The following is a 72,089-nucleotide window of genomic DNA, read 5'->3' as shown; positions in this document are numbered from 1 at the left end:
GGATCAAGTGAGTCCACCAAAAAGCATTGAGTCCCTAAGTCCTATTAAGAGCCATTGAAAAGATAGGATGAAGGGTTGAGATTGAAGGGGAAAAGGGAGGGATTAATGCTAAATGGAGGGGATCAATCCTAATTAATCAGTTTCTCTCACTACCACACTAATCAACCCCCTAATTTCACTATATAACCCTTCTTTTTCCACCCACTTCACTCTCCTATCACACAATTATCCTCCCACTCATCTCTCTAAAAACCCCCCAAAACCAAAACAATTCCAAAACCCCAAAAATTCAAAAAATCAAAAAAAAAAAAAATTCACTCATCATCCTCACTCACCCACCACCACCCAACCCCAGCCCCGACCTCCATTTGTGCCTCCTCCCCTCTGCCTGTCGTGACCCACAACCACCGCACATCACCACCACCTTCCTTCTTTCTCCTTTCCCGTCACCACACTTCTACTGCAGCCACCACCAATTCGCAGCCCCACCACCACCACTCACCAACTACCAGCACCGCACCACCATCACTGTAACACCCCGACCCAAACCAGGTCGGGAGCGGTTACTTATGATAGCTCACCAGGCTGTGTACATGGCCCACAGATCAACACGGGTCCTTTACAGCGCATTTTGTCCTCACTCATGCGCATCCCGGAAACCTTCCCAGGAGGTCACCCATCCTAAGACTACTCCCAGTCAAGCTTAACCAACAAAATTAAATATAAAGTAGCAATTAAAAGAATTTTATCCAACTTATTAAAATACGGGGTGTTACAATCACCATCAATCCAAAAAAAAAAACGCAGCGCCTTTTCAGATCCACCACAACCACCTCACTACAACCACCACTGCCTCACGACCACCCCACCACAAATACCTCACGACAACCACCACAACCCCACGACAACCACCACTAACTCACCACCACCTCCACCTCCCTGCAGTCGACACCACCAACCACGCACCACAACCCGACACCACCAACCCTCCAACCACCCACCACCCACCACCAACCACGCACCACAACCCGACACCACCCTTTCTTTTTTTTTTCAGATCTATCGCACGTCACCACCACAAACCCTATGACAGACCCGACACTATCACAATCTCCCACCGTACGCAGCTCCGACAACAAGCCATAACCTCCCACCGTACGCAGCCCCGACGACAGACCCGACACCACCCTTTTTTTTTTCTATTTCAGATCTACAACTAATGGTTGCCGTGGTTGGGTGACGTACGGTTGGCGTTCTGTTTGGCGTTGTTGTTTGGCGTTAATGTGTTTGTTGTTTGGCGTTAATGGCGTTAATGCGTTAATGAGAGGAGGGAGGTGGCTGTGAATTAATGTGTTTGTCACTGTGTTTGGCATTCTGTTTGGTATTGTTGTGTTTGTCTGTTTCATTTTTGCCTTTGTGTTTGTCTGTTTCATGTTTGGCGTTAATGTCTTTTTGCCTTTGTCTGTTTCATTTTTTTTTTCTTAATTAATATGAGTAAGTTATGGTTGTTGTTGGGTTTGTTGTATCAATTGGTCTCCCTTGTGACGGGTTACCATTTGTGGTGGATATTTTGTGAGTTAAAATGGTAACAAAATGGGTTAGTGGAGAAAGGGCACCACATGAATAGTGTTGCAGAGAGAGAAAAAGTGGGTACTTTGTAAGGTAAAATGGTATCCGTCACTCAAGAGTGACGGATATGTGCCGTCACAAACAAGAATTTGTGTTGTTGTATTTATATTGGGGTTTGTTGTTTTTATTTTTTCACAAATCCCGTCTTTTTTTCAAATATCGTCTTGTTTTATATTTTTTCAAATATCGTCTTATAAAAAATCGTTTTGTTATATATTTTTTTTAGATTTATGGGTTCAGATCTGGTTTTGTTGGCTTCATTTTTCATTTTTGTTTTTGTTTTTTTCGAGATCTCACAAATATCATTTCGAGATCTCACAAAAAAAACACTTGTAAATCAATTGGAAGCTTGTTCCTTTAATCTTTTATTCAAGTTATATTCATTTTTCAAATTTACATTCGTAGATCTCATAAATTAGATTTTTGAAAAAAAATCGTATTATCATAATTTTTATTCTTAGATCTAATAAATATATTTATTATACTCATATTTCTTTACATTTACACTCGTATTTCTTTACATTTACACTCATATTTCTTTACATTTACACTCATTTTTCAGATTTACACTCTTATTTCTTTACATTTACACTCTTATTTCTTTACATTTACACTCATTTTTCAGATTTACACTCGTATTTCTTTACATTTACACTTGTATTTCTTTACATTTACACTTATATTACTTTACATTTACACGCATTTCTCAGATTTACACTCGTATTTCTTTACATTTACACTCGTATTTCTTTACATTTACACTCATATTTCTTTACATTTACACGCATTTTTCAGATTTACACCCTTATTTCTTTACATTTACACTCGTATTTTTTACATTTACACTCATATTTTTTACATTTACACTCGTATATCTTTACATTTACACTCGTTAAAATTATATGGATTTGCACTCATATTTTTTGTGGATATGAGTTGGTGGTGGAGGACGACGGTGGTGGTGTTTTTTGGTAGTCGGACTAAAGTTTTACTCGTAAAGGACAAAAGTGACACTTATAAAGGACCAAAGTTACACTCAAAGGACCAATTTACTCTTAAAATACTACATTTACACTCTTAAAACATTACATTTACACTCGTAAAACATCACATTTACACTTGTAAAATGTTAAAATTATGTAAATTCAAAATTTCCGTCACAAAAAATCAAATTTACACTCTTAAAATGTTACATTTACACTCGTAAAACTTCACATTTACACTTGCAAAATGTTAAAATTATATAAATTCAAAATTTCCGTCACAAAAAATCAAATTTACACTCTTAAAAACGTTACATTTACACTCGTAAAACATCACATTTACACTTGTAAAATGTTAAAATTATATAAATTCAAAATTTCCGTCACAAAAAATCAAATTTACACTTTTAAAATGTTATATTTACACTCGTAAAACTTCACATTTACACTTGTAAAATGTTAAAATTATATAAATTCAAAATTTCCGTCACAAAAAAATCAAATTTACACTCTTAAAAATGTTACATTTACACTCGTAAAACTTCACATTTACACTTGTAAAAAGTTAAAATTATATAAATTCAAAATTTCCGTCACAAAAAATCAAATTTACACTCTTAAAAATGTTACATTTACACTCGTAAAATATCACATTTACACTTGTAAAATGTTAAAATTATATAAATTCAAATTTTCCGTTACAAAAAATCAAATTTACACTCTTAAAAATGTTACATTTACACTCGTAAAACTTCACATTTACACTTGTAAAATGTTAAAATTATATAAATTCAAAATTTCCGTCACAAAAAATCAAATTTACACTCTTAAAAATGTTATATTTACACTCGTAAAACTTCACATTTACACTTGTAAAATGTTAAAATTATATAAATTCAAAATTTCCGTCACAAAAAATAAAATGTACACTCTTAAAATGTTACATTTACACTCGTAAAACATCACATTTACACTTGTAAAACTCATACACTCGTAAAACATCACATTTACACTTGTAAAACTCATACAACATTACATTTACACTTCTGAAATCTTAAACTCAAAACTGATTAATTAGGGGCTAGAGAGAGAGAAAGAAAAATTAATTAATGTATAGAAATTTGATTAGTGGTAATTTTTTTTGGTAATTTTCAATCTCAACCACCCATCTCAATCCAACCATCCACATTTTTTTCCTTTTCTTTTTAATAGCCCTTAATCAAATGCATCTCAACCATTCATTGAATCCATCCAAAGGCCCTTAGAGGGACTTATGGACTCAATTTGAGAGGAGGACTCATTAGAACTCCTCTCTCTCTCTCTCTCTCTCTCTCTCTCTCTCTCTCTCTATATATATATATATATATATATATATATATATATATATATATGGCTAAGATGCGGTGAGAAACACTAATATAATGAGAACCGTAACTCTCACTAAATTTTCACCAAATCTTGTTACGAAAGTTTTATTGAATCATTTACCGTTAGTTAAGTTAGTTTATTTAAGCACAACAATATTTGATATAACTGAAATTTTTTATTGATTATATTAAATAATATGTATTTAATGTACATAAATTCAATTAGGTACACTAAAACGACTCAAAATGCGCAGAAACGAGTACTAGGTGCACGATAATTGAGATATATGGAAAACATTACTAGGTGCTTGAAAATGGCGGGCTATAGATGCATAAAAACGAGTACTGGGTGTATAAAAATTGTTACATACAATAAAACGAATACTAGGTGGATGAAAATTAATAAAATGCATTTCGCCTCGATTTCCGTCAATAGCTTATAATTTTTAGATGATATATGTTATCTGGCCATAAAATTCTACTCCGATTCCAAATATATTGTTATTTTCAAAAATAAAATTATGTAAGGTGCAGTTCTCACGGGCTTATTATAAATGTATATTTAGCGGGCTTGTCGGGAGCTTCTTTATTAAGTTCACACCCACCCATGAAAAATAGCAAGTCGGGCTTGGCCTGTTCGTCAAATAATTTGTTTGTCCAAGTTAGCTTAAATGACGGGTCAGATGGGCAGGACTAGTTGTCCGGCCCTAACTTGATCCGCTCTACTTCTGGGTGTGCTCAGTTAAGAGATAGGAAATATGTGAAATATGCAAGTTGCAAGATCTTTAATATGGAATTAGTAAGTAGTTGATTATCTTGCATTAAAAATTCATAGATTGCATGATTAAATTTTTAGGATTAAACACGGGTAACATTAGATGTCTTGAGGTAACAAAAATTTTGAGAGCAAACTCATGTAATATTCTTGCTTCGTTTTACTTGTTGACCAAAACCACAATGCTCAACATCGTTGGAAAATTTGAGAAGACCATGATCGTGAGCGGGAGAGGACGTCATGGACTCAAAAGATATATATGGGATAAATGTCACCGTTACTATCACTCCTCAACTTCGTAGTTCCATTCTAATAACTCTTCACATAAAAACCCAATTGGGTTAAACTCAACTGGGACATTGTTATCTTTTATAAATTGGCGAACAAAAATTAGGTTCTTTATTATACGGGGGTGTAAGGGACATAGATAAGGTGTAGAGTGTGGTCTTTGTTGTTAATGGTAAAATTTTCCGAGGCCTAACATAAATACCATTACGGTCCATTACCATTGACAACTAAAACTGAACGAATCAGATGTGAGGTGCTTCACACCAGTAGTGTCCATGTACCATGGTCCGTGGTCCATCCATCCGAGCATGTAGACTTGTGAAAATAAAATCATGACATTGAATTTAGAATAATTTTAGAGCATTTTCGAAATCATAAAAAATAAAATTAATTATGCGTTTTCAAACACTAGCTTAATTTATTTGGCTCCATATTAGTTAGTAGTATCAATATTACTCGTATAATTTTTCGCGAAACTCATTATCTTTAGTTACGGAACTACTCATAATAATATTTTATCAGTAACTATTGTCTGAGACTGTCCAATTTTATAAAATCCAATTATTTATTAATAGTATAAATGAGTATTTCTTATTGAAAAGGATCGTCTCACAATGTGGAACCGTGTTATAATACGTAGGATCATTTAATAAGGAGTTAAAGACACCAAATAATAAGGAGAAATTGGGAAATAAACGGGAGTTAATTTTAAAACCAGAGGAGCTATAATTATAAATACCTTTTGCACACTACACACTTTCATTACCTTCTATTTTCTGCCATCTCAACTAATCTCCACCTCGCGGATTACGAACACCAAGAAAAAAGTTCCCCTCTCCTCAATTATCTCTGTAAATAAAAAAAAAATTCTTTCTCTTCAACTCATATTCTCTCCCTAAACTCATCAATCACTAATGTTTACCGTGATAAAATTTTCTTTTAGTATGAGAATTTGATTTTAGAATTGTCTTTGAGCTGCAAATTATGAATTGAGTTTAACTTATATTCATCGAGTGTGATTTTTTTGAGTTTCTTACGGAGTAATTGTTAATGTTCATGTGTGTCTATAGTTTGTAACGAGAAGTTATAGGCATTCATTTCGCAAATTCGATCACGTTATCATTTTTTTTTGTGTTCATACAACGAACCGATTGTTTAATGTTTTATATAGGTGAAAAATCTTTTGGTTATTCATTAATTCATTTATTTTTTTGTAAGATATTTTCTAGTTGTGTAGTAATTTACTAGCAAACTTATATTCTACTCGTGTTTTCGTTTGTTCAAATATTAATGGTGTTTTAAGTTCATTAACGATCTGAATACCTTTTGTGTAAGAAATTTCAAGTTGAGATGTGTTTTTTAATACTAAAAACATTTTTAATCCAGTATATTTGATTTTGTTTGCAATTTTTTATGTTCAAAATGTGGTAGAGAACTACGTAATGCATTTGGCGAATTGATTTTGGAACATTGTCCTGTTTTCATCCTATGGTTTAGTTTTTTTTTTTTATCATATGGAATTTTTCAATTAGTGTAATGTTAAATTCAGCGAAAAAATGTTTTATTATTCGATGTTTTTGTAGTTTTTTATCAATCATCTTGTTTGTTCTAAATGTGTAGCAAGAATGCGATGAATTTTGCGAAATCGATTTCGAAAAAATTATGTAGTGTTATGTTGCGAAATTCTCTTATTCGGGAAATTGATTTCGGTAAATTTGCGTAGTATTATTTCACGAGAACGATTTTGGAAAATATTGTGGTTTGGTTATTCAACGGTTCCGTTATTTTTTTGTATGAAATTTTTTACCTCAAGAATGTTATTGTTTGTTCAATGATTTGGTTATTTTTTGCGTGAATTTTTAAAGTTGTGAAATGTTTTTTTAGCTGCAATTTTTTTTGCTATTGAAACCGACGTATCCTAATTATGTTTACGCTTTTTCAACGATTATTCCTCTAATATGTGAAATTTCCAAGTTTTGAATTGTTAGTTGTTGACTAACAATCGAACCACTGTTTGTATAATTTAGGGAGATGTTATTGCCACGGGGCATTTGTATAATGCCACGACTCATAAGGTATAGAAAACTAAGAACAGCAAAAAGTGATTAAATATTGACTCACATATTTCGTGGGCACATTCATTACATTCGTGGCATTATGGGCTCCCTTACTTTATAGTTTAATTCAATGTATTTGATAGTTGAATTTTATGATTGCAGTACAATTTTTCTTCATTTTGTTTAAATCTATAATTTAATGAATTATACACTTTGTTTGATGGAGTTTGATGTATTGCAGATTATTTAATTTAACTGGTTATTATTGTGTAACTAAATTAACAGTTCTTATCATATGAGCTGGTCTTAAATAATTAAATTAATAGTAGTTATTGTATGTTATGATTAAAAAATAACTCAGCTCATTTATAAGCGTTAAATGAATAGTTTTCTTATAAAAACGAGTATAATACTGTCTGGCTTCATAATTTGTATATTTTAAGGTTTGTTGAGTGTTAAAGATTAATCGTTTTGTGATTTTTGGATCTTAAATTTTTAATAGTTGCATAGTACTTAAATAAATTATGTTTAAATTCTAGTGATTTTTTATTTGATTATTGAATTTCCACTTGTTCTTGAAAGTAATAGGAGTATTTAGATAGACTAAACCTAGCAGAAATAACGATGCTAAACACGAGTACCGAATAAGAGTTATTATTAATTTAAAATATGTTTCTCTGATTTTTTGAATCTGCTTCTAGTATTTTTGGTACATAAAATCTGTATCTAGTAATCTTCCCTAATTTCTTGAGTTTTATTTTTGTTGTTGGAAGGTTTTCAGTTACAATAGCGGATATGTCCCTGGAGAAAAAGTATTATATGTGTATGCAGAACCTACCACCATCAATCTTATGTGCTGCTTGTGCACTATGTTACCACCACAACATTAAGGTTAGATTTGTCAGATTTTATTTATGTTAATAGTAGTATGTGATTGCCTGGTGAAATTTGAGAGTATAATAATAGCATTATTATTTATCTTTGAAAATTTTTGGAAATTGATGTGAATATGAGATGTCATGGAAAATAGATGAAACCTAAGCAATGCCACTAGGAAAAGTCCAAGGGAATGAATCTGTCTTTTGTACTTAAAAATAAGTTCAGTTCAATTTTATTTCATCTAGTTTAATGAATTAGAGTATAAAAGAAAAAGGCATTTATCTTTTGTAATATGTAACGAATTGCTATTTCATATTATGTATTCGAATAACATGGTCAATGATTTCGGTACTTGAGACCAATTCTTTTGGACATAAAGTTCATGATTTTTCATTCAATTCAATTCAACAAATTTCAATATATGAGAACCAATTCTTATCCAATGAAGAATACAATAATAACTATAGATTACAATTTCCTCTGTATCCACTCCAAACCTGATCCACCCGAACAAAAAGATGAAACCTCAAATTAACGAGTTTAAGGAGGATAATGGGTGAGTCAGGTGACAAATCGGGCCGCCATTAAGGAAATCTGTCGGTATATAATGAATGCATATCCACCAAACCCTTTGGTTATCTCACTTCCAATTTACTTCAAACACAACCAACAAACCCCTTGGTTATCTCACTTTCAATTTACTTTAAACACAACCAACAGTCGCATCAACCTCATATATGACCACAAGTCTACCACTGTAATCCTTGGAACTCTCCAACAACCTATCTCCTTCCACCAAGCCACCCCAACCTAAAATTGTTGCAGACTGATACCTGATAACTTGTACGGAGTATTTGTTATTTTGTTTTATTGGCGTTTGAAGTCTCTCTGCCCGACAATGTTGATTTTAAATGTGATTGTGGAAATGAAAGATGCAAATACGAGTTTTTCTGCTATTTCTTTCCTAACAAAGACAACTCAAATGAGCCAGATCTCTATAATTTTCCTGATCTCTATAATTTTGCCCTTGGGATGCCTACAAGTACACTAAAGAGGGTAAGAAAAAGCGTCGTAAATTCCACATCGAAAATCCTCAACTCCTTCTTCAGAGGGCTTGTTTGTAGGGATGTCAATGGATCGGGTCCGGTCGGGTGAAGCTTCACCCGCATCCATCCATCACATTAAAAACCTCATCCAACCCATCCATCATCCGCGAAACTTATCATCCATCATCCGCGGATGAAACGGGTGGATCGGGTGATAAATGGGTGATGATAAAGTATTGAATTTTATTTCACGCAAAAATATGTAAGGTAAATTAGTATTAGACCAAGTGCTTTAAAAATCTTGTAACTTAATGTTTGCTTGAATATAAAAAAAGTAAGTAAATTAGTATTGGCTAGCTTAAATTTTATATAAATATGTATTTTTTTTCAAAAAAGGAAGAATATCGGCTGGCGGATGGATAGCGGGTTGGATTTAGCTTCATCCATCATCCATCATTCATCCACCATCCATCATCCATCATCCATCCATCATCCATTTATTTCGGATTTTCGTCCGTTCATTTAAATCGGGTGGATGGATATTTAGCGGGTGCGAGTGAAATTGACATCCCTACTTGTTTGAAACCTACGGTTCACTGTCTTATAATCCCGAGTACGTGAGCACCATCTTCTCTGAAGTGTAAGTTGTGTTTTTTTGTTTTTTTAGAATGTGTGTTAAGCTTAATTATAGATGTTCACACGGTTATCTAACAACATTTTTTTTCCAATGCTTTAGATGTGGGTCCAACTCTAGGTTTGATGACAAAGTGCAAGAAAGTTTTCTAAAGGCTATTAAGGATCTTCAAAACTATGAAATACTGGCGATTGCTTTGAGGGTGATGGATGGTTCTAAGCGCTTGAATGAGATTCTTGAGTTGGCAAAAAAAAACGTTGATGAAGAGGGAAAGGGAAATTTGACTATGCTACAAGAACATTTCAATTTTACATTTACACTTCTTATCAAGAAAGTTTTGGATACAAAGGCAGTATCTTTCGAGGTTTCAAAATGTTCTCTGATTGGGAATATGAGTATTATCTCAAACACGTTGATGTCAAACGGGAAACAAAGGCAAGAATATATGTTGCTGATATGCTTAGGGGAAGAAGAAGTTTGATTGGATGAGGTTGGTAGTGAAAGCGGGATGCGACGAATTTCATATGTATTTGTGTCCAAAGTTTGAGGATAACTTGTCCATCCAAAATGATTAAGTAAAAGAGCTAATTGGGAAGTACTTGGTAAAGAACAAGAAGAGTTGAGGAACAAGAGTTGAGAGATTGTGATTAAGTTCTGGTAATTTTGTTTATAGAAATTTAATACATAGAGTGCACCACTCTCTATGATTTTAGTACAAACTTCTGCTAATGGATGATGAAATCATATTCATCTTAGCGACATGTGGCGAAAACTAAAACTACTTGTAATAAGTGTGTGTGTTACAGTTTCTCAGTATACTTTTATTGTGGGGATGTTAGATATTCTATTACACATGCTTTTAATGTGGGACTCTTTCAACTATATCAACTTCCAAAATTTCTAGAAAGTTTATCTTTTGATAGTCTTTAAACTAGAGTTGATAAAAAACGGGCTTGGATCGGACACGGGTTGGGCCCAACTGATAAAAAAGTGTCCGACGGGCCCTATTTCATATTCCGAGTCCCCTAAGCGGGCCAATTTCTACTGTCCGTACCCGTCCACTTTGAGAAAGCGGGCCTGCCTGCGGGCCTGATTAAAATTAAATACAAAAATTAGTGTTTCGATTAAAATACGAGTTTGTTATCGTTACATCCCACTAAAACATAACAATTGTCTAAAAAAGCTTATCCTTAATAAAATATACTAATCTTCAAAAGATAAGTTTACTAGATTTTGGACGAGTTTGGCAATGTTCTCCTACAAACATCAAAAGTTCATTTTTGCCTTGGTTTTTATGTGGTATTGTTGGCGGCTACATACATTCCCGAGTAAATACTTAAAAGGTACTATCTTTATACGACAATCTCGTTAGCATGTCAATTATTCTCGGCGAATCTTTATACGACAAGTGTAAATACCGATAATCTCCAATTTATGGATTATACAACCAGTTGTATATGTTGTACGACGTAGAATTTGAGCTTTGTGATAAAATATCCGAGCTTTATGTTAAATAATATGAGCTTGATTAGAAAGTATTGAATTCATCCATTTACACATTAAAAACATGAAATTTGAATTAGCTCAGAAAAAATACATATAAGCTTGAATTCTTACACCTTGATTGTACCATGCTTATGGTACAACTGGATGTATAATCCTATTTATGGATAATCTCTCACTTATACGTAAGGTATTAATATTTTTGTGCTACCTTATTGGCTTAGAGTGTACAAATTATTAATGAAATGGGCAGAGAACGACGGAGGGCGGAGGACTGAGAGTTTGAGGACTTTTGTGAGGTTACTTTTAATAGCAGGCCTAACGGGCTGTCTATGGGCAATTTTGTATTAAATAATCCATCATATAGACCATCCATTCGTGACACCAGCTCTTCTTTAGGCTGTTTTGAGTGGGATCATCCCCCTCCTTTTGTTGTAGACCTTTGTACTTTGGACTCTGTTTTGGCCTGTGTGCCGCTCTCCCCCGACCCGCCCCCGTGATGTAATCTAAACTCTTCTTCTTTTATTTAATCTTGTTCCCTTCGTCCAAAAAAAAAAAAATAAAAAAAAAAATAAACCATCATATAGAAATCATCCGTATTAAATAAAATTAGGGTCGTGCGCTTATGATCCAGAACGGGTGCAAACATGGTGAAATAGGAGCATTTATTCCTTGCTCACGAAAATTTGTACATGTATCATGTATGCACTTATCGCAGACTCGCAGTAGTATCGGCCATAGTTACAATGTAATGACTGATTTTGCCATGGTGGCTGCAAACCATATTTAAACATTTCTAGACCTAGTGATCAAAAAGACAGATTAGAATCATCAAACAAAAGGAACTTCAACATAGTCATCAGAACAATAAAGTCCACGCCTTTGAGTGAAGCCTTGTTTCTTGAGCCTTGTTTGATCAGTATGACATCCACTAAGAAGGATCTCATTCCTTGGTAAAAGTTTTCTGGTTTTACCTGCATTAACATCCTCATCATTCTCCACGTCGTTCGGTTTCCATGGCGGGTTTTGTATTTTCTTCCTCTTCGTTGTCCTGTAGCATATGCTTCATGAAATCCATTGTGAGACTTCCTACTGCAGATAGTAATCCACTCGAACCTTCACTTTCACCAACTACGCTAGGGTGAAGCTGAAGTTTGTTCAAGATGACCTTCATAACAAAATGGTGTTGTATTGGGACTTTGGGAGTAAGTATTATATATTTATAAAATGAGATTATATGTTTCTCTTAATGTCAAACTACGAAAATATAAGTAGTAGACCATACTAGGATTATATATGGCCATAGAGCTGGCAAAAGGTTCAATGGGGTTGGGGTGGGATCAGGCAAGTTTCAGTCAGATCGTTTCAGGTTTATTCTATACATCTTCATCAGGATATTCTTGTTGAGTTTGGGTATATCCCAAATGAGTTAGTTCGAGTCAAGTGATTTTTGGTCATTTTAACTGAGAACATAGGAGCAACATCCGTTAATTACCTTCATAGTAATAATATCAATAAAATATCAAGTGGGTATTCTATGATTTTACATATCTTGGGGCGGGGCTAGAATCCTCCCCAAAGACATCAAAAAGGGTAGGCCGAATTTTCTCCACATTGATATCATCCTTCCCAGTCTTCTCCTTGAGCAACTAAGTCGAGAGAGGGGAGAGCGATTTGCTCTTAACATAGCCTCGATAACCCCCTGGTATTCATCCCCGACGATCACATTGCATCCAGGCTCAATGTGCTAACTGTGGGATGAAGGGATGCACAACACATTTTGATGCTCATCTCAAGTCATAGTGATCAAAGTGATGCCAACTAATAGCACAAGTGCTTATCTCTCATTTTAGTCATTAGATATTCTGTCTCTCTACCAAGTATGGAAATCTATATTTCCTTTAGTGTCGTGATTTTATCTGAAGCTAAGATTTTTATTAATTTGTTGATTTATGTCGTTAATACTGTTAATTTTATCTCAAAGGATACGGGAACGTATTTTTTCCGGATCTGCGAACTAATGCCTCATTATGATGCATGAAGTGATACAGTGGCTCTTCTTGGTTGACAACATGCCGATGAGTCATAATAGCCTCAATCATCACAATGCAATTGAACTGTAAAGGCTAACAACATAGCATGAAACTTTGAAGTATGAACACCCGAATTTTTGTTTTCTATAACTAGCTTAACGCCATGGAACCCATAGTCCATAAAACTACAACCAACCTATAAAGAGACGCAAGGCAACCACGGCCTCAACTTGTCAGTATTTCTTAATTCTTACGCATATACCTCGGTAGATAATGAAACACTCGCTTGTTCAGATGACACACCATATCTATCATCTAGATTGGCATTAGTAAGACCACTAGGCACTAACTGCAGTTAACGCAATTAACGGTTAATCCATCATTACAAAATATAAAGCACTTTCCAAACCAGATACGAAAACTAGCATGCTCAGCTCAGTAGCCCTTATGTGCCCATCTGCAATAACCTAGAAGCCCTGGATAACTTACTAAAGGTTGCATCTCTAACCCGAGTGATTAAAACACGAGTTCACGATCATAGTCAGAAGCATTCTTGATGGATATGACAATTAAAAGTGCAGATCAAGGTGAAACTTTAAACTGTACTAATGAAATTTTGAAAAGTTCAAATATTATTTGTATTGAATAAATAATCATCTCTGTGAACAGTAATGAAATTGGCATCAATCATGAAAACCACAATCCAAATGAGAAACACAAGTTTAGTATGATGAGCTTATGACAATCACAATAGTGTCACAACATCAAGAATAAGTGCCGAAAAGACAGACTAGAATCAGCAAACAAAAGGAGCTTCAACATAGTCGTCGGAACAGTAAAGTCCAGGCCTTTGAGTGAAGCCTTGTTTCTTGAGCAACTTCCTGGCCTTAAGCACAATCTCTTGGTTACTAATCTCTCCTCTAGATTCCCTCAGTATGCTCTGAATTGCATTGCTAAAAGCTCCATACGCTTCGCTAGCATTCCCGGATGGGCTAGCATCAGCTGATGTTTGATCAGTTTGACATCCACTAAGAAGGATTCCATTCCTTGGTAAAAGTCTCCTGGTTTTACCTGCATATACATCCTCATCATTTTCCACCTCTGTTTCCATGGCGGGTTTTGTATATTCCTCCTCGTCGTTGTCCTCTAGCTTATGCTTCATGAACTCCATTGCTAGACCTCCTACTGCAGATAGTAATCCACCTGAACCTTCACTTTCACCATCTCCGCCATGGTGAAGGTGCAGTTTGTTGAAGATGACCTTCATAAACTTCTTGACCTTTATTTTATAACAAAATGGTATTATGGGGAGTCAGTAATTTAGTTATAGAATGAGAGTATTAAGATTACATAAATGTCTTCCTACGAACATTTTAAAGGTAAGCCAGGCTGGGATTATGGCCATAGACCTGACAGAAGGGGTAATGCGGTTGGGCAGGGATCACGCAAGTTTGGGTCAGATCATTTCAGGTTTATTCTACACAACCTGTTGGTTCGGATCAGGTCATCAGCATAATCATTTTGAGTTTGGGTGTATGCCAAGTGTGTTATTAGCGGAGTAATTTCATGCACGAGTTAGTCTAAAATTTGTTCTAATTTGTTTTATACTCCCTCCGCCCCAATCATTTGTTTACCTTTTATATTCTTTGTGAGGGGTATTTTAACCAAAGGTAAACAAATGATTGGGACATAGGCAGTAGATGAACTTATGAGTAACATCAAGCAAATATTATGTGGATATTCATTCCATAAATTTACATACCTTGGGGCTTGAATCATCCCCAAAGACATCAAAAAGAGTAGGCCGGATTTTCCCAACATCGATATCATCCTTCCCAGTCTTCTCCTTGAGCATCTCGATGAGAGTCGAGAGGGGAAGCGATTTGCTCTTGACATAGCCTCGGTGACCTTCATATTCATCCTCATCGATCACACTGTATTCAGGCTCCATGTGCTGACTGTGGGAGGAGGGAATGTGGATCCCACGAGTCTCGAAAGCATCTCTGAACTTGCCCTTCACCTTCTGCTTAAGAAACCCTGATAAGCTGGATTCTGATGATGAGGTATTATGGCTGGCTTGGGACTGGGAAGCCGTGCTTTCGCCTATTTGTTCTTTGGCCCCACTAATCAGGCCACCACTGTGGCATGAATCTGAGACTATTGTGATGCGGCAACCATCATGGACTTGGCACACGAGTTCCTTGAAATCTTCGTCTGTTACAACCCAATCATAGAGATTTTGAGCATTAGCTAGTAGCCAAGAAAGTGGTTAAAAGCAACATGGCAACATGCTATGACAGTGTACTATTAGTACAGAATGAATCATGGGATAACATGACTTTGAGCATCAATTTCGCAGGACTTATTCTAATAATAATGAGTTTGATCTGCTATGGGACTCAAACCCAACTAGGCAAGACAACCGGTCATTCAAGTTGGGTTCAAATTGGATCATTATGGAATTGGGACTAACCCAACTAGGCAAGACAAACCGGTCATTCCAGTTGGGTTGCACTATCCTGTCATTTTTTTTGGTCGTATTTGGTCTGGTCATCTTTCTCGCTTTTGATTAAAAAAAAATTTCTGAGTCAGGTGGTTGATGATTGGATCTATTTGGGTTTGGGTCTACTTCGAATTGTACTTTTCAGGTTTAGCTTGGGACAATCAGGGTTAGCTCACATCAGTAGCCACGGTCTCATATCAATTGCGCTGTACAAAAAATGTGAACAATACTGCTCAAAGTACGGTGAGGAATGAGGATAACCTTAAAAACCTAAACCAAATTTAATACAGAACCTAACCAACAGTTCTAGTAAGCCATATAAAACATCATTAGAGTCGAACATTTAAAAAGTTAGTTATTTGATTACAGCAATGGCAATCTACACAACAATACAACAGCAATTGATAGTAAGTTTTTAACTATTGTTGCAGAGCAAGAGTTTCAATCATTTCCAGAGGGATGTAACTAGGGGAAACTTATCACTTAATCGGATCATTTCTGATTGAATTTCAGCTCATTTTGAAGTTTCTCCAACAAATATTTCCTCGTGTCGGAGGGATTTAGATCATGGTTCTAAGAGTGAAAAGGATTACCCAATTTCCATCTCCTTTCTCTTCCCTTCCAGCATAGTTCTTAATCACACAGAAGATTTTATCCGTCTCATTTTCCTTTCCTCTAGAGCATTGTATCCTTACAAACGATAAAACTAATGAAACAAAATTCGATTATAATTTTTCAAGTACCCTATGTAAAATTAAACCGAGTCAACTAATACAAGTGCAATTAAGGAGTTAATGTTGATGTTGAAATTGGTCGTTGTAGCCCCATCTAGATTATTACACTATAAACCCGATTGAAAAGAACTACTCTGTGGTTTGTACAAGAAGTTGTTGATCAATTTATACTCCTTACATCTTTCGTTAGCCTTGAGTTTTGACTTAAATATACTACTCTTATGTGGTTTAATACACATTTGTATTTGATCTCAATCGGGACTGATGAAAATTAGAGACAGACTGACGAAATCCATCCAAGTGTAGTTCAAATCTAGTACTACGAAGATTAATAAGATCACTTCATGTATTAACTCTACGTCTCTAACCCCTTCGAAAAACATAAGTTTCTAACAAGTGCTCCGTAACCATGATCACACAACGACACAAATAAGTTTAAAAGAACATCATCAATCTAAGTTTCTCTCTCTAACGAAAATGAAATAGCATAATACTCGACTTCAGCATCATCCAATCTGAACTTACACACATGGAGTACAACTACAAGTACTCCTATCAAAATTGGCCCAATTTTAAAAAAGTCAACGTCAAACACAAATAACAGAATAAAAAATCATTTTTTAAATTTGACCCCAAGTTTTACGGATTCCAACATATCTCCTGATTGATAAATTCCCCTTGGATCACTCAATCAACTCATTTCACAAACCCACAAATCACAATTAATAAATCAAAAAAAAATATATTAGCTTATATTACCTGTGATTAGATTCATGTCACAAGGGACAATGCACTCATCAAAACCGGTATCATCGGCGTCACCGGTCTCAGCCGGCAAACGAGTGCCATGACCACTATAATGAACAAAAAGCTCATCACCCGGTTCAGCGTTGCGGACGAGGGTATTAAGGGCGGCCCGAATGTTACGACCGGTGGGTTGGGTGTAGGAGCGATCGGTGTCGATCAAGACGGTAATGTTGCGTTCATCGAAGTTGTAACGTTCGAGTAAACAGCTGTGCATCCGTTTAACGTCGTTGATGCATCCTTTAAGTTCGGCTTTTGTACCTGGGTAGTTTATTCCGATTAATACGGCTTTTTTCGCCATTTTTGAGATTGGTGTAAGGAATTGTATGGATGGATGGATTACTTTTTTTTGGGTGATTGATTGGGGTTTGGTGGGTGCTTTGAATTGTGATGGGTCGTCTTTTATTGTATGATGATGAGGACGTTGGAGAATTATTGGATGGATTATTGTTAATTGTGAAGATTAGTTGACCCTTTTGTTTAATCTAAGGTCTTGTACTTTTTTAGGCTGCTCGCTTTCTTTGAAAAAAGACGATGATCGTATTAAAAGTATAAAATAAAATATTGGAGTAAAATATAATTTTAATTTACCCCTCTTTTTGTTAAGTTCTTTTCTTTTTGCATTGTGATATAATGATCTTGGGTACACGTCATTTCGTATCCCCTTCATCCTATTTTTATGGTCGACTTTTTTTTTTCTTCTTTTTCTAGTGAAGAGAATTTATGAAAAAATGATTTTAAGTTAAATATAGTTGAAACAATATTATCGCGGGAGAGATAATAATAATTACTCGTACATAATTTTTCGTATTGACCAGAGTATTTATAATGGCTTGGATAGAATTGTTGATTTGATTAGGAAAAATATCGACATCAAGATGCAAAAGAAATTTATTGCGATTACCATCCCTGCCAGCCAATCGATTCTTGATCATGACGCTCGCTTTGTCATGGTTGCTAAGTGACTTAATTGCCTACTTAATTGGTGTGATCAAATTCTTAATTTGTGACCAAAGGTCAATTTGTGACCTTTGCTTCATTTGTTGACCTCTTCCATTACCCAATAGGTGTCATTTTCTGGTTTGTTGTACACAAAAAAAAAAAGGACAATGAATATATTTATAAAATTAGAAAAAGTAAGAGAGAAGTATATAATATGATAGTGGGAATGTTGTAAAGTGGATAATGATTGACTTGATGATCTAGGTCGCGACCTTCTGCTTGAGAGGGTGAAAATGGGTCAAGGTAAATAAGGTGGAATTAAGAGTAAAATCGATTCATGGCCTAATTAGCGTGACCTTTGCTTGAGGATGGTCTTATAGCAGATGTTACGGGTTGGTTAATGCGGAATTATACGGTGTAAAACCATAACGCGTGGTTTGTTTACGTTTAACTATTTAATCCGAAGAAGATTGATGAGTAGATCGGGTAGCTTTCCACCAATGATGCCCTAGCCTACACACCCAATAATTCATGCCAATTGGAATCAAAAACAATTATACTCAAATCACGAAATGTGCAAGAACGTGGCAATATTTCCTCTTTCTAGGTGGGTGTACAAATTTTTTTTGTCAAACATATTCCGGTCAAACATATTGTTGTTGTTATATATCAGTCTATAGCTAAAAACGAGTCAAATAGTTTAAAAGTGGTGACATTTTTTGCCCCCACCATCCCACTTGTTACTTGTTCTATTAGAAATGTGATATTGTATTTGGCCCGTATTTAGTTATAGACGGATATGTGCCGTCTATAATGAGATTTTGTGAATTCCGATTTTGAAATTAAAACGAGTTAATGATACTTAATTCGATAGACGGGATAGATTTTTTTGCTAGTTTTAAAGTATTCTTATTTGATCTATTCAAAAATGGTCCTAATAGGAATACGTGATTTTTTTGTAAGACAATTTTACATAAAAAAAAAGTTTGTAAAATGACCACTAGTATTTTATATAGCCAATTTTTCATTGAAACGAATGATTATTTGTAAACAATTGATTCATTTTACAAATTAATTGATTTGTAACACGGCTTTAGTTACGAGTTGAAAGGAACATATTTTTTTCGTTTGAGAAAAAAAGGAACCTTCATGCAACAACTTCATAATTCATCCTAATCTTCCAAATAAAAAAAAAAAAAAAAATTATCCATGACCATTTGAATTATGTTATTATTACAAAATTTAAAATAGGACGTTGTTTATGTAAACTTGGTGGTTTAAGGACAAGATCCAACCTCTGTTAACACAAACTCTACTCTAAGACGGATATATAGATGAGACAAAAAGCTGAGTGATTAAGGGATACTAAGTTTTTGTTCCATCTACTTATAATGGTAGTACTTGACCTATTTTATACATAAGACGAATATAACCGTTTTAAAGAAAAGGAGACCAACTGTATATTAAATGCCGCGGAGGACATAAAAAATTGGATATGGAAAGGAAAGTATCATCTGTTAGTGTGTGTTACTAATTCGAAATTTCTAAGGGGCTGCAATCCTAAGCAAAGATATTGAAATTAGGCACTAAATTGGGTTTAAACATTCCGAAATTCTGTTCAACTCCAGCAGGTTTTAAATCCTCATCGACCATAGAAAATATAAACCCTTCAATGTACGCACCGGGCTTCTTAGGCGTGCCTACATGACTCAATACATGATTCATATAATTCTTGTTATACGTCCCAGCAAGATCGACGGTCGTAAATTCCCCATTCCCATCGTGCGGCCACCCGCTCTCGGACACGACGAGGTCCACGTCAGTAACTCCTATTTTCTCCATAGCCCAAAAGACCGAGTCCACCATGGCATCGAATAGGTTCATGTATGTTAGGTTTCCATCCGAAATCACGGGTCCAGTCGCGGTGAATTGGGCGTAGTCAAGTCTTACATCCGTAGGGTTCGACGCGTAGACGAAATATGGGTAAATGTTGAATAGAAGAGGTGCACCCACGTCTTGTAAGTGTTGTAGTATTGCGGTCATGTATGGCATAGACGCTTCGGAAAATGTGGCTGCTGAAGGTGGGTACGTATTTGTTAGTACATCCATGTGAACTACCGTTGTTGCCCTCATGCCCTACATTACGATCGATAACAAAGTGTTATTATTCCAAAATGTTTCGAGTCTCCTCACATTATGAAACATTGAAACAGTCGCAGAGTATAATTCAATAGCCAAGTCAGAATTTGACGTTAGGGGGCCATATATAGATTCCAGTAGGGAGAAACATTTAAACTGATATACTCCGTATATCGTTAGGATCGATCCCCAAACTAATTTGGATATATCAATATCAATATATATTTCATTGCTCGTAATATTGATAATCGAACTATCCAAGGTGTAGAAGAAAATTATAAGTCTACATATATACACAATTTATATGCCGCTATTAAGTATTATCCTATGTTATTATTGTACATGTTTAGTTTTTACGTTCAAAATTTTTGACTTTGATGAGTAATATTCTCCAAGACATTGTCAAAGACTAAGGCTGTTTAAAAAAACTACCATTAAAAAGGTGAGAAAAACGAAAAGTTAATCAAAACTGAATAGGAATCGATAAGGTAGCTAAAAATTATGGTGATAAGAATCGATTATATAAAAATGTGTTTGGCAAACTAGTGAAAAAAGGTAATGATTTTGGTAAAATGACGTAAAAGGATATGAAAATTATTTAATATTATAGAATAAAGGGGTAAAAAATGGAAAATAAATCATTTCAGGTACCTGATTTCTCAAATGCTACATAAGGTAGCATTTCATTTCAGGTACCTTATTTGACCAAATAAGTTACTTGCCAAACACTTGCAAAAAAATCAGGTAGCTGGAATTTTGGTCAAATAAGCTACTTTGGTCAAATAAGCTACCTGAAGTGTCGTGCCAAACGGAGCCTAATAAAAGAGTTTAATTTCGTTTAATTTAATTGAAGATATTTTGATATTATCAACAAAAAAAAGAGGTGGATAGAGTATATTTTAAGTAAACATTGGTTCGTGACCAATTCTTACCTAAAATCGTCTTAATTTATGACCCTTGCTTTCACACCTAAATTAAATAAAATAGAAGAGTAAATAAAAGAAAATTGTAAGGGATTTTAAATTAAGACGATCTTAAGCAAGATGAACTGACCTCGTGGTTCAAGTTAGTATAGCTTGGAGCCTTGGACTTTGAAAGGTAAAACATTGAAAAACGTCCTCGTTCAATCGAACTTATGTTTGACCTAATTTGACTCTTATGTCAACCTTATCTCAACTTTGGCCACTAAATTGATGAAACGTAAAATTTATAACGTTGATTTTCAAAAGAAACTAATATTCAGTATTCACAATATAAATGAATTTGAAGAGTAAATGATAAATACTCTCTCTGTCTCAATCATTTGTTTAACTTTAATTAAAATATCATTCACAGAGAATATATAAGGTAAACAAAAGACTTAGACGGAAAGAGTATAATATATGAGTATATGACCATACTTGAAGGTTATGACTGAGTAGAACGTTCTGTAGATTTTGCATGGCAGGAACAATACCGTCGCTGAACTGACCAGGAACAACTTCATTTCCGACAGAAACATAAGGAATGGCAATGTCATTAACATAAGGTAAGACATTGGTGGCAACCCATTGTTCTGACGCCTCCAAACTCGAGGCAAGCGTCGGAATGTCTTGGTTTTTGACACCAAGAACGAGATCAATGTCACTTCCTTTGAGTGCATCTTGTAGTGGAAGATTTGGTTCGAAGATTCTCAATTTTCCAATGCCATATCGTTTTAACATTGTGACTAGTGCATTTGGTGACGGTAGATTATCTCCATTGAAACCGTAACATACTCCAATGTCTTTGGAAAGATAATCTCCGTCTCCGGTAACGTTTGTGTACGAGGTAGCTAATAAGCAATATAGTACGAGTGATAATAGAAGTCGTGACCGTGACGCCATGGTTATTGATTGGAGTTGCGAGTTTAATACACCTGAATTGGTTCGTGAACGAGTTTTATACAAATCGTCCTATGTATAAAATTGTCTTTATAATATTTATTTATTTTTTTTGGAAAAACTGTCTTATATATTTGTTTTTTTAAGGAAAAATTGTCTTATACGGAGTATAATATTTATATTCTACAATGATATTATGGTGATATACTGATATATATTGCCATAAATTTTAGATGTACACATTTATATGAAGTATTTATTATCTCAAAGTAGGCATGATCAAAATAATGTTTGAAGGATAGTTGCTAGTTGTTTTAATGTAGATTTGGCTACTAAAATTTCGCATGGGCGTAATAATGGCTGATTTGTTTTATAAAACTAATTTGTCAATGGATTTATGAATTATATATATGAAGGTATGTAGAAAAAATTTAAACTTTGTGAAAGAAGAAAATATAGGGCTATAAAACTCAATAAGAGGAATTAATTATAATTATATTATCTTTATTTCTGATTGTTCTTAAGATTTACCAAAAATAAATTACATTTAAGACGTAGTTCGGACTGTCACATTTTTTCAATTTTTTTTAAGACTTATTAGTTGGAGACATTATGCTCCGTACACCGATCCACATGCTTTCATGGTGCCGCAGCCCGCATGATGAGTCAATGTCTGGATCGTGTATGGACCAAATTGGTCGAAAGGACTAGGTCTGTTTGGGCTATGTCAGAGTAGCAATTTATGTCCAATCCTGAGGCTTATGTTTGCTTATTTAGAATTGTGGCTTAGTTCGTATATGCCTTATTTGTGTAGCTAAAAACTAAAACCAATAAATCAGAAGAAGTTATGTATAACAAACCTGTTATTAGTTCAATTTACAAATCATATTTCCAACAAAAAATATAAACTCCTAATTCTATTACTAATTAGGTTTAGTTATATTATTCTAAAATCGATAGCCCTCTCTCAACCCATCCTCAAGCAATGCGGTAATCAATGGTCCAAAGTTAACCTAAAATACATATCAACGACGCAGATCATGCATTAAGGTGAACAAAAAATACATTCTCGTCGAATAGCATGTTTAACCGATTTAAGAGTCGAAGCCCAAAAAATATATAACTGTTGATCATACTTCACAAAAAATAACGCATGTATGCGTTAAAGTCGCTCGCCAACCGACTATGTTTGCGATGGGAATTGTGTCAACTCAAGATGGAGGAGGGTGATACAAGTTTGCAAGACCACATAAATAAATTCAACCAATTAGTGTGTCAACTCTTGAATGCCGATGAGAAGATAACGGATCAAGAGCAAGCTCTCTTGTTATTGGCATCATTACCGAAGACTTTTAGACGTATTGTTATGACAATACTCATGGGTAAAAAGAACATCTCGTTGGATGAAGCAATAACGACGGTGAGAGAAAATGAGAAGATGATGGCAAAAATAGATGTAGATGCGTCATCAAGTGATGGGCCGATGGGAGAAGATGGTTGTGAACGAGGGAGAAGATCACAAAGACATGGAGATGGCCAAAGAATTTGATCGAAGTCGCGCGCGAGGTACATGGATAGTGTGGAGTGTTATTATTGTCATGAGAAAGGCCATATTCAACGAAATTGTCCAATAATAAAGGAAGACTTGAAAAGTGTAAAATCTTTAAGAGAAAAGTTGGGCAAAACTAAGGTTGATGATGTAGGTGATTCTTCCAATATGGTGTGTGGTAATAATAGTGATGAAGATATATTCTTGACTAACCAAGATGAGGTGGAATGTCAAGAAAAATTGGTGATGGATTCGGGTGCCTCTGTGCATGTGTGTAAAGACCAAGAAGCATTTGATACTTTTTGCAAACTGATGGAGACGTTGTACAAGTCAAAGTGGGTGACGGGCCTGACGGCCTCAAATTAAAAGTTGAGGGTGTAGGGAGTGTGAAAATGAAACTCCATGATGGCACCATAAGAACTTTTAAAAATGTGAGGTATGTTCTTAAAGCTTGTTGTGTTGACAACTTAAGGGAATCGATATGTTGGTAGTGGTAAGTGGTGTAAAGTATATCGTGGAAGAAGCTTGGTAATGCAAGAGGTGAAAGCGAAAAACAATATTTGCTATGTGGATGAACATATAGCGTGAAAAGAAAGGCTAGCGTAAAGAAGAAAGTTCGCTTTTCCGAGATAGTTGAGGTGTTTGGAGTTTTTGGTCGAGGGAGGAAATTGTTGGATTAATCTCCCAAAAACTCTAAAGGTAAATGTTGAATAAGGTGTGTTGATGTTTCAAATGTATATATGTAAATTGTTTACGTTTTGGAGAAGGAACAATGCACAAAAATGTTCAATGATTGTTGGAAGTTTTGAGATTTATTTAGTATAAATAATAGAGCTGTTCAAATGCGGGCTTGGGCCGGACATGGGTCGGGCTGTGAAGAAAAAAGTTGTCCTTTAAGACTATAGGGGCGGGCTGGGTCAGAATTATGGGCCAATTATCCTTGCCCTTACCCGCCCTTTAGTCAAAAGTCGGGCAGCCCATGGGCTAATGGGATGTAACACTAAACTTTAATTGTTAATTACTTATTCGGTATAGAATAACTTCAACTTAAACTACTTTTTATATCAAATACCTTGATTTGAAATTTGAAGTTAAGTGTATGATATATATGGATAGTGAAGGAATACATATAAGGGTAGAGGTAAAGATTGGATGTGTACATTATTGGAACTTGTAATACACGTAAATTAGCGGTGTTTTGAATATATGCAAAGACAATCAAAATTTAATTAGCATAGTGATATTTGGAAAGACAACGGTTTAAGTTCGGCTTTATTAAATAAAAATATGCTTTTATTTTCTTTCATTAAAAAAAATCATTATTTATATAATACTCCCTTCATTTTTCTATTTTCACCCCATTTCATTAAAATATACCTCACATATAATAGAGAAATGGGGTGAAAATAGAAAAATGGAGGGAGTATAAAACAATAAATAAACATAAATAAATTAAAAATTTATTATCTTATATTTTTAGTGGGACGGGCGGGTTGGCCCGTTTGGAAAAGCTCGTGTCCATGACCGGCCCATTTACTTAATCGGGTCGTGCTTGTCCCGACCACAACCTATTTTTTACAAAATTTTGTGTCCAAGCCCGCTAAAATAAGGAATGGGTCGGGTTATCGAGGGATATGACCCATGAACAACTCTAATAAATAGCTATTGGGTGGTAATAGTTTTATACAAACAAAATATCGAGAGACAAATCAATATTAGTTGTTCATTAGATAACGGGAAATATAGCAAATCACCCCAATAAGTTTGATACTATGTGCAATCAAGCCCCTTAACTTATAAACTAGTGTAGATCCCGCGCAAATGCGCGGTAAATATAGGCCTTTTAATTTTTAATGTGTTATAGATTTTAGATTTATATCTCACGAATTTTTATAAAAGATAACTAATATTAAAATTAATCAAAAAAATTGAATAATTCCATGAATTGTGTTTTTATGAAAATATTTTAACTACATCAATTGTTTTTAAAAAAAAAAAATTTTGTCACGAAGTTAATAATAGGAGATACAGTTTTTATGTATAGATTATTTTAAATGGAAAGTTAGTTTAATAAATGAAAATTTAATTTGTTTCCATATATAAGTTTGAGCACTTTGGAAGGAAAACTTTAGAGAAGTTATATTATTTTAGTATATAGAGGGATTTATACTTTTAAATTTGCACCTCATTAATATTTATCAATTCATTCCATTGTATTTTGATATGAAATAAAAAAAATTGATATGTAAAACTAATAAATTTTTTTTATTTAAGTTGTGAATTTATTTTAGTGAATGTTTTTTGTCACAAAGCTAATAGTAAGCATGTGTCAAGTTATTCTCTACCGTAATAATTATTGCATTACTGAAAAATTTAACAACTTATACTTTATAATTTAATATCAATTTTATTTTATTTTAATGAAAAAAATCATAATTATGAATTTATTTAAAAAAATCAGATTTTATTTATAAGAATATATTCATTGAAAAGATAATAATGTAATGAAAGAAAATTTTATTTATTACCTTATTTAGCTAGATGTTTTTTTGGAGAGAAAACTAAGTGAATTTTTATTCTCTTAGTAGTATGGGGATGTAGCAAATCAACCCCATAAGTTTTTCTTAATGTGTAATTAACTAATTAACTTATTTTTAAGAATAAAATTTGCTAATTAAATATTAGTATTATTGAAATTCAAAATTATTAATTAGGTTTTAATCCTAAAATTCTTATTTATTAAAAAAACATGTTCAAATATTTTTTTAATTTATTTTGGCGAAAAATGTTCCTAATATGAGAATTGTTAATGATGTTACAATAAAAAGTTATATGTCCAATTTTTTTATATTAAAATTGGTTTGCAATTTTCGTTGAATATGTAAATACTATAATTCATTATTTAAAAAAATATATTTATAATAGAAAACAATAGGTTTTAGTTAAAAAAGTGGTAAAAAACTTGATTTGTGCTTAATTGCACATTTTTGAAAAGTTATGGGGGCTAATTTGCTATAAGTAAAACTTAGGGAGCTGATTTGCACATAGTTAATAAGTTATGGGGTTAATTTGCTACATCCCGGTAATTGGTGAGAGAAAACTTCTTGTTTTAGAAGAGAGAAAATAGAGTGTTCAATATCCATTAGGGATAATAAGGGTGAGATAAAGTTTGAGAGAGAGTGACAATACTAGTGTAGTAGTGTGCAATTGTGTTCCAGGAACTTTATAATTCTTATTAGTGAATTAATTTCTCGAAAGAGTCGTGGTTTTTCCCTTAGTTGGGAAGAGTTTTCAAGTGAAAAATTATGGAAATTATGGTGTCATTTTATTTGTCGTTACGATTGCTGTTTATGTTCCATCCTAATATAATTGTTTGAGAGACTCTTCTTGTAACGGGTTTACAGGACGATTTCCATCCCTATGCTACTTTAGGATATTCTATAAGAGATCATGGTAAAGTCGTTTTGTTGGGAGCAAAAAAGTGTGGATCCAATAGTATCCTTGTTGCGGAAGATCTCGCTTTAAAAGAGGGTATTTTAGCAGCTAAATACTTAGAAATCTCAAAGTTAATTGTGAAGGGTGATAATTTATGTGTTATTAACTCGATTCGAGGTACTTGACAAATTTCTTGGGAAATTTCTGGTATTATCAAGGATGTGAAATTAGACTTTCATTTTTTCGATGAAGTGATAATTAAACATTGCTTTCGTGAAGCCAACAAGATTGTTGATTTCATGACTTCTATTGGACATTCATGTCCAACTCTTTCGAGGTGGTTTGATAGCCGGTGGCTTCAACTTACTCCCCTCATTCGAAAAAATGAGATATGTTGGTCTTATCAACCTAGTTTTCTTACCCTAAAAAAATAATAATATGCTACTTTAATAGAAGAGTAAGATATTGTTATCAACTTTTTCCAATTTTTTTAGCAATTGGAGACTTAAAAGATAAAACTTCACTTTTCTAGTTTTCTTCCATTCCCCCCTCACTAAATTTCAATACTAGTAGGTCCTGGTAAGTGGTAACTCAGTGATTGCACCTTACCTGTTCGATGTTTTGCCTGAACGAAACTTGCTTAACAAAGCGTACATTCCATCCCCAATTTTGATTATTTTTATCTGCAGAATTGCAAATTCTGAGTAATTTAGTTGATATTTTTAATTGGGTATTGGGTACTTCAGCTAAATGGAGTGTTTATCATCAACATATGCTTCAACATGTTGCTTTGAGCGTTCATACCTCAAATTTCACTCCGTTTCAATGATGCCTTTTGCGAGTAATTCAGCACATTATCCTTCTTCCTTCAATACTCGGTGTCGCAGTACGACCACTTCTGAAAGAATTCAGCCTACTAAAGCTGTTGCAACTAATGCTGGCATTGCCACAGCTGACCCAACTTCTGCCACCTCTGCCCCCTTTAAAAAGGTTGCCCTTTTCGCGCTTACGCTTCCTATTCTGTCTTTGTGATCATATTGCTTTGCAGATGAATGGTTAAATGATTCGAGTGAATGGGAAATGTTTGCCCTTTTTACTATGCTTGTGCTTAGTATTTTGTCATTCTTATATATTGGTTAGGAGAAAATATGTGAGGTAGCTTAGCAAGTAAATAAGCAAGTACAGTCATCGAGGGTGATACTCATAACCTGTTTTCGAAACTGTAAGATCAGAATTGCCCTTGTGGTTCCATTTAGACACAAAAGAAGAAATTGGTTATGAGAATTACAAGAATTTATGTGAGACGGTTGTATACATAGGATCACATCTTTTGATCTTTTATTGTTCGTTTAATAATAGGGTCAATGACTTGGTTATATGCATACAACTGTTTCAGAGAAGACTCACAGAGTCTAGCCTGGAATTATAAATGGATATTGGATGTCTAGCCTCACAGAGGAGTTGCTTGTTTTTACGCTACAACACTTGCGCTTAGTGCTTTGTCATTCTGATATTATGATTTAGAAGATGAATGGGTATAATGGCTTGGCTGCTTGAAAACTTGTTTTAGTGAAGAAGATGGACTGTTATATCTCTGGTTGAATAAGCTCTTGTTCTTAATTGTCATAATAGGTTTTAGTTCCGATAGGGTATGGAACAGAAGAACTGGAAGCTGTGATACTAGTGCATGTATTACGTCAGGCTGGAGCTCATGTCACTGTGGCTTCTGTTGAGCCTCAACTTGAGGTTGAGGCGTCTAGCGGCGTCAAACTTGTTGCTGATACCTCAATAAGCTCTTGCACTGATGAGATCTATGATCTAATTGCCTTACCTGTGAGTTTTTGAAATTCTTACTACAAATGAATTGCGTATCTCACCTTTCTTCCTGGAAGAGTGTCTCAGCTCGTGAAATAGTTTACTTAGATACTGGTTGGCTCTAGATGCTGTGTTGTAGACCATGCGAATGCTACGTATTAGTGCTTGAGTGCACAGATGAGCCTTCACTCTAACAACTGTGATTCATATGGCATACGTAACCGCACCTCAAATCTTTGTAAGAAGTTGGATTGACGTCAGATCAGCCGATTTATTATGTTACCACCTATGTTACGTTGACTCGCTTAGAAGTATGCGACATGAATGTGTGTCAAGTGTCGGCTTCAGCTATCTATACGAAGATCCATAAGTTTTTGGCTTAAAATGTCAGAGTGTCAAGTGTTGGACATGAGTACACGAGATAATATGAAGGCCATGGCTGAAGTATGTTGTCACAAGTTATAGTAAACATAAGGGATATATCGGTTCAAAATTTTTACAGCAAGTTTATAGATCTCGGTACCACGATGTTTGAGAAAGAAAACTGGATTATATATTGATACTTGAATTATGTTTTCTTTGTTTCCGTAATCTACCTTATTGTCCATTCATGAAATTGGAGTAGTTACAAGCATGAAATGCAGGGAGGAATGCCTGGTTCCGTACGACTAAGGGATTGTGAAGTTCTTTGCACAATTACTAGCAAACATGCAGAAGAGAAAAGATTATATGGTGCTATATGTGCTGCTCCAGCTGTTACGCTCCTACCTTGGGGACTATTAAGGAGAAAACGGGTATTGATATGCGCAATTTCCTTTTTTATACTGGCCTGTTTGGTAAACAACGGATTAATATTAGCAGAAGCAGATTTAGAAAGCAGATTTGACTAGCATAATGATTTAGCGGGTTTGACTAGCAGATTTATTTAGCAGAATTGTTTTAGAGGTGTTTGGTAATTGACAGTTTTAGATTAGCAGATTGTTTAGATTATTTGTAAAATGACAAATAAGGATATGAATAAATTACTTATTAAATATATAAAAGGAAGGTTAATATTTTTTAAGGGGGTAAATAAGACAATATTTTTTCTTTCTAATCCGCTAACCTAATATACTAGTAGGAGCATCACATTGCAAAATAGCATATTGGACCCCAATATGCTATTTCAATATGCCATTAACCAAACGCTCTAAATAGCATATTCGTAAGTCAAACATGCTAAACCTCTCCAATATGCTGAAATTTGGCCAATATGCCATTTACCAAACAGAGCCACTATATAAGTTGCATTTATCAAGTTATCAGATTATCTTTATTGATTTAACTTTCTTTGCTTGTTGCTCCAAGACTACTTGTCATCCTGCATTTATGGACAAGCTTTCAAGTTTTTGGGCTGTAAAATCCAACATCCAAGTCTCTGGGGAGCTTACAACAAGCCGTGGACCCGGAACTACCTTTGAATTTGCTCTGTCATTAGTAGAACAATTACTTGGTGAATCTGTTGCCCAAGAAGTCAAGAAAATGGTGGTATGTTTTTCAGGATAAAATATTTATCTTCACGACGTTCTCATGATGTCTGCATAATATAGTCTTTCTTTAGATTTTGCCTATCATCTTTGTGCATAGTTTATGGAGGAAATATGGATTCCGAATTCAACAAGATTATCCGAGTGGTGCACGTGAAACTACTAAAGGAGGAACATAAGGGGAACCTATTGAGTGTTACTGTTAGTACAGTGCATTTATCCTATCCAAAACTGTAATGCATGCAATGTTTGTAGAAATGGATCTATGCTGGAGAAGGTTCTCCTCTACGATGTTTTTGTCATGTTATCAAATTACAATAAGCTACACATTTCCTGTGATTCTGTGAATCTGTTTTGTTTTAATTATCATATAAAACATGTTATTTTAAATGAAAAATACTTCAGCCTAGAAATTATTGGGTCAGAGAAAATCATACAATTGATATCATGGCATTATTAACTATGTATTTATTTATGTCATTAGTTAGGTTGTCAGGTGGATTTAATTTTAAACACTGAACTATATCCTGTTAAACAGTTCATATTGATTATTTAGCGATCCCTTCCCATATAATTACTTTTACCAATTAAAGTATACAATTTAGTAATGGCTTTATTTTTCTTGTTATTCAGCTTCTAAATGTAGAAGAATGTATCAGAAAAGAAGAAATCAATGGAATAGACTGGTTACTTGACCAGCCTCCTCTGGTAAGCAGTTCCTATAAATAGTGATCTGATTCCCTTACCCTGCCATCACGGGAGCCTTAAGGTATCAGGATAATGTTTTCGTACCTGGCTCATGTGCTTGAGCTAAGTTATCCTGTAGGTGTTTTTTCTACCCTCAGATCTTGAATGTGTAGTGTTTCCTATGGAAATCCTTTTCGATGTTCTTTAGCATCATAGTACTGACTTCTGTATCAAACTTTATGAAATTGGTTGAAAGACTATGTTTTTAAGTTGTCTGGCTTCATCAGATTCAGATAAGTCCATCGTTTTTTATTTTTTTTTCTTACGATTTGCCGACGATCATACCCAAGCATTCATATATGTCGAAATGTTGGCTATTTCCAGAGAAAGATACGAGCACATGAATTATAGTCTCAGAGTAACAGAGGTTTTCACAGTCATCATGAGCAGTATATGTCATTTAACAAGTACTTGTACTTCCAATAAGCTCATTAAATTTTTCATAACCTTGATTAACATCTCTTTTTTTTTTTTTTTTAACCACAAAATCTTGGAGACTCGCTGCACCTTTTTTCTCGGAAATAATTATGTTGTCCTATGTGTCGTGCAGGTGCTCATTCCGGTTGCAGATGGATGTGAGGAGATAGAGATTGTAGCAATAGTTGATATCCTTAGGAGAGCGAATGTCAATGTTGTGGTTGCGTCTGTTGAGAAGTCCCGACAAATTGTGGCATCCCAAGGAACCAAAATTATGGCTGACAAGTTGATCGATTTAGCAGCTGAGACGACTTATGACTTGATTGTTCTGCCGGTAAGATCAAAGCTATCTATATGCTTACAGCTTACCTCATTAGTGATAGAGAGATGTTAGAGTCCTATGACTCATATTATATGCTTCGTGTAACACTTATCTTTTTATTGTCTTCCAACTTCCAAGCCTCCCATATGTCTCTGCTTTAAGATTTATCGGATTGGTAAGCTTGGGGTATACTTACATATTTGATACTCATATGATAGTGTGTTGTGTCGGTATGGCCATGAAGTGAAGAGTCGAAGTAACATAAATGTCTAGATAATTGACACGGGTATGCATGAAGTCACAAACTAAGTAGAGGCTCCATAATTAGTTGGATTTTGGGGGTTTGCAAACTCTGCACCATTTATGATTGCACTGAATTGAGATGTTTCTGATAGAGTGCCTGGTAATTGCAAAGTGCAACAGGTAGAAATTGTGATCCGTTTCCTTGTTAAACTAAAATAGAATGCCTGGTATAGTTTTACTAAATCGTTACTTTATGTCTAATCCGCTGTGAGTTTGTGATTTATCATCAAACATGTGAGGCAATGGCTTAAAGTTAATAGGAATATTTATAATAGTTGGGCCTCAACCATAACCTTAAGGTGATGGTTGAGGCCCAACTATTATAAATCTTCCTATTACGCTCCCTCACTCAAATGCCCGTTGGGCTTGAAGAGTGGTTAGTTGTGCACCGGCTCCCCCGTACCGTGTGCTGGGTTTCCACTTCGAGTTTTTGAGGAGTTTTGAGGTTGCCAGGATTTGAACCCGTGACCTATAAATAAATGTAACCCTCATTATATTAATATACAATTTATTCACACAAAAACCTATCTCTTATATGGTATCAGAGCCAGTGTGACTGAAGGTAAGGAAATAATATACACAATAAAGAATTGCTATATTTTCAATATTTACATAATCAATTTAGAATATTTCCTAATTGCTAGATATATGGTTAATAAAAGTTAGCTGGCTGTAAACTGGGGTAAACTAATACTTTCTTGGTTTCACAATGTTCTTCTCATTTGACATAAATATGTTAAAAAAATATTACATTTAAGCATATGATACTAAAAAATGTATACTTCTTATAAAAATATCTTTTGCATATCATACTTGCAACAATCAGAAGTAATACATAATTACAAAAAAACTATTGAAGTGTCATCTTGGAGATAGTGTAAATTAACTGGGAATAACATTGTGATACATGGGAAGTGATAGAAGTCGGAAGCTTATTACTGATAATTATCGTTACAGGGTGGCCTTAAAGGTCTGAAGCAGCTGAATAAGTCAAAAGTTCTGAAGAAGCTGCTAAAAGAACAGGAAGCAGATGGTAGAATGTACGGGGCAGTAAGCTCCTCGATAGCACTGCTACAAAAACAAGGGCTGCTCAAGGTGACTTAACTTACATCTGTCGTGAGAAAACATACACGGATACACCTCATGACTGGTCATCTCACTCATTTCTTGATGTAAACAGGACAAAACAATCGCGACATGTACCTCCATGTCAGGTAAGTCAACAAGCAAGATGGTTGAGGGTGTGAAAGTTGTGATTGATGGTAGACTTATCACTTCAATGGGACTTGGTGCGACAATGGATTTTGCCCTAGCTATTGTGAGCAAGCTTTTCGGGCACTCAAGGGCAAGAAGTGTTGCAGAAGGTCTTGTTTTTGAATTTCCCAAAAGCTAGTAAATGAATAACAGAAAAGTTTGATGCTGTACCGAGATAATGGAATTCATACATGATGCTGCTCTTGCAAGGTAAGGCCAGATGTGATGATTATTTGAAGCAAAAAGTATCAGAGCCTCAAATGGTGATGAATTATGTAGATACATGTACAACAATAATGTTAGAATATAAAACCGATCTTGGGACTCCAACCATCAGCTTGAGCTTTTAAGCTTTTGGTTGAGATGGTTTCATGACATGGTATCAAAGCTAGTGTGACCAAAGGTCACGGATTCGAATCCCCCCTCATTTCATAAGTGGAATATTAAAGTACCAGGTATGAGGAGGCCTACAGTTGCATCCACACTTCAAGCCCAACGGGCATTCGTGTGAGGAGGAGTGTTAGAATATAAAACCGATATTGGGACTCCAACCATTAGCTTAAGCTTTTGGTTAAGTTGTTTCCTGATAATGCATCACAATAATTGCGAAGTGAATGATTTTGATTTATTATGCTGATAAGAGTGCTATTTGTTGTTTTGCAGATCTATACAGCACAAGAGCTATGCAAAGTTCCAACATTTTCGACGCTTGGAGATGAAATCCGGTCATCTTCTATTTTTGCCAATTCATGCTCCAAAATCTAGTGAGAAAATCGATTAAATGCATTCTACAGTAGTGTTGATGTGTCATCAGCAATGTTAGTAGAAAATGCATTCTAGATTTCTGACATCAATTGTCAGATATCCCAAAGAATGTCGGCCGGATCGTTACTGTATTTCATTACCATGGCCCCAACCTCCAACAACCCCCCTCGAACTTCATGTTTATAAAATGTCAGAAATTAGTTTCTTGACAAATTTAATCAAGTCTAGTTATGTTTTCTTTACTGTAGCATCTCTGTGGAGTGTGGAGTCTTTGTTTGCCAACTACACTCTGACTTGGCCTTGGTTTTCATCGTCATTGCAACTGGTCTCGCAAAACTAGCTTCAAGCTATGTTACCAACTTACAGAGACTTAAAAGTATCTACCTTCGATGATGCATGTCTTGGTGTCGGACAACTATTACTGTATATGAAGTACTTTCAACTTGAAATACTTGTCCAAGTGTCCGGTATAGAGATGTGAAATATGACGAAAAGAGTGTTGGAATGTATCACTTTATGATTGAAAAAGGTGCGCTCTACCACTGAGTTACGATGGTGGAGTGACCGTTGAGCTTCCGAGGTAGCAAACTCAGCCAAAGATACTCGGTAGAATTATGAAATTTCACATTAATATTTTGTAGTATCGTATACTTAAGGCCAGTACAATATATATGGTGGATGAGGGGTTCAAACACACGACTTATTTATCACGATGCCTCCATCTTCACCACTAAATTAAGACCTTTTCGGGGAGCCGGTTTGTGTTCTTTCTAATGTTCATATTGTGAGGACAAGATTCTGAAGTTCATGTGTTAATATCAGTCCAGCAAGCAAGCAATTCAAGAGTGTGTAACATGAAATGTGGATATTTGGTGCACCAACATCCAACCAAAGTACTTGCCTTATCCTGATGATTTAGCATAAAAGTTGGTATTTGTGTTGGGGATATTCAACCAAACTATGTGTGACGATCCGCACACTTGAGCCTTAGATTTATTTTATGCTTATGTAATTTCATTTTCCTTGTACATTTGTAGTAAGTATTTTCTTAGTAGTTTTAGAATAGGTTTCCATAAATAAAAGATATCGCTATTCCGAACTAAACTGTAGAATTCAATGTCATCCTCGCTACGGGACCAAATAATCAAATTTCCTCTTTGAGAGGTGCTAGTCAATGAAAAACCGCTTCTCATCCAAAAGCTTGTTGTTGCTTGTTGCTTGCTTTCAATAATCGTATTGCTTACTTTTATTGCTTTCGTGTCTTGGGACTTGATAATCGTGACTAGGATTCCCGACACACACCGGCCGAGACCGAGAATCGTGCTAGTGGGCGATCCCTCACTAGTACGAAGATCCTTGTCGCTTGCATCTTGCCTTGAGAAGGGGCAAGGGTGCGCGCCACGGTCCGGCAAAAGTAGCGGACCGTGACATTTGGTATCGAGCCGGTCTTGGACGGGCGTCGCAAGCCGCATTTGTTTATCGAGATCGAGAAAATGGGCGAAACAATCGAGGACCGAGTGGATGCCTTAGAGGACACAATCGATGTCAAGCTTCCCAAACTCGAGGACATCGTTATGCGGATGGCTGCGAGCCTCGAGGAGTTGCAAAAGACGGTTTGTGACCTTGAGACGAGGGTGGACGGGATGGACACCCGCATCCAAGCGATCAGTGGTGCGATCCCCGACGATCGGGAGGAAGAGATCAATCATCGCATCGAAAGGTTGAGATGTTAGAGAACACGTGTGCCACGCTCGTGAAAGCGGTGGCCAATGACGGAAATCGTGGGGAGCCATAAGGTGAAGCCACCTCCACCTCGTGCCTACGATGGGGCGAGGGATTCGAAAGCGGTCGATAACTTTATCTTCGATATGGAGCAATACTTCCGAGTAGGTGGGCTCGACGAAGACGCGGAAGTTGTCACGGCAAGTATGTATCTAGTCGACGATGCCAAGATGTGGTGGAGGGCTAGGTACAAGGAAATCGATGCGGGCACGATTACGGTAACATCGTGGGCCGACTTCAAGAGGATCTTGAAGGATCACTTCTACCCCGAGAACACGGAGTTTGTTGCTCGGAAGAAGTTGAAGGAAATCAAGCACACCAAATCAATCCGGGAGTATGTGAGGGAATTCTCAGCATGCATGCTCGAGATTAGCGAAATGTCCGAGACGGATAGGACATTCGAGTTCATTGACGGGTTGAAGAGGTGGGCACAACAAGAGGTCATGAGGCGAATCCCAAAACTCGTCCTCGGCCATATCGGCCGCGGAGCGCCTGCTCGACTTTCACGGAGAGCGAGAGGCACCAAAAGTTGTGGCACCAACGGGGAATACTGGTGTGTCACAAAGTGGGTACAACGGACAAAGGCCACAAAGCAGCGCCATTTCAGTTGGGAACAGTCGGTTCCGCTCCCAAGGAAGTCAAGCCCAATCGGGGAGCACTACAAACTCGCCCTCAAGCTCGTCTTCTAAGGCGGGAAACTCTACTGCTTCTACAACGAAGAGACCGTTCGCGTGTTTTGTGTGCAAGGGTCCTCACAAGATGGCCGATTGTCCGAACAAAGCGGAGTTCAATGCCATGTTCAAGCAGATGCCGAAAGGGGCTCAAGAACGTCTTGATGGGGCGTTGGCCGACTATCACCAAGAGTGTAACGAAGACTCGAGTGATGGTGAAGACCAACCACGGATGGGCTCACTCCAACGGATCAGCGCGATGGGGAAATACGAAGATTCCTCCGCCAAGAAATCCAACGGGCTCATGTACGTGGACTTGATGGTGAATGGGAAGCAAGCACGAGCCTTGATCGACTCGGGCGCCTCCCATAACTTTGTTACGAAAGAGGAAGCGGATCGGTTGGGGCTAGTTCTGCGGGATGCTAACCGCCTAAAGCGGTCAATGGGAAAATGAGACGCGTCCAAGGAGTGGCTAAGAAGGTCGCGGTCCAAGTGGGTGAGTGGGCGGGGGAGCTCGACTTCACCACGGTTCATTTGGATGACTTCAAGTTAGTACTCGGGATGCGTTCTTTCGTAGAAAGCATTGGTGGTATTGAAACCGAGTGACGGATCGATGCTACTAATGGGGTCTATCGTAGTGAAGACGGTGAGACGGCGACGAAGACAAGGGGCAAGATCGAATCTCGGCTATGAGGGTGATACCGACGCGAAACAAGGGATGCGACCTTGGAGAATGCTTAAAGGTTCGGTGGAGCCGAGGGCGAACAAGACCCGGGCTAACTACGATGCTAAGTGGCTGGGGAGACGAAAGAAGAGTCTACCCCCTCACCGAGGAGTAGACAATGAGGGCCGAGATGCCCAAAGAAGTAGGCCTCATACCATCAGGGGGCCGCGTCGATGTCTTTGAATCGACGTCTGGTTTGCGGGTCGGTCGACCCAAGAGATAAGGCCTCGTACCATCAGGGGGCCGCGTCGATGTGCTGAATCGACGTCCTGGTTTGCGGGTCAGTCGACCCAAGAGAGAAGGCCTCGTACCATCAGGGGGCCGCGCCGAAATGCTGATTCGGCGTCCTGGAGAACTCACTTACCCTTGAATGCAGGTACTGAAGTGGTGATGGACAAGGTGAAGGTGCGATGGAGCGAGCACCTTGAACGATCTCGTAAAATTTCCGCTCGAGCAACGAGTACTTGGACTTTCCAGAATGATCAGAGGCGAGTGATAAACTTGGAGGACATGATGTTCGGGAGTCTTACCGTCAAGGAAATGCACTCTATTCTTGAAGGGACGATGAATCCGATCATGGTGTGGACCGAGAAGTATCTACAAGCCGGACTCAAGAGAAAGCCAAAACACAATACAGCATGGACGGCCACAGCTCACCGAGGATGTCTCACTGAAGCGCCGTTCGAGATTTTTGTGTTGCCGAGGGCGGCAACAGATTAGGTGGGGGAGAGTGTGACGATCCGCACACTTGAGCCTTAGATTTATTTTATGCTTATGTAATTTCATTTTCCTTGTACATTTGTAGTAAGTATTTTCTTAGTAGTTTTAGAATAGGTTTCCATAAATAGGTATATCGCTATTCTGAACTAAACTTGTAAATTCAATGTATCCTGCTACCAGGACCAAATAATCAAATTTCCCTCTTTGAGAGGTGCTAGTCAATGAAAAACCGCTTCTCATCCAAAAGCTTGTTGTTGCTTGTTGCATGCTTTCAATAATCGTATTGCTTACTTTTATTGCTTTCGTGTGCCGGACTTGATAATCGTGACTAGGATTCCCGACACACACCGACCCGAGACCCGAGAATCGTGCTAGTGGGCGATCCCTCACTAGTACGAAGATCCTTGTCGCTTGCATCTTGCCTTGAGAAGGGGCAAGGGTGCGCGCCACGGTCCGGCAAAAGTAGCGGACCGTGACACTATGCAAGGGTTAAGAACCTGCAATTTGCTACTTATGTTACGATACATGTACGTGTACGTTTACTAAGGCAGACCAAGGTGAAAGAGTAGATTAGGACATCATAAAAGAGTTACTTTACTCCTTGTCATTTAGTTTGCAATGAAACCTTATATAGACTTATAAAATGGACTTTCTTTTACCCTTATGAGTGTATCTGTTTTAATACTCATACACAACCAATGACATCGCGACACGTGGCAACCTAGGGTTAATATCTATTGGTTAGTGTAGGGTTAGGTTAGTAATTTTAGATGTGTGGTTAACTTGTTAAGTTACTCTAATTAAATTATCAAGTCAAAACTTGAAAATGTTATTGAAGAGACTCGAACCCATGACCTCCTGATCCAAGTCCACTTGCTATTACCATTGTGACGCATCCATCTATTTGTTAAATTTGTAAATCTTTTGTTATATGTATGTGTAAAATCCGAGTTAAAATAATATTTACCTATAATAACTATTAAATACTCCCTCCTATTCACCATTTTCTTCTCTATTTCCTTAAACGGATTATTCAGATTTTCTTTCCCTTTTCTTTTTTTGGAAACTTTTACTCTTATTTTATTCATTTCTCCCTCCTATCACCAAACCCCACCCAACTCACAATTCCTTATTTAATTCCTATTTATTCATTTCTCTCTCCTATCATCAAACCCCACTCAACTCACAATTCCTTATTTAATTCTTATTTATTCATTCATCTCTCCTATCACCAAACCCCACCCAACTCACAATTCATACTTTATTCCCCTCCTAAAACCTTGTACCCACAACAAAGGGGAACAAAATGGAGAATAAGGGGAACAAAATGGAGAATATACTTTTAGTTTAAAAATTCAATGTAATGTATTTGCTTAGTTAGTTAAATGTACTACAAAAAAATTGAACAAAATATTATATTTACTTATAGTAATTATTATCTGTACATATAGTTTACATTTAACTAGGTTTGCTGCCCGACCTCGTCCGGGCTACCTCTATTTACCATTTAAATTTTATTGTGTATAAAATATAATTGCGTTAGATTTTTTAAACACATACATTTACGATTTATAATATATTGTTCTATGCTATATCTTGAAATTACGATGAGATGCCAAATTTATCAACAAATTATGAGACACATTCACTTATTAAAGTCAATTTTTTTTAAATTACTACCTAATATAACTAATTATGCAACTTACTACCTACAACCCTACAACTAACTTCATCCTACTATTAAATTGACGGAAAATGGGACTATGTAACATTTTAGTCACCTGAGCATACTACTCTTAATGTCTAATGACTATTATGCCCTTAGTTAATACTACCCTGACATTAACTCATTCTAACTCTCACTCTCATCATTTTAACCTAAATTACCCAGATTTACTATCTTTTTACCTTCTTCATCAAATTCCTCTAGCTTGCACCATTGCTGACCCATCTTTCGTCTTTAATTCATCTTCCATTTCTTTATTTTTTACGTTGTTTAGTTTTTGTATTTCTTAATTTGATACCATAATTTCATAGTGAATATGCTTATTTGTAAAATTTGGGGGGTTTTGCGTGTTGCATAATTTCAATTGGAAAACTGGGGTTTTTTTTCATACTTTGATGTTGTGGATTAATCACCTTTATTTCGTCTTTAATTCTCGAAAATGTTGTAGATTAATTATTTATTTCGTTTTTAATTCTTGAAAATTGCGTCTTTAATTCTTAATTTGATTTTATGAAAGTGGAAGGATAGAAAAAAGAGAATAAGCGAGATTGAGAGGAGAGAATCTGAAAGAGAGATAAAGCTCAAATTACCAATGGAAGATGAAATGAAGGAGATGAATGAGAAAGAAAGGGATTGATAGATAATAAGAGAAGAGGAGTTGCATTAGAAAGGGTAGATTGGGTATAAATTATGTTTTGAAATAAAAGATGGGGATGTATGGCTCACTCAGGCCATTTTTTGAGAATTAGTACCAATTTCCGGCAAGCAGGTAATAGGATTTGTGTTATTGCAACTTTGTGGGTAGTAACTCGAATAATTAAGTATATATGGTAGTAAAATACAAATTTCTGACTATATTAGGTAGTAATTTGCCATTTATCCTTAATTTTATCAAGCTTATACACGGAGTATTTAAATAAATAAAATATTTTCTTAAACCGAATTGTTAGCTAGTTTTTCATACTTTCTCAGTTGTTTCTACTGTAACTTTTATAACATTTGTTTCACTACTGTTAGTTTCACTACTCCCGCCATCATTTTTTTTACTACTCCCACATTTAATACTGTTAATTTCAGTATTCTAATTCTTGCTACTATGACTTTCACTATTCTGACTTTTATTATCGTTACTCTTACCACTCAAATCAGTCAAATGTGCGATTACTATCATATTTACTACATCAACTATTGCTACAATTATTTTCACTATTTATTGAGTTATTTGCTAGTTACACAATTTTATCAGGCTTATATATTTAAATAAATTTATCAAATATTTGTTAAATCTTTTTCTTGCTTAATTTTATCATATTAAATTTTATATTAGTTTATTATCTAAATGTATTAGAGTATATTTAAATAAATACGAAATATTATACTAAAATAATATTAATCTAATACTCCGTATGAAATATTAGACTAAAATAAGTATTATATGGACCTATATTATACATTTAATTAGACCTGTCAAATTCCGGCTCGACCCGATCCGACCCGTTTTTCCAGGGTAAGGACCCGAAACTTTCGACCCGACGACCCATTTGACCCGAACTCGAAATGACCCGTTATTTTAGGGTCGAGACCCTACCCGAATGGATCGACCTGTTGGGTCGAAGATAAATCAGTAATTTTTTTAAAATATTAATATTTATATATTATATTTGAAAAAATAGGTAAAAAATTACTTTTTTTATTACTTTAAAAAAAACACAACTAAAAAGTCAAATTTATATAACTTTTATAATATTTGATAACAAAATAATTATTAAAAAAACTTTATTTTAATAATTATGTCAATATAATTAATGTGAACATTGAATATGATTAAAATATTACTTTAAAATATTTTTACATTTAAAAAAAAATTATTTTTATTAAAAAAATCGTTAAAAAAAGGCGTTATTATCATAAGTAAAAATATTTTGGAGATACATTAAATGTAACTATAGGTAAAAATAATAATTACCATAAGTAAATAAAATATTTTGTTCAATTTTTTCAAGTACATTAACTAACTCAACAAATACATTACATTGAATATAAACTAAAAGTATATACTTCCTCCTAGCCTGATTGTTGGTTTCCCTTTCTTTCGAACACCAAAATTAAGGAAATGAATTTGGACCACACAAAATACCCTACCCCACATGAAATTGAATTTAGACCACACATGTAAAATTATTAACCTAACCCTAAACTAACCACCTAAGGTTAAGTCACAATTGCCACGTGTCACGTTCTAATTGGCTGTGTATGGAAATTTCCATACACCTCGTGTATGTGTATCAACTTCCATATTAATACGGATTAAGTATCATCTCACGTGTGCATTTAAGACAAATTTGTTGCTTTTCGTTATGCATTATGTAATGCTTTTGTTTTGTTATAACTTCTTGACCAGTTTTAAAATTTAATACGGATATACCCGTCTTATATAAGAATTTGTGAATCTTATAAGATATAAGCTCATCAACTCTTATAAAGAAGGCACTTTTCTAAAATGTTTTAAATGAATTTTATGAATTTTTCGCTATTCCTAAATTTCATCAAGTGACGGATTTGCCATCTATATGGTGAACAATTTTTCTTTATCTTACTGAATAGTTTGTGTACGTAAAACGTATGAGCCAAAGTGAGTTGAGCACTTGAGTTTTATATATACTCCCTTCATTCCATCCCCTATATACTAAATGAATAGGAAAAACTCAAAGTTTTTCTGTCTAAAATCAATCAATCAATCAATTAATCAATACTATATATTAATTCCAGAAACCAAGGGACTTTAATGTAATTAAATAAATCTATACAAATTAATTATACTATATAGTTTTTAATCACTAGCGCCGTGTGATGGACCTGAACAAGGGAATTCAATGTAAATATTATATAGTTTTGGGTTGAAGTATAAATTTAAAGAACAACAGAATATGGCGAGTTTCCTTAAATAAACAGGCTCTACTTATGGTATTAATTAGTATAAATATGTTAATTATTTAACATACACAAATATAATATAAGTCGTTATATTTTGGATATTATTAAAAGGTAAATAAATCATTTTAGATTTCCAAAAAATATAATATTCCAGTAATTCATTAGATTTGTAATTTAATTAGTAAATAATAATTGCTCTTAAATAATATTCTAATCTAATATTTCAGATTTCTTAATGTATATAACTTTAATACAACTATATAATCATCAACTAATATGATAGTAACCACCCATGTAAGTAGTAAAAGCAATAATAGTAGAAACAGTAGTGAAAGTCATACTATTAGCAACGGGAGTAGTGAAATTAACAGTAATAAATGCGGGAGTTGTGAAAGAAAAAATAATGAGGGCGGGAGTAGTGAAAGTAATAGTAGTCACAGCATATGCAAGTAACAATAGAAACAACGGAGAGAGTATGAAAAATTAATTAACAATTCGATTATTAATTTATTTAAATATATGAGTTTGACAAAACTAACGGATTAACCGTAAAAATAGTAGGTAGTTAAAGAAACAACCGAATCAGAAAAAAAATCTTGAACGTAATAGTATTAACAGGGGATGTAGTGAAAGTAATAATATTAACAGCGGAAGTGGTAATTGTGTCTCATAATTTGTTGATTAATTTTACATCTCATCATAATTTCAAGATATAAATTGTAAATGTATGTGTTAACAAATTTAGTGAATCATATTTCATATAAAATAAAATTTAAATGGTAAATAAAGGTAGTCCGGGCGTAGCCGGGCATCAAACCTAGTATTTCCCCTATTTTGATATAATCTCTTATTTTATTTCCTATTTCAATATAGTTCCCTATTTAAGATTTGCTTCTAGGTTTTTTGATGATAAAAATTTCGTTCTTGGTAAGATAAGTTATAGCTAAAAGATATGTTATTAAAAAAATTATAAAACAATATCATTAAATCTGTGTAAAGATTTTTTTCATTAAAATACACATTTCATGTTATGAATATTACTTAATTTTTTTATCTCTCAAATCAAAATATAATGATGAAAAACGTTAAAAAATAATGAATTGTCAATTTACACTATAAATATAGTAATACTAAAAGATAAAATTCTATAAACACCGTGCATGCATTGCACGGGGCTTATACTAGTTTGATTCTAATTGAATATATAGAATCAAACGAAATGGTATAAAATATATATAGAATCAATTGAAATGGTGGGAGTTAGGGGTGAGCAAAACTAGATATCCGATACGGTTTTGGAATCCGTATCGGATATCCGGTTTTTAAATCTCCTTTTTTAGTATCCTTACCAGATACGGTTTTTTGTGTATGTACAGAAATCGTATATCCGGTTTTTTCGTATATCCAGAAACCGTATATCCGGTTTTCAGACTTACTTATGTAATTTAATATATTTTTTTCTTTCATATGTGTGATTGTTTGTTTTTTTAGTAACTTAAAAGTGTTAAAAAGTTATAAGAGAAAATAACTTATAAAGTTTAATACTAATAAGGTTTAATCACCAACATATTGGATATTTTGTGATTTCTGTATATATTTTAATATTTTATTCTACAAAAAAGCAACCGTATTGGATACGTATATCCGGTTTCATATTTTGCCGATCCTTATCCGATATGAGTTTTAAAGAACCGTATCGAATATCCAAAAATTCGTATCGGATATCCGAAAATCCGTATAATTAAATTCGTATAGCACATTAGATATGTATAATAAAACTGTATCGTATAATTTTACTCAGCCCTAGTGGGAGTATTTTCGAGTCATATGGCCGTGCGAAGCTCCTACGAGGTGGAGTACATATTATTGTCTCATCTACGACCGTCTTTGTGCTCCTTTCAAGTAATGAACAATCGTATACAACAAAAATACAAAATCATGTGACTAGACTAACGACATTTCATCGTCCTATCTATCTACACAAACTACAAACGATGGACTCTCATTGCATATTTCCAACCATTGGCTCTAATTAGCTATAATCTTATCCTCACCTCCTTCACTTGGAAGGAATGCATGATGCATGCCTAACGTCATCTCATTATTCATCATCATCCATCTTTAAACTGTCCATATTACCTTTTTAGTGACTAGTATATAAGTCTATAACACTTTAAAATCTTAATTAGTTTATAGTTTAGCGCATTTTATTCCCGGAGAGTCAGATCATCGTTTTTGGCTCGGTGTTTTGCCTTGACACATTACTACTTTGATTGAGGCTGATTTACATAATGATTAGTAAACCCTCTGCAATTTCTTCAGAAAAAAAAAAAGAAAAAAAGAAAAAGAAAATGGACATCACCGATCCACCATAGTAATTGAATAACACAATTCATCAACACTTTCATAATTTCTGCTCATGTAGATCATAATAAACTATAGTTATTATATTTATCTTGATAATAATAATAAGTGTTTCTAGTCAAACACAACCTAATATTTACCTTTTTTTTTTCCGACCTAATATATTACGGAGCACTCCGTATTTTTTTTTTTTCCCTTAACTTTTCACACATTTGTTTTTTGAAATAAATAAATAATTCATTAATAGAATGTCATACGACACTTACAAATGATATCTATAATCGAAAACGATTTTATTAGAAACCAAAGAAAAATAATTTTCTTATAAATTAGGGATCTCAAACCATAATCTGACAATTCGGCTCGGCCTCGTATCGCTATCATACACATTTTAGTTTAGCCTTATCGTCCAATAAATAAGTATGGGGAAACAAACACTTCATGCCTTTTAATCTATCATAGACGGGGGATTTTGAAAAGTGGTGTCGTTATAGCTATTCCAATGCATAATCATTTAGCAACAAAAAATTCTTTCTAAGTCTACTGTATAACTATATATAACGTTACAGACCTTAAAACGGGTCAGATAATATGAATAAGACAAAAGCAGAATGCATATGAAAAAACAAAAGATTTGTCTTAAATGCCTAAGCGAGACGATATTTTGACCGATATTTGCAGTTAGTCTTCCGTCTTAAGGCCGGAAGACTAACAACATAACGAAAAGATTGCAAATTTCCGACCTTACCCTACAATAGGCTAAAAATTTCGAGGGTGGTGTATTTGTTATTGTGGTTCGATCGAATCAAGAGATAAAGGGAAATAACGTATCATCTGTAGATATAAGTTTGGGTAAGAACCTATAAAATGGGTAATTCACAAGATCCACTCATTTGAGAAATCAGAAAGAATGGTTATGTTTTGGAAGTTTAAGAAGACTTGAAAAGACTTTGTTTAATTTAGAGCTGGCAAGAATGGCTTCTTCTACTTTATAGGAATACCATGTGATTTTATTGGACCACTATCTTCATCACTATCTTACCTTTTCTCTTAAGACTCAATTCACTGTCGCCTAGCTCCTTAGCTTATTCAGGATCTCGATCAGCCGTTTTTAATTATAGCTAATGACAATACTTAACGAGAAAGAGAAGGTTAACTATGGTTAATAACCCCTTAGCTTCCATGCATGTATGCTCATGCTCTATGCACACCATTGAACTAAATACTCTCGACCTGAGTTCCGACCACGATTCCTAAAGAACCGGAACTAGCTAGGTATAATTAGTTGTATCTACATGAGATAATCAACCTTTTACCCGCTGATATGAGTCGTAAAGTCTTTGAGCTTTCGGCAATAAACAGAAACTTGCATACGTACTATATGTCTATATGCATGCGGTTCTAAGTTACTTTGTATCGGCTATCACCCTGCTTCCCCGGACCCTCCCCTTGATGTATTTGAACCTTGGTTTCCTTTCAGAAAAAAAGACTGAAAAAATCTACTTTGTAAGAGTTTGGTTATGGAAACCTCACTCTAAAAACATGAAAATTTCCAAAATAATTAGCCTATATATTTTCAACTCATACACACTACAAGTAACCATGTTAGATCCTTGAAGCTGACTCCAATTTGTCTGTTTTTGCAAACGATTGACCCATGAGCACTTAAATCAACTGATAAGGGGTTGTTCAAATTTACCTAGAGGTCTTGAGTTAAAAACCTAGCAGGGCCATCTCGGGATTCTCTAGATATGGAGCCCTAGTATATAAATGTGGCTACCAAGTCTTGAACATGAGATTTAGTGTTTAAAAACCTAATTACTATCCACCAAGACACTATCTTTCATTAAAAATTTTGTGTACTACATTTATTTATTCTTACTTTTACATTGATTTCTGCCCAAAAAATTTGAGGCCATGTATTAGGAGATTGGGCCTATACTAGGCCCAACTACCATTAGGGTTTGTCATTAGGGTTAGGGTTTTCCATTAAGTTGGGAGGTATTATAAATACCTCACCATATCGATGTAAAAGATCATCAATCAATAATACATTCTCCCTTATTATCGTCTCCCCTCTATAATCTTACCATATTGATAACAACGCCCACCGGTGGGATTCACGTTCGATTTCAATTTAGCCGTATTTTTCATTTAAAAAAAAAAAAAAAAAAGAGTGGATCCAACCTTGCAGCCGTGATTCTTTGGGTAAATCTTGATAACAATGTTTGCTTTGACATGTGCAATGATAAAAGATGATGTTAGTGCTCTAATAAAGAGAGCACTAGACAATCTTTGCAATTTGAAAGATTCAATTACACTTGAATATATTTCTCAAGTTACCCAAAGTGGCGGTAGCATTGTTAGATAGATACCCATATTTATTTTAACCTACATACAACCCGAGAGAGCCTTTCAATGAAATACCCTATCACCCTCATAAAAAAAAAAAAAAAAAAAAAAATCTCCTTGGTTTATCTTTGAAACTTGGTTACTCTTTTCAATTCCGTTTAAGGTGGTGTCTAAATCAATTTGGAGTCCGAAAAACTTAGCGTTCTCCTAATATTGAAATTGACGGATAATTTTCCGTTTTATTGATATTTGTCAGGTTCGATTAGGGTTCCTGCAAATTAACTCATACTTTCGACAAGTCCGAAAAAATTAACGTTCTTGTTCGAAGAAATTTTCTAGCGAGTCTTATACTCGTTTATCTTACCAACCAACCTTGTGGAGATGAAGAGAGTTAATGAAGATTGAAGAAGATGAAGATTGAAGATTTCTGTTTTGTTCTGTACCTTTTTCTTTGTATTTCTCCAATCGTAAAATTCGTACTATGTACTGCCTTTACGATTGCGGGAGGGTATTAGGAGATTGGGCCTATACTAGGCCCAACTACCATTAGGGTTTGTCATTAGGGTTAGGGTTTTCCATTAAGTTGGGAGGTATTATAAATACCTCACCATATCGATGTAAAAGATCATCAATCAATAATACATTCTCCCTTATTATCGTCTCCCCTCTATAATCTTAACACCATGTGCAACCGCACAGCCCGCATGAGCCCATAGACGGCCCTGACCCGAGGAATATAGCAATGTTAAAACTCATGAGGGAGAGCTTTACCGTCCTAGCAATCATATCTAGCTCGAATCAGGACTAAACCATACAGTATACTTGGAAAAATTTATGACGATGAAACCTGATTGAGCTGTTTAACCAGAACTGTCATGCATTAATCAATCAATTATTAGCATATTCTGGTATTAGTTATCAGCAAATGACTGTATTGATATAATATCTGCTTTTTATGAAGGGATCTTTGCGTTGACACTCAGACAAAAAGATATCGTTTGTCTTACTCGATGAATAGGGCCAATTGATCACATGCACTACATTTTCACGTACAGCCCATAATATATCGTCTCGTCTAAGATTAACCCCATTTTAGGCCCTACGTACGTAACAACTTGTACAAAATCCTTCCTATATATAGGGTCGTAAATGCATGTTAATATAGTACACACAACTCGAATTAAATCAAAACATAATAATAATAATAATAATAACTAATATTTTTAAAGATGATGATCCCTATCTTCATCTTTTCCCTCCTCATTACCCTCTCTAGTGCTAGCGTGTCCGACTTTTGTGTCGCTGACACAAACCAAGCCGACACCCCATCCGGCTACCCATGCAAACCCGCATCCAAAGTCACTGTTAATGACTTTGTCTACTCCGGCCTAGGCAAAGCTGGAAATACCTCAAACATCATCAATGCGGCTGTGACTCCCGCATTTGATGCCCAATTCCCAGGCCTGAACGGCCTAGGAATCTCCATGGCCAGGCTCGACATAGCCACTGGGGGAGTCGTGCCAATGCACACCCACCCCGGGGGTAGCGAAGTCCTCATCGTTATCCAAGGGACCATCTGTGCTGGATTCATATCTTCGGCTAATGGAGTGTACTTCAAGACACTTAACAAAGGTGATATCATGGTTTTCCCACAAGGGCTTCTTCATTTCCAGATTAATTCAGGTAAATCGACTGCTCTTGCTTTTGTCGGGTTTAGCAGCCAAAGCCCTGGACTTCAGATCCTTGATTTTGCTCTCTTTGCTAACTCATTGCCTTCTGAGTTGGTTGAGAAGACAACTTTCTTGGATGATGCTACTGTGAAGAAGCTCAAGGGTGTTCTTGGTGGTACAAACTAGTTTATTCTACCTTTAATCATTTAGTTAAATCGGATTTGTGTGTTTTTTGTTCATGTTATTTTCAATTTATAGAGAATGAACTAGGGAAATGGTGTTGAACGGAAATCAGAGAGATTTTCCTAGTCAAGAAAAAAAGTACTCGTATTATGTAATGTCTGTTTTGATTAATTTCATTTCGTTGTTAATTCCAATAAAAAAATTGTTTTATAGGTTTTTTTCATCAAACTCTGCATGAAAAATGAGATGGCACTGTCAGAGAACACTTAATTTGAGTACCATCCAAGACATATTTATAAATCACTTAATAATTTTAATTATTCTCGTTTAACTTTGAAATTTCAGACTTAGTAATACTGAAGAATAATTTAAGACATCCCCTTTACTACTAAGAGAATAAAATTCTCTTAGTTTTCCCTCAAATCCTTCTATCTAAATAAAGAAACAAGTGAAACTTTCTTTTTTTAAACTATTATCTTTTAATTAAAATATAATCTTATAATCCCTATACTAAACTAAAAGAATAAGGATTGCTAAAATTTTCCCGCTCAGTTTGGCCCCTATTGAAAATATTCTTTTATTGATTGACACGCAATTAATAAAGAGGCAATTAGGAAATAAAAAATCTTTGTACGTACATAAAATAATTGTACACAATTAATAGAGACGCGAAAGATTGCTTAACTTTTCCCTCCCATATTTAATAAAATCTTTTAACACACAATTGATTGACACAAATGGGCCTATACCGAAAAAATCTTTTAATCAACTTCCTATTTAATAAAGCATTCACACCATCAATCTTCCCATAAAAACTGAAAATAAATAAAAAAATATATTAATGTAAAATTTCCCCGCTCAGTTTTGCCCCTATTGAAAATATTCTTTTATTGATTGACATGCAATTAATAAAGAGGCAATTAGGAAATAAAAAATCTGTGTACGTACATAAAATATTTATACAAAATTAATAGAGACGCGAAAGATTGCTCAACTTTTTCCTCCCATATTTAATAAAATCTTTAACACACAATTGATTGACACAAATGGGCCTATACCGAACAAATCTTTTAATTAACTTCCTATTTAATAAAGCATTCACACCGTCAATCTTCCCATAAAACCTGAAAATAAATAAAAAAATATATTAATGTAAAATACGAAATAAAAAAGATAACATACTGATATTTTAATATTAAAACCACAAGATTAAGCACAAGACAAAAACAAAAGATAACATACTGATATTTTAAAAAGATTAAGCATCTCCCTAACATATTTTAAAAAAATATTTTATAATTTCATATTTTAAAATAGAAACAAAAAGAAAAAATAAGCATTATATACCGAACAAATCTTTTAATCAACAAAATTATAATACTACTATATAACTTTATTGGGGTATATCCAAAAAAAAAAAATGGTTCCATAATAACATATTATAGTAATCAATCCTCTTACCCCCCTATAATCCTATTAATTATAACTAAAACTAAAAGATTAAGTCTATAAAATTTTCCGATCAATTCAATAACAAAATAGTGACTATATATTAGATTATATTATTCCATAATAGTCAGCTATTATTTTTTTAATAATAAAAATAGGTTCACAAAAAATAATTTAATCTAAAAATCCTTTGAATAGTAAACTTTTTTTTTAATAATATTACTAACATTATAAGCAGTACATTTCAACATTCTATTATGAGTACAACTCATTTATGTAAACATTTTAAATTTATACGACCTCTATATATTCAACCCTCAAAAGTACCGTGTTTTAGCACGGGATCTCAACTAGTTAAACTTTAATCTTATAACTAAATTGAAAATTGTGATTTTTTCATCAAAATAAAATAAAATTGATGTTAAACTATAAATTATAAGTTGGTAAATTTTTCATTAAATGTAATAATTGAACTTTAGAGAATAACTTGACATATGCTTACTATTAACGTTATGACAAAAACAAAAATTATTAAAATAATTGGAGAAAATTTATAAAATTGAAATCCTTAATTTTTTTTAAAAACAATATCTAGATTTCATAAAAATACACCTTTCATAACTTTAGTTTTTCATTATAAATAACACCCTAGAAAATAAATATTCCATATATACCGCGCATTGCGCGAGATCTATACTAGTTTGGTATAAGGGTGGTATAAATTTATTTTTTAATAAAGTCTCTGCCATTTTATAAGACTTTTAAGCTTATTACAGTATATTTTTTGTATAAAATAATAAAAGATAAAAAATTAATGAACTATTTGTACATCAATTATTTTTTCTTAAGTACTTAATTTTTTTCCTTTTTTTTATATAAAACATAATTTATAGAACTGGAGGATTGTCTCTTTTAAGATATAACACATATTAAGTCCACAATAAACAACAAACACTAGCGACTTAAAGGTTGAGACATTAATACCTCACAATTAGACCTGTCAAAACTCGACCCGACCCGAAAACCCGAACCGCCCGACCTGTTTTTTAGGGTTACAGACCCGGTTTTTTGACCCGCGATACGTTTGACCCGAACCCGAAATGGCCGGTTATTTTAGGGTCGAGACCCGACCCGAACGGGTCGACCCGTTGGGTCAAAGGTAAATCAAGAATTTTATTAAAATATTAATATTTATATGTTATATTTGAAAAAATAGTTAAAAAAATATTTTTTTATTACTTAAAATTACAAAAACAACTAAAAAGTTAATTTTATATAACTTTTATAATATTTAATAATAAAATAATTATTAAAAAAGCTTTATTTTAATAATTATGTCAATATAATTAATGTAAACGTTGAATATGATTAAAATATTAATTTTAAATATGTTTTACATTTTTAAAAAATATTTTTTTTAATTAAAAAATCGTTTAAAAAAGACGTTTGAAATTATTTTTTGACCCGTATTCTGACCCTAACCCAACGATACGATATTTTAATTAAAATTAAAATATTAATTTTAAATATGTCAATATAATATTTAATGTCTGTTTTGATTAATTTCATTTCCTTGTTAATTCCAATAAAAAAAAATTGTTTTATAGATTCTCTTTAATCAAAGTTGCATGAAAAATGAGATCCCGTCACCAGATGACACTTAATTTAAGTACCATCCAGGACGTATTTATAAATTACTTAATAATTCTAATTATTTTCGTTTAGCTTTCAAACTTCAGACTTATACTGAAGGGAAATTTAAGACATTTGGTCTAAAATAATTTTTTATTAAATTGTCTTCCATTTTATAAGACATTTATGCATATAATATTTTTGTATAAAATAATAAAAAATAAAAGTTGAATTAGCTAATTATTTTTTTTTGAAACCCAATAGGGGTAAATTCATTAAGAGGAACCAAGAAAATATTGAGCTACCGCCGACAACTGATCAATCCAAACAGTTTTACCAACTACACTCGGTGACACATGCGCAAGAGCATGAACAACCTCATTGTTTACTTTACTAGTAAAGAACCAAACTACAAAATGAAAAGAGGAACAAATACGTAAAATGTCATCTAGCACTAAGAAGAACGTGCTTCAACCAGTCTTCCTCGCCTTAAGAGCATCAACAACTTGCGAGCAATCGCTTTCCACAATGATCGAATAAGGCCCCGCTCTAATTAGCTAATTATTAGTCGTACATACATCAATTTTTTTCCTCTAAGTACTTAAGTTATTTTTTTTTTCTAAAAAACATCATTTATAGAATTGAAGAATGTCTATTTTAAGATATAACACATATTAATTCCACAATAAACAACAAACACTAGTGACTCAATGGTTGAGACATTAATACCTTACAAATTACAATGAAGGTCGACTCGGGTTCAAAATTTCAAATCTCCAAAGAAAAATATGATTCAACTTGTCGCTGACTCGAAGCTACCAATTGCATCTGCAGCCATTATAAGTACAATGTCATTAACAGAAAAGCCGCTACCAATTGCATCTGCAACCTTCTTAGCTGATCTCTTCTCAAAGACATGCAATTTTCAAATGAGGTGAAACCTTTAATTGTTCGCTACACTCAATAAGGATGTTGATATAAGGACCACAAGGGGGACTTCTCCTTCAACAAAACATTAACAGGGTTAATAAATTCGAGACAATGACAAAATTACTCGAGGATTAACACGCAAAACGCAATCCTTCCCAAATAGCAACCACCTCAAAAATAAAGGGGTTTCGGGCAGACAACCGGACTGACCAGCCCCACACCACAAGATTTTTTGCAATTAGATCAAAATGAGCGCCTATTTTATTTTAGGGTTATTCTACGTAGTAACCCTGTGTTTTTTAAAATTCTAGCTGGTAACCCTTCGTTTTTCAACCACCCACATGGTAACCCTGAACTTATTAAAAACAGTTCTCCATGACCCTAAACTTTTATTCCGTTAAAATGTTCCGTTAGTTTGCATGTTTATTAGAGTTGGCCTTGTTTGTTGGATTTCAAATATGCTTAAATTGCAAAGTAACTGTTGTCTTCTCAACTCAATTAAATAAATAAACCCCAAATTTTCCTAACAAATAATCATATTATAAGTATTGTAAGAGTATAATTCATAATCTTTTTATTATTATCATTATTATTATCATTATTTTTAGTGCTTAACAAAGAATATTAAAGTAGTAAATATACCGAAACACATCTTACCTTTGTACTTTAATTAGATTGGACTATAATTAGATTGGAGTATAATTGTTAATATTAATATTATTATTATATTTATAAAAAAAAAAACAAAGGTGACATGTGCATGTTTCGGTATACTTAATACTTTAATATTCTTGTTAAGCAAAAAAATGATGATAATAATAATAATGATAATAAAAATATTATGAATTATACTTTTATCACACCTAGAATATGATTATTTGTTAGGAAAATTTGGGGTTTATTTATGTAATTGAGTTGAGAAGACCACAATTACTTGGTCATTTAAGCATTTGATGTCTTAAAAACAACCCAAGTCCAATAAACATGCAAACTAACGGAGCATTTTAATGGAATAGAAGTTGAGGGTCACAAATAGGTTTTTTTGATAAGTTCAGGGTTACCATGTTGGTGGTGGAAAACGAAGGGTTACCAGGTAGAATTCAAAAAAACACAGGGTTACCATGTAGAAAAACCCTTTATTTTATAAATATTTTGAATTTTATCCAACAACAACATCAGAGTCTTAATTCCAAAATGATTGGGGTCGGCTAACATATATCATCCTTTAGAACCGTCCATGGGTGAACGCACACCCCAAAATGCGAAAATATAGAAAAGGAAAATTGAGAAACAAAAGGGGAGTGAAACATAGTACAAAAGTCAAGGTAAACTTATAGGTTTTCAAATCGAAGTCCAGATTTCTTTTATAAAAACTTAGAATTTAAATCGAGAATAAAAATTAAAACGATTTTAAAAATCGAAGTAAAACGTAAGGGCTGGAATATTTTAAAAGTGAACCAAGTATTATATAAGAAAGTTGTTGGTAAAAAAGTGTAATAAATCCGAAAAGAACAAATAAATTTTTAAAAATAAAAAAAAACACTAAATATTTCAAATAACTTCAAATACTAAAAATCAACATGTATTATTTCCCTCCATTGTACCCTATCCATCACCATTTCCTTATCAAGACCGAGAAATCTCATATCGTGCTCTATCACTCTCAGACATGTCTGTTTTGATATCCCTCTACTCCTAACAACCTTTTCTGTTCCCCAGATCTCCAGCCTCATAACTGGTGCGTCCATTATGTGCTTGACTCATCAATTCTAATAGAAGATATTACGGTATATTAACAATATACCATAATCGGAATAATATTAGTATTATAGAATAAGATTTATTATGCTACTACAATTGGATGATATGATTATTATCGTCAGATCTTTGGAGTAGTATAATTGCGATATCATTATAATTGTTTCAAACACGAACGAATTATCAATAAGAATCCTTTTTATGAATTCGCCTCTTCTCAATTCTATTATGGGTATCAGAGCCTCACACTCTTGAGGCCTAAATACACGATATTTCGCCGCCTGTCGGTGGGCATATGATATACAACACCCACCGGTGGGATTTCGCTACTAATTTCAGTTTACTCGTACTTTCATCTTAAAAAAAAAGGACGATTGAATAGTTTTGGTTCGTGGCTAAACAAATTGAATTGACCAATGGTGGCTTTCAACTTTAGCAAATCTATCATTTTGACTTATATACACCGTAATGGTGTTGCTTTGATCTGAATTACACCCAGATGGTGTTTTTCAATGGCCGCTTTTATCATCTGATGAGATGGTACTCCGACGTTTGGACTGCATTCATCATGTGATGATTGGTGAAGTGGGGCGTTATAATTATTGGCGATTTACGCGAAACTCGGTATGATGAGTCCTATACGCATCGACTGCTGAGTTACGCACCGACATTTATCAAGTTCGAAAAGATGCGACGTTCTTGACAATGAAATTTCAACGATTTAGTGGGTTCGAAAAGCGACGACGTTCCCGCCCAACGAAGCCGATTCGATAAGCGTGGCGTTCCTCTTAAAGATCGAAGGTTTAAGAAAAATGGGCTTATTGGTCTTTGTTTACCTTGCAAACCCATGGAAATTTAGACAAATTACCATGGGTTTGAGGGGGATGATAGAAGATATTACGGTATATTAACGATATACCGTAATCGAATTAATATTAGTATTATAGAATAAGATTTATTATGCTACTAAAATTAGAAGATATGATTATTATCTTCAAATCTTTGGAGTAGTATAAATGCGATATCATTGTAATTGTTTCAGACACGAACGAATTATTAATAACAATCCTTTTTATGAATTCTCCCCTTCCGAATTCTATTAACACTCACCGATTTCGCCTTATTCTCTTTTTTTGTGTAAAACATAAATAACAGTTCCAAAAAAAATCGAACAGAATAAATGTTTCTTGATTATCAAACTTGTAAAAATTGATTTAGAGTAGATAATTATTTCTCTTTAAACATGCAATGGCAAAGATGATCAGTATACAATTAATGCAACAAATTGTTAGTAATGTTAAGATTAACATGTTCAACATAAGTAGTCCAACTTCTGCGTAAAATGCGACTCTCTAAAAATGACTAGTTTGTCCCACCAAAGAGACCCTTGAGTTTCTTAACCTCAGCATCATCCAACAAAGTTACTTTAAACGATGTGAAACCAGAGAATGATGAAGAAATATTATTTATTTACTTTAGCATACAACCCAACATACATATATACATGAAAGAAGATCCTATCATATCTTTAACTAAGGAAACAAACTCCTACAAATAAGGCTAAACGATATACATATTCTAATTGTTATTATATGTCGATATCATTACTAGAATTACAATATTTACTATATCGAATAATATCTTCCGATATTATTCTCATACTCCCCCTCAAGTTGGGGCACTTGGCAAGCCTAGTCTCAACTTGCGTTGTAGATGATCGAATGCTTCACTTCCGAGTGCTTTCGTGAACAAGTCCGCCACTTGTTCTTTACTGCAAACGTAGAACATATTAATTGTGTTGGTGACTAGATGTTGTCGAACAAAATGATAATCAATTTCTATATGCTTTGTTCGATCATGAAATACCCGGTTTTTGGCGATATGGATCATCGCTTGATTATCACAAAACAAGGCCATGGGTTTTGAATGAAAAATTCCCAATGATGCAAGAAATGCCTTCAACTAAATAAGATCACTCGTAGCCGCTGCCATGGCTTGATACTCGGCCTCTGCTGTTGACTTAGCAACCGTCACTTGCTTCTTTGCTCTCCACGATAGGGGACTGTCCTGGCGAGATACAGTACCCACTTAGAGACCATCTTGTCAACGGACACTTTGCCTAATCCGAGTCACAATACCCTCGTAACTGTAGGTCCGAGTCTTTGCTTAGGATGTGTGGACAGCGGGGGGCCCACGGGGGCGTTTGGGAGGAAGAGAACAAGCGTTTGCATTTTTGTTGGAGTCGCCACCAATTTTTATGGGAAATTGGAACCGTTCGAATACCTCGTGTCATGTCTAGACACAAAGTAAAGACATGAACACTAAGCAATCGTTACCCTTAGCATTCTATGTCTAGAATGACTCTCGTGGATGCCAATGAACACGGGTGCTCACAGAGATCTGGAGTAAGGGGTGAGGGTACGTATTAGGAAGCTCTTTTGATCGAACACCTAATCCCGCCCGCCTCGATAGCGGCCTCTACTAATGATTAGGGAAATTATCTATACTCGATATATTGTCGATTATATGCATGCAATGCAACATCCAAGTTTTAATCCTAGCATGTGAGAATTAACTAAGTCGGTTGACAATTAGTTTAACATACAATTGGGTCAAAGTAGGATTTAATGTTCAATTACATGTGAAAACATACAAGTAATACAAGAAATATGACAAATACAATAAAGAAAATTGCAATAAAGAAAATTACAATAATTACAATGGATTAGGCGATTTATGTCGAAAATACTTTTAAAACGGATAATTTGAGAAAACGAATAAAAGAATAAATCAACGATCAAATCAGAAGGTGATAATACGAGTAATAGTTAATTATAAGTAAGCTAAATAATTGAGTCAAGGCAAAAAACGGAGTTCAGGGACATAATTCAACCCGGAACAGGCGCAGCAGAGCTGCGTCTCTTGGAATAGGCGCAGGAGTTGCTGCGTCTGTTCCTGACCTGAATTCTGGCTGTGAAGCCGGAATTGCGTGTTGTTAATACTCGTTGGTAAATTTAATGATTGATTAAATTATTTACTCGGATGAAAGTGATTAATAGGTTAATTACATGTGACTAAGGGTCATAAAACAATAAAACATGGATAAGACGGAATTAAGACGGATTAATTACATGGATGAACGATTGATTAGTGACATGAGTGAATGAAATAAACAAGACAAGATAAATTAACGACGAACACGACGATAGACAGATGAGAATATATCAAAGGGTCGAATTACAGAAACTCAATATGAACAAATTGAATCTCTACAACCCGGATTGAAATTAATGACGAAAACCCGCAAATATGAGATTATTAGGGATTTAAGTCGGATTTATGACGAATTAAACATATTAAAGATGATAATTAATATACATGTGAGGTTATTATGCTATTGTATCAAAGAATTGACGAAAACAAACGAAAACAAAACAAATAAACGAATTACAGAGGACGGAGGAAGAAGAAAAGAAGCAGGAACTGCGGCAGCCTCACGAAGAGACGCAGCAGGTACTACGCTCCTTTGAAGAGGCGCAGCAGTTGCTGCGTCTTTTCTCGACGTCTGTCTACTAGAAATCCGTAAAAAGAGGTTTTAAACAAGGCTTTAGAAATCGGTTTTAAGGAGGTATTTTCGACATAAACCTTACATTAGTGATACAAAAAGGTAAATACAATAATAAAAGAGAGAATTTACACCCTCTGACTTACATGTTGACGAAACGAGAAAGACTAAGATATCGATTAGTGATGCTCGACGCGAATGTAAAGAAAGTGCCCTCGTGAGAGGAAAACGATTAGATTAATTAAGTTGATTATGGTGGAGTTGGTCAAATTGGTCGGTCATGCAAACGAGGCTGGTACTCAGAAGGATCCGAGCTTACGTGGTCGAAAGTTCAAGCACGTAGACGCCAAAAAGTAAGAACAAAGGTCTAGAATGCAAAGGGAGAAGAGAAGGGCGGACACTCGCTTGAGAAATATGAGGAGCGAAGGCTCCTATTTATACTAATCACGTGAAGGAATTAGGGTTTCGGAGACTCTTTGGAAGTGAATCTCGGAAAGATATGAAAAAGATACGAGAAATATGCGAGAGAAGGACTGGGAAGAGGCGGTTAGATCACTGCGTCTCTTGGAAGAGGCGCAGCACCTGCTGCATCTGTTCCAAAGTGGTTTCCTCCTGCGGAAGAAAGATTTCCGTGTTTAAGTTATGGTAGGACGGAATAATTTGGTTTTCCTTAATATTTTATGCGAATATTACGGGAAATTGCTTGCCAAAGGATAAATATTGTGAAATATTTATAAAATATGGAATAGAAATATCCGGAACATTCCAGAACATTCTGACTCGGGATTTAACGGTTATCAGAAAATGAAGACGGTTTTAGGCCCGGACTCCAAATGTACTCTAATTACTGTCAAAACGACCGTATCGGCACGTAGATGACAACTAAGAGGTAGACATTAGTATTTGAGCAATCACTTGACGATAAACTTACGAACTGTCACAAATCGTTCCGCGTAGCAAACATGCGGCCCAATCATCACCGGGTGGTTTGCGAGAGGTGCAGAAATGAGGTATCTATAGAGCCCCCACTTTGACTGAGGCTTGGACAAGGCAAAAGTCAAAGTATAGCCATCAGGTCAATCAAAGATTACAACCTGACGACTATGGCGACGCGAGGCGGTTCAAGGGGTCTGAGCCAAGGACCTGTCGTCGGGAACATTTTATAGTCCGTCGACTATCGGGAGGGTCGTTTAAAGTCCATTAGACTACGTAAGGAGGCTCGCCTTGACCATAAGAAGAAACCATACCTGAAACTTCTTGAGAGACGCTTCCGGAGGTGCATAGGAGCTATTGAGCTAAGGTCAAGCGTGGGAGCTAAATAAGATGAGTAGCAGGACACAGGCGGGAACTGCCGAGAATAGACTGCTTGGGTAGTCTCTGAGAAATAATTGCGAGTAGCAGGACACAGGCGGGTGTTGGGGCTGGTGTCCTTTACAGTTAGTGCAAGGACTTATAAATCTCTAAAAGGATCAAAGGGTATACTTTTGTATTATAATCAGTTGGTCCACGTTTATCAATAACGGTTGGCTTGCTAGATAAGTTTGACGTTATTGTCATACAGATGGCGGTGATCAACTGGTCCCTAAAAGTCACACCTATAGGATACGTTTGAGAGATGTGACGGTATGAAAATACAGTCATGTTGATGCCAAAGTTGACTAAGCAGTTAGTCGGAGTCATTGACTAATAATTAGTCAAACGCGATGTTGAGATAATTATTTAATCCAGATTAAATAATATTGGCTAAAGCGAATTAAACGATTAATTCAGTAAATTAAATATAAACGATTATATTTAATTAATGTATATTGAATTAATTATACAATATTGTCTTTGTCGGACATGTATTAATATATCAGCTAATCCTTGTTACTAGACGATATATTAATAACCGATAACCGATGACGATTTATAATAAAACCGTGTCATATACATTTAGCGAATTTCGGGTCGAACCACGAGTTAAAAATAAGAGAAAGTGGAAAGCCCACTCTCCCCTATTGAGGCTCACGGCCGAACCCAAGCAACAAAAGGAGAGCTTTCTCTCCTTTTGCCCTAATCAATTTTCATTTTGTAAAATTATTAGGGTTTTGAGAACATTTCCTCTCAAAACCTAGATCTCACATCTAAAGAAACTCACACAACAATTCTCTCAATATTGCAAGGCAATTAGAGAATACATTTCTAGCACAAGGGCATAGTCTCAGACGCTCTTGGGTGCAACGATTAGGAGGAAATTTACTTTGATTTCTGTTCTTAGGCCGCATCTCAAAGGACCCAAGGTTATTTCTAATGCTTTATCGTTTCATTGTTGTTTTTCGTTTATGACAGTAAATTACATATTAAATTTACGTTATAGTCCTATAATTTAAGGGTATTATACGGATATTACCCCTCAAGTGGTATCAGAGCAAGGCCACGTAAATTTTTCTATGTGATTTTCATCAAACGGATTGAATCGATAATTTTTGTTGCTTGAAACCCACTCGGCTGATTTTTTGATGCACGGCTTAAATATTTTTTTTTGCACGGCTGCATTTTTTTTTGAAAACCGTGTCTTGATTTTACACGGCTGTTTTTCTTGAATTCCGTGCCATGTCTATTTTGTTGTTGTTTTTGTAAACCGTGCTAATCAGACGATGTTTAGTATTCGATTTGTTCTTTGCATATTGTTCTTGTAATCGATATTCATAACAATATGTTAAAGATTCATCAATTGTAGTTTCAATTCTATACGGATTAGATTAAATTGCAATTGGTTTTAACAAATCGATCTTGTTTTTTGATTGTTGAGGCTCTCGGTTTTCATGTGTACCGCTGGATTTTTTTTCTTTTTTGAGCTCTCGGTTTTCAGCTCCAAAATTTTAAAAAATTTTTTTTTTTTGGTACTGTTCACGGCCAGACGTGAAGAAAAAAAAAAAAATTTTGAGTTTTTTTTTTTTTTTGGCCTTAACATGTGCATAATACGGATTTTATGCATTCGCTTGATAGTGAAACGGTTCACTCACGTACCATTTAGTCATTTTAAAACGATTTAAAGTAACGGATTATCACGGATTAAAATTAAGTTGATTAAAGCGGTTTTGTCACATAATTTTAATCATTAAAGGTGGTTTGGATAAATTTCACATAATTACGGAATTATGTCACGAATAAATTTATTTTAGTTGATGCATTTTTATCGTTATTTTGAATGTTTTGAATGCTTTTATTACGTATTTATTTATTTTACAAACGGTTGTAACTTAGTGTGGCCTTAGTAGAACGTGTTACCGTAATGATGGAACACGGTCTTGGTTGTATTTTGAGATCTCGTATCTCCATTTTATTTTTTTCTGTAATTACAGTTTTTATTTAGAATGTAAATAGGTTTATATTTTGTAAATTTTAATTGTAATTTTGAGAAGACTAAAGATGGAAATCGGATGCTCACTCCCGCTGCATGGACTAAGATGGAACATCAAGACAAGCTTCTCGGGTCCAACGGTGGATTCCAAAGTTGTATTATGTTCTTTTTACTAGGATAGGCCACACTAGGAATTTTTATTTACGTATTGCATTCTTTTATTTATTTTTTTATCGTAACGATAGTTTGCATCATTTTCCGCCTAAAAACCAAACCACCTAATAATTGCATGAAAACTGACTCATATAGAGGTCACGCGTTAGTTTTCTTTGACATTCTTATGTCACACGATCAATTTTAAGCCATCACCTAAGTTAATTCATTCACGTAATGCTAGTTATTCGTTCACTTAAAATGAATTAAAACTAAGTTGATGGGATCTTCCTCGTATAAACGAAAATTGAGAACAGTCTTTATAGGTCAAACTCCAATGAATCCCTTCTTCGTCGGTAGGCATAATATGACCCCTTCTACGTCGGATAAGTTGGAACTGATTGACTTATTTTATCTCAACACCATGGTCACTCGTACGATCCTGTGATTATGGTGGACTATAGATAGGATTTACGGAAATCTATCGACCAAGAGTTCTTACGGAAGAACTAGCTAAACAGTTGGCTTATCAATTTACGGAAATTGAGTCTTGGGATCACTTGTATTATTCTTGAGGGAGATCAATTATGCAAGTGCAATGAGTCTACACGATTAAAATGAATTTTAATAGACTTAAATCACCTCGATGAGTTGCTTATTTCGTTTTTGTTTTTCTTTCTTTTTCAGCGTAGATCACGATTTTTAAACTGCTAATAACTTAATGGCTGGCATCCTCGATGACCCAATGCCAAGTGCCACATTGGACCGTGAGTCCGGCCGGATCTTTATGAATCGGATGAATCAGTCCACTAGATCGAAGAATGATGGATCAAACTTCGCGGAATGGGAGGCGGCATTACGGAATGCCGCCACGCGACGGGAAGCTCAAGTATCCGATCGAGCCCCTCCCGACCCAGGCCCCACGGCTCGAGTTAACGAGGTCTCCACGTATAGCGACTTCGTCATGGAAGCGAGTGCGATTAAAAACGTACTCATTTTTGCAATGGAATCCAATTTGCAGAAACGCTTCATAGCCCAAGGTGCAAACAAGATTTTCACCACGCTCACTAAGGAATTCTCGAAAGCACCGAGAATCGTGACTTATGAGCATACCACTCGCTTCTTTGATGCGAGACTCCAGAAGGGCCAACCGGTTAGCCCACACATTCTCAGCATGATTGAGAATGTCGAGAGGCTGGAGGCGCTTGATTGTAAAATCAGCGAGAACATTGTGATTGACCGCATGCTTCATTCACTCCACGATGGTTTTGCGCTCTTTAGAGCCAATTACTATATGAATGATTTGAAGAAAAGTCCCCATGAACTGCACTCCCTTCTCGTACAGACCGAGAAGGACATGAAGTTCAGTGGGAGCATGAAACAAGATGTTCTCGTTGTGACAAACAAGGGCAAGGGTAAGGGCAAAGCTCAAGCAGACCTAGCAGTAGGCAAACCGAAATTCGCTAAATGTATATGACACGGTTTTATTATAAATCGTCATCGGTTATCGGTTATTAATATATCGTCTAGTAACAAGGATTAGCTGATATATTAATACATGTCCGACAAAGACAATATTGTATAATTAATTCAATATACATTAATTAAATATAATCGTTTATATTTAATTTACGAATTAACTGTTTAATTCGCCTTAGCCAATATTATTTAATCTGGATTAAATAATTATCTCAACATCGCTTTTGACTAATTATTAGTCAATGACTCCGACTAACTGCTTAGTCAACTTTGGCATCAACATGACTGTATTTTCATACCGTCACATCTCTCAAACGTATCCTATAGGTGTGACTTTTAGGGACCGATTGATCACCGCATCGTATGACAATAACGTCAAACTTATCTAGCAAGCCAACCGTTATTGATAAACGTGGACCAACCGATTATAATACAAAAGTATACCCTTTGATCCTTTTAGAGATTTATAAGTCCTTGCACTAATCGTAAAGGACACGGCCCAACAAGCTCCCACTTGTCCGTACAAGTGTATGTGCAATGACGTTATCCGCACTAACTGGAGGACACAGTTCCAACAAACTCCCACTTGTCCGTACAAGTGTATGTGCGATAACCGATTCTCATATTCACTTAAAATTTCTCCCACTCAATGTAAAACAATTTGCAGACCCGGATCCGCAAAGGTCGTATTTTACAATCGATCTGTATCAAGAGTGGTTTCCCCGACTAGAGAGTAACTTAACTGATAAAACTAATTCTTGGACCGATTCTGGGACACGACTTCCACGTTTCACATGCCTTTTGGTGAGGTGGGAGTCACTCTGGAGGACTACGGCATGATTTACGGTCCGCCTTGTGGGGATCGAGGGCGTGGAGTGGGCGGAGACCGCCATGAGGGTGGACTCGGCCGAGGCTAGGGGTTGATCGGTGGAACTTGTCGCCGAAGGTGTCACGATCCGGGTTTGATGCCCAGCTCCTACGTTCGAGACTACTTTGCGGGAAAGATTTCGGCGCTGGTGACGATTGACGGGAGGGAGACGACTTCTCCTCCCTGTACAGCTGAGCAGAGGGCTCGTTTGTGGATCTGGTGGTTTCTGTCTTCGATTTACCTCGGGGACAAGGGAGAGAGGCTGTCGACGAAGCTTCTTCCCTTCCTTTCTGACCTGAGCTTCCTAGGGCGTTGGGACTGGGTCACTGATGGTTTTGCAGTCCTCATCCGCTTCATGAGGGCCATGGTTCGTCCGGAGTTGATGGAGAAGGGGACTTCTCCTGGCGCTGTCGGACCTGGACTACTGCTGGAGGTATGAACCTTCATTTAGATTAAAATCAATTCCTTTCCTTACGAAAGATCCTTATTAACTATCTTGCCTCGCAGGCGTGGGTGTACTCCTACTTCCCGGGCCTCACGCCCAAGAGGTCGGAGCCGCTGGAGAAGGCCTATCCCGTGGTGAGGGATTAGGTGATGTGCAGGACGAAGAGCAAGCATTCTTCTCACGGCGTCTACCGGCGGGACGTGAACGCTCTTCAGCTAGATAGCGTAAGCATCTCACTTATATTCACTTACTTCTATATTGCTTTTAAATTGATCATAAGAATGATTCCTTTGTTTATCTTGTCCCAGTGGGTGCCCAGGCCTTGGGCGGAGTACGCTGACGTGCCTCCTTTTGTGGCTGAGGTCCTCCGACCTAGGAGCTCGAGCCGGCTGCTGTTGAGGACGTCAATGGGTCTTGTGTGGTACTTGGGCGAGCGCTTGGCTCCTCAGTGCTCTCGGGACGTGTTGATGGTTCCCATCGATCCTCCTAGGACGATGTTCAGGGAGCCTTCTGAGGCAGAGAGGGAGGCAGACCTGGCTGGCGCTAGTGGTGACGCCCTCCTTCTTCCTTGCGAGGCTTACTCGGCGTTCCTCTACGGGAGGCTGGCGTACTGGCCGGTAGTGGTGAGCATTTTTGCCCTTCCTCTTTACTTGATTTTATTGAACTATGATGAAGGATCATCGATTAATGAGAAACATTTGACTTTGCAGGAGGTTGAGGCGGCGGGCATCGATCCCCCAGAGTACCCCGAGACCCTCGAGTACACTGACGCGACCGGGTGGACGACGATCTCCGAGCTGCGTGACTTTGACGTGATTGTGACGGATGCTGGCCTGGACGACTAGCAGCATCTGATTCGGAGGGTAAACCTCTAATTTTGCATAACTTTTTTTTTGTAAGAACACATTTGATTGAGTTTGTTCAATTATTGAGAACTTCTTTTTTGAAAATGCAGGTCGCGCCGTCTCGGTTCGTGGCGTTATGGAGGGTGGCCAACCGGCTGCGAGCTACTGCCGTCGAGGCACTTGTCGGCGGTCGAGGTCGTCAGGTATGAACCTTGTGCCTGTTTCATTTTTGAATTTTGATTTTCCAAATTTTCTTGAAACGATTGACATGAGCCAATTTTGTTGTTTACAGGGTGACCCCGAGCTGGAGCGAGAGTTGACCCAGTCTCGGGAGGAGACAACTTGCTTGTTGAGGGAGCTCGAGGTTCGGGATGCTGAGATTGCTGCTCTTGCGGCAAGGGTTGCAGAGCTGGAGGGCGACCAACAGTAGTTTTGTGCAGTTTCTGTTTGTTTGTTGGCCGTATTTTGCACAGTTGTACATTTTGGACCTTCATTTTGAACATTCTGGACTTTGTTTGGGGCTCAAGCCCCCAGTTTGTTGTACATTTCCCTTTTTGGTTGTATATACGATGGCCTGAGTGCCTTTGCTGCTGGGTTGCGTTGCTTGTGTCTGCAGGTTAGCTTTGAACAGGTTTGGTAGATGACGGTTCATGCCGTCATGCCGCCGAAATTTACATAGAAATCACACAAAACATACATTTGTATATACATATGGCTTTAATTAGCGCAAAACGAAAGACTCAAAAGAATGCAAAAAATTTGCAAAAATTTGTCGGAAATGACCGGACGGTAGGGAGGGTCACCCCCTAAAAAAAGAAAAAAAACAGAAATCTATAAGTTAGAAGAAATGAAATAAATGAAGTAAATGTGAATTGAAATGAGAATTATTTCCTAAAATGAATTAAGAAAATGAAAATGTGCAAGTGTGGTAAAATGACGAAAATGTCGGTGTCGCCTCGAAATGCGTGCCCGCGGGATTAGGAAACCTGAAACATGGTAATTTTCTCGTATTTACCAAAACGATAACCCGTAGGAATAAGAAATTATTCGTCATGGAATTAGGAAAGATCCAACGCGGAAAATCACAGAAGTGAAGCTGAGGAAGAGGCGCAGCATGAGCTGCGTCCCTTTGAAGAGGCGCAGCAGTCTTTGCGCTTTGTTCCCAAAGCCGTTTTTGTTCTGACGGATTTTTGGAAATAGAAATTAGTATAAATAGAAACGTCGATGGAGCTTTTTATTCACACAACTCTTCCGTCTCTTCTTCGCCTTATTACATAAAATTCTTAAAAATAAATTCTTCATCATGAATACTTTGGAGACTCGCTTGAAGGAATGGACCAACGAATTTTCGAACATGGAGAAATATGATATGTGTGGACAGCGGGGGCCCACGGGGGCGCTTGGGAGGAAAAGAGAAACAAGCGTTTGCATTTTTGTATGGAGTCGCCACCAATTTTTATGGGAAATTGGAACCGTTCGAATACCTCGTGTCATGTCAAGACACAAAGTAGTGACATGAACACTAAGCAATCGTTACCCTTAGCATTCTATGTCTAGAATGACTCTCGTGGATGCCAATGAACACGGGTGTTCACAGATATCTGGAGTAAGGGGTGAGGGTACGTATTAGGAAGCTCTTTTGATCGAACACCTAATCCCGCCCGCCTCGATAGCGGCCTCTACTAATGATTAGGGAAGTTATTCATACTTGATATATCGTTGGCTATATGCATGCAATGCAACACCCAAGTTTTAATCCTAACATGTGAGAATTAGACTAAGTCGGTGAACACGTAATTAGCAAACAATTAGGTAAGAGTAGGATTTAATGCTCAATTACATGTGAAAACATACAAATGATAAAAGAAATACAATAATTATGAATTACAATAATGAAAATTACAATAATTACATTGGAATAGGCGATTTATGTCGAAAATACCTTCAAAACGGATAATTTGAGAAAAAGCATAAAAGAATAAAATTACGAACAAATCAGAAGGTGATAATACGGATAATAGTTAATTAATACGTATGTAAAATAACTAAGTCAAGGCAAAAACGGAGTTCAGGGACAGAATTCAACCCGGAACAGGCGCAACAGAGCTGCGTCCTTTGGAATAGTTCGTGAGAGCAGCTGCGTCATTCGACTCGACTGGTCGGGCCGTGAAGCGGAATTGCGAATTGTTAATATCAATTGGTGATTTTAATGATTGATTAAAATTATTTACTCGGATGGAAGTGATTAATAGGTTATTTACATGTGAACGGGTCATAGAAAACAGCAAAACATGGATGAAACGGAATTAAACGAATTAATATAAGATGGATTAATTACAGGAGTGAAAAATATTAACAAACCAAACAAATTAAATCAATTAATTAAGTTAGATACGATGGATTAATGATGAATACATGATAGATATGACAAATAACAGATGAAAACTATATCAAAGACGAATTCCAGAAACCCAATATTGATGAATTGAATCTCTATAACCCGGAATTGAATTTAATGACGAAAACCCGCAAATATTGGATTATAAGGGATTTAAGTCGGATTTGTGATTATTTAAAACATGTTAATGATGATGATTATAATATACATGTGAATTATGTGCTATCATGATGAAGAATTGACAAACAAACGAAACAAGTAAAAGAACTTTGACGAATAACAGAGGACGAACGAAGAAGAAAGGAAGCAGGAACTGCGGCAGCCTCACGAAGAGGCGCAGCAGGTGCTGCGCTCCTTCAAGAGGCGGCGATTCTTGCGTCCTTTCTCGCTTTGTTATCACGGAAATCCGTAAAAAAGAGGTTTTAAAGCATGGTTTTAGAAATCGGTTTTAATGATATTTTCGACATAAACCTTACAATTGATGATGATACAATAAATAAATACAATAAATAAAAGAGAGATTACACCCTCAGACTTACATGTTGACGAAACGAGAAGGACTAAGATATCGATTAGCGATGCTCGACGCGAATGCAAAGAAAGTGCCCTCGTAAGAGGAAAACGATTAAGTTAATTAAGTTGATTGATGTGTAGTTGGTCAAATTGGTCGGTCATGCAAACGGGGAAGCTGGTACTCAGAAGGATCCGAGCTTACGTGGTCGAATGTTCAAGCACGTAGACGCCAAAAGTAAGAACAAAGTCTAGAATGCAAAGGGAGAAGAGAAGGGCGGACACTCGCGTGAGAAATATGAGGAGCGAAGGCTCCTATTTATACTAATCACGTGGAGAAATTAGGGTTTCGGAGACTCTTTGGAAGTGAATCTCGGAAAGATATGAAAAAGATACGAGAAATACGCGAGAAAGGGTGCTGGGAAGAGGCGCGCAGCAGCCATGCGTCTCTTGGAAGAGGCGCAACACTGCTTGCGTCTATTCCCAAGGGGTTTCCTCCTGCGGAAGAAAGATTTCCGTGTTTGAGCTATGGTAGGACGGAAATAATTCGGTTTTCCTTAATATCTTATGTGAATATTACGGGAAATTTTTTGCCAAAAGATAAAATTTATGAAATATGGAATAGAAATATCCGGAACATTCCAGAACATTCTGACTCGGGATTTAACGGTTATCAGAAAATGGAGACGGTTTTAGGCCCGGACTCCAAATGTACTCTAATTACTGTCAAAACGACCGTATCGGGACGTAGATGACAACTAAGAGGTAGACATTAATATTTGAGCAATCACTTGACGATAATCTTACGAACTGTCACAAATCGTTCCGCGTACCAAACATGCGGCCCAATCATCACCGGGTGGTTTGCGAGAGGTGCGAAATGGGGTATCTCTGAGCCCCCACTTTGACCGAGGCTTGGACAAGGCGAAAGTCAAAGTATAGCCATCAGGTCAATCGAAGATTACAACCTGACGACTATGGCGACGCGAGGCGGCTCAAGGGGTCTGAGCCAAGGACCTGTCGTAGGGAACATTTTAGAGTCTGTCGACTATCGGGGAGGGTCGTTTAAAGTCCATTAGACTACGTAAGGAGGCTCGCCAGCCATAAGAAGAGATCATACCTAAGACATCCCTGGGTGAAACGGAACTGAAGACGCTTCGGCAAAACTCTTTGGTCTGAAGATAACTTGATGTCTGAAGGCATTAGGGGTCGCAGGGATTATGAAGAAACTTCTTAATACTTCTGAAGGCTAACTCTGAAGGCTATCTCTCACTAAAGGGAAGGCTGAAGGGATAGTTCTCTCTAAAGGGAAGGCTGAAAGGATAATTCTCTTTAAAGGGAAGGCTGAAAGGAGACTTAACTGAAAAGGGGTTACCTAAAGAGTTGGGTATAGGAACTCTATTGGTTTGGGAACTTCTGGAGAACGACTCCTTTGTCGAACTCCGCGGGGAAACATGAAATGTTGTGAGTAGCAGGACACAAAGTGGAGTCGCTAAGAGAAAAGCGCAGGTAGTCTTCGAAAAACAATTGCGAGTAGCAGGACACAGACGGGAACTGCTGAGGGGAAATCTGCTTAGGTAGATTTTAATCCTCATGTCTTGAGAGGGACAGTACGTCCGCTTACTCTTGCTGGAGACATGATTGGGAATTATTCTTCTTGTCATGAGAGGGAAAGTGTATCCGCTTACTCTCGCTGGAGACATGATGAAGGCGTGTCGAATTCTGTGAAGGAATAAATGCTCGTTGCGACAAGCGAAAGGTCTTGGAAGTAATAAATGACGTGCGACAGCCTGCTGCTGGCTTGGAAATGCGGGCCGGAACGAAAGAAAATCGTCAAACGGACCAAAAGAATAAAATAGCATCGGGGAAGAGGCGCACCAAAGATGGGCCCACAAATAACGAACTCATAACGAATTTTTGAAAATCCGTATGGAGGGAACACAGGGAAGAGGCGCAGCAAGAGCTGCGTCTCTTGGAAGAGGCGCAACGCCTGCTGCGTCTATTCCCCAACGTGTTCTTTCTGCGTAAAAACGCGATAATCAGGAGGCTTATGTTCATTTGTTCGAAACACAATTCACACAATTTCTCTCTCAAATCTTCACCATTTCCGCCAAGGTTTGATCCAAGAGCTTGCATTAATCATGACTAATCGAGGTATGTGTCTCATTCTTGCATTAATCATCCATATTTGTCCAATTTTGAGCCGAAAAAATTAGGGTTTATGACCCACTTGATCGAAATTTTGGGGCTTTTCCCCCAAACGCATTTGCCTTGTCAAATTGACATTAGAAATGGATATTAGGTAATATTAGGAACATAACCATGTATTTGTCTCGAATTTTTGTTAAGTTTTGAGCCTTTGAGTGAAATTTGAGACGGTTTCACAGCTAAACCGTAAATCGCCTCGAAAATAGCCTTAGGATTGCCCATTTGTGATGAAACTTGATATTTGGGATCCTTGAATGATGGGTAAACTTTCTACCATCTCAGAATTTTGGTTTGTGACGGCTTTTTCAGGACACCTTTCTAGGGCATAATCGCCGTTATAACGAAATGCTGCCGAAATTTCGGCTCGAACCCGAGACTAGGCTTCAAATTAGGCTTGACTTGACCTAAAATACCACATGAGTGATCGGGTTGGTGGGAATATGGCCAAGGATGGCAAGAAGAGAGCGATCTCAGGGCTTTGAAGGCTCGAAAGTCCCTTAACCAAGGCTTGTCGTCACGTGACGCGACCTAAATTTGCTTTAATGTTGCATGTGATGAGGCTTCTACTTCTGCGAGAGCTCCCATGGAGATAGAAGCTGCTACTGTTGAGGAGGCTTTGGAGCAGGCCTTCACCGCTGCGGTGATGGCTGCTGGGGATGAGGTCCATGAGGAGGAGGCTGTCGAGGAGGAGGAGGCCCCGAGACGGGCCAACGTCGGGTGAGGAGGTCGTCAGTTGAGAGGTGCTCCTGCGTGGGCTGAGACTTGGGAGAGTAGGCACCTGGTGTGGGCTGTAGAGGGTCACCTGTCCTACAGGACGGTGAAGAGTTTGGTAAATAGGAATTCACTACTCATTACTCATCCTCTTTCATTCATTTGTTCAAATTCCTTTCAAATTTTATTCAAAACTAAAGATAGCTTTTGTTTCAAATCACAATAGGAGGCCGGGAACATCAGGCCGTTCTCAGGTTACACGATGGCGATGGAGCACTACGAGCGGCTGTCGGCGGAGGAGCGGGCCATGATCGAGCGTGGAGCGTTCGGTCCTTTGGTGCAGGTCTGGAGGGAC

The 72,089-nt window shown here is 35.9% G+C and overlaps 4 protein-coding genes and 1 long non-coding RNA gene across 5 annotated transcripts; 3 read left to right on the top strand and 2 right to left on the bottom strand.

The window, feature by feature from the left end:
• Nucleotides 1-9,627: 9,627 nt before the first annotated feature.
• LOC141591234 (uncharacterized) lies at nucleotides 9,628-10,535 on the top strand. Its single transcript, XR_012520750.1, has 2 exons — nucleotides 9,628-9,664; nucleotides 9,761-10,535. It is a non-coding gene; the product is annotated as an uncharacterized LOC141591234 (long non-coding RNA).
• A 3,273-nt stretch (nucleotides 10,536-13,808) lies between these two features.
• LOC141592520 (metacaspase-5-like) lies at nucleotides 13,809-17,758 on the bottom strand. Its single transcript, XM_074413226.1, has 3 exons — nucleotides 17,191-17,758; nucleotides 14,957-15,408; nucleotides 13,809-14,473 (listed from the first exon to the last, which is right to left on the bottom strand). Exons 1-3 carry the CDS (start codon nucleotides 17,534-17,536, stop codon nucleotides 13,991-13,993), a joined length of 1,281 nt encoding a protein of 426 aa, XP_074269327.1. The 5' UTR covers nucleotides 17,537-17,758; the 3' UTR covers nucleotides 13,809-13,990.
• A 1,979-nt stretch (nucleotides 17,759-19,737) lies between these two features.
• Nucleotides 19,738-22,181, bottom strand: LOC141590506 (putative glucan endo-1,3-beta-glucosidase BG4). Its single transcript, XM_074411095.1, has 2 exons — nucleotides 21,717-22,181; nucleotides 19,738-20,313 (listed from the first exon to the last, which is right to left on the bottom strand). Exons 1-2 carry the CDS (start codon nucleotides 22,179-22,181, stop codon nucleotides 19,738-19,740), a joined length of 1,041 nt encoding a protein of 346 aa, XP_074267196.1.
• Nucleotides 22,182-27,619: 5,438 nt separating this feature from the next.
• Nucleotides 27,620-34,554, top strand: LOC141592519 (protein DJ-1 homolog C). Its single transcript, XM_074413225.1, has 9 exons — nucleotides 27,620-28,152; nucleotides 28,795-28,995; nucleotides 29,622-29,771; nucleotides 30,325-30,504; nucleotides 31,137-31,211; nucleotides 31,801-32,001; nucleotides 33,250-33,387; nucleotides 33,473-33,756; nucleotides 34,210-34,554. Exons 1-8 carry the CDS (start codon nucleotides 27,913-27,915, stop codon nucleotides 33,683-33,685), a joined length of 1,398 nt encoding a protein of 465 aa, XP_074269326.1. The 5' UTR covers nucleotides 27,620-27,912; the 3' UTR covers nucleotides 33,686-33,756; nucleotides 34,210-34,554.
• A 14,178-nt stretch (nucleotides 34,555-48,732) lies between these two features.
• LOC141592518 (germin-like protein subfamily 3 member 3) lies at nucleotides 48,733-49,649 on the top strand. The gene has a single exon (XM_074413224.1). The coding sequence runs from the start codon at nucleotides 48,814-48,816 to the stop codon at nucleotides 49,438-49,440; it is 627 nt and encodes a 208-aa protein (XP_074269325.1). The 5' UTR covers nucleotides 48,733-48,813; the 3' UTR covers nucleotides 49,441-49,649.
• The last annotated feature ends 22,440 nt before the right edge of the window (nucleotides 49,650-72,089 follow it).

The sequence above is a fragment of the Silene latifolia genome, chromosome 7, assembly GCF_048544455.1.
Source record: "Silene latifolia isolate original U9 population chromosome 7, ASM4854445v1, whole genome shotgun sequence".
In the NCBI taxonomy this organism is placed as follows: domain Eukaryota; kingdom Viridiplantae; phylum Streptophyta; class Magnoliopsida; order Caryophyllales; family Caryophyllaceae; genus Silene; species Silene latifolia.
The sequence above is the reverse complement of the archived record's forward strand: the minus strand, read 5'-3'. Positions and strand labels throughout refer to the sequence as shown.

Coding starts and splice junctions, on each gene's coding strand:
- LOC141592519 (XM_074413225.1), top strand. CDS start 27,913: ATGGAGTGTTTATCATCAACATATGCTTCAACATGTTGCTTTGAGCGT. Junction 28,153..28,794: donor CCTCTGCCCCCTTTAAAAAG/GTTGCCCTTTTC, acceptor TTGTCATAATAG/GTTTTAGTTCCGATAGGGTA. Junction 29,772..30,324: donor GACTATTAAGGAGAAAACGG/GTATTGATATGC, acceptor TGTTGCTCCAAG/ACTACTTGTCATCCTGCATT.
- LOC141590506 (XM_074411095.1), bottom strand. CDS start 22,181: ATGGCGTCACGGTCACGACTTCTATTATCACTCGTACTATATTGCTTA. Junction 20,314..21,716: donor TACTCAGTCATAACCTTCAA/GTATGGTCATAT, acceptor ATCGTAATGTAG/GGCATGAGGGCAACAACGGT.
- LOC141592520 (XM_074413226.1), bottom strand. CDS start 17,536: ATGGCGAAAAAAGCCGTATTAATCGGAATAAACTACCCAGGTACAAAA. Junction 15,409..17,190: donor TGACATGAATCTAATCACAG/GTAATATAAGCT, acceptor GGGTTGTAACAG/ACGAAGATTTCAAGGAACTC. Junction 14,474..14,956: donor GGGATGATTCAAGCCCCAAG/GTATGTAAATTT, acceptor TATAAAATAAAG/GTCAAGAAGTTTATGAAGGT.
- LOC141592518 (XM_074413224.1), top strand. CDS start 48,814: ATGATGATCCCTATCTTCATCTTTTCCCTCCTCATTACCCTCTCTAGT.